Raw genomic sequence first — 72089 nt, 5'->3', positions numbered from 1 at the left:
AATAGCTTCCAGTTTCACAATCTCTTGCTTTTCTAAATGCAACATTTTGTTGTTGAATTTGGCACATTCTGCAAGAGTTGGCATCAAACATATTCCAGATTTCTTATCAGTAATTTTCTGAAAAATATTCTCAGGCACAACATCTTGTTCTGGATATAAATTTGACAGTAATCGTGCATGTAAAGCTTCTTTCCCATGCTCGGTCACTTTTCCAATTCTAACATCTTGTAGAATAGTCTTGTAAACTTCATCCTTCGCCTGACGCATATTTTCATGCAGTTCAGCATAATTGAAGTTTAACCATATATTGACGTTGCCAATGCTGCCTAGGCACTTCCTGGTATCTTCATGCGTGAGCATTTTGAACACAGGTTGCCCTTTCACTGGTGTCAGCTGCAGAAGATCTCCGAAAACAATGATGTGTTTGCCACCAAATAACACATCATACTCTGTTTTGAGAACTTCTTGCATTCTCAAATGCACAAAGGCAAGCATGACATTGGAAACCATGCTTACTTCGTCAATGATAAGAAGTTTCATTTTCCTCAAGATTCTTGAAACTTCAAAACAAGCATCTCCAGATAGCTTGTGATATTGTAATTTGTTGTCATGCTCCACTGGCAGCATCAGTAAACGATGTAAAGTAATCCCTTTAATGTTATGTGCTGCCAGTCCAGTTGGAGCGGTGACAACACAAGACAGCGATGACTCTGTCCTTTCCTGCAAATAGCATGAAATTGCTTTAATGAGGAAACTTTTTCCAGTTCCCGCTTCTCCACTCACGTACAGTCGGACAGGCTTCAACGACGTACATGAGCACTCTTTCTTGTCATGACTTAATCCATGATCAATTTGCATGGTAACTTCGTCATATATTTTCCTCTGCTCAACGTTGAGTTGTCTTTCCAACTCTTCTAAGTTAACCGCATCCTCCTGAGCATGTGCCATGGCTCTTTCCACTTCATTCATGGCAGTGGCAGCTTCATTTTCGATAACAGGTCCTCCTAGTGGATCCTGACTCAATGAAGCAGAACTCTGACTGTCCTGAGAACTGTCTCTGGCAATCTCGGCTGCAATCGTTGCTTCCTGCTCAATTTCCGCATTCAACATTTCTACATATTTGGGAAAAGCAGGACATTCTATGGTCTCCTTGGCGGCATTGAAAGAGTCTTCATAACAGAGGAAATCTCCAAGCAGTTCCTCTTCTGCACGCCAAGGCTTGAAAAGTTGCAAAAGTGCTAAATAGAAAAACTCCTTTTTTTCAGGAGATTCGCCACTCAATTTTCGATGGTTTACCAAGTGGCATTTTCTTTGCTTGACCAGACATCCCTCACTTCCTATTACAGCATACACTCCTTTCTCAGTATCTTCTTTGATGTTCCTCTTGAATATGTAATTTTGAAGAACCTCATACAGACAAACATTGTCGAGGTGACTGCTTCTATTTGGATAATATGTATCCAACATGTTGGTCTTCAAAATGTCGGTACTGTTTGGCTCCTTTTCCGCCAAATACTCAATTTCCCGCACAGGTTTCAGAACTCGATTACGCGTTGCAGCAAGACCAAGACTCGCCCAAACGATACTCCTGGACTTGGCATAGAGACTTGCTGAAGACAACCGGTCAGAGCATTCGTAAGCTCCAATTTCTCGATGCGACAACATCTTCAGACTGAAACTGTACAACTTCTTGCTGAGGCTCTTTTCATGGGAAATGTCCTCCCACATATCCTTCAATTCTGTCTTCTCTTTTTTGGTGATGTAAGACGTCACATACCGAGCCACAGCCATACAGTTATCAGCCACAAACTGTATATCCATGTTAGCATTCCACATGGACAAAATCACCGGGTTGTAGTCGTTGATGTACTTGGACTCTTCGTTCCTCTTCAAATTGTATGTGTTTTTAGGTGATTTCTTCATGACATTATGTCGCAGCGAAGACATCAAACTGTTTACTCTTCCTTTAGAAATCACCGGTCGTGGAAAACCGAAACGACATTTGGTGTAGAACTTGTCCTTGTTTCAGAATTTACGACGGCAGTACTTTCCACATCGATGGCTTTGGAAACGCAGAACTTTTTCTCTTAGGCTTTTCTTCTCCTTTGCGTTTGGAACAGCACACGTAGAATACTGTTGGATGAAACTCATCACTAAGTCTTCTGGATCCGTTCCAAATTTAGGTGCATCCTTGATCCACAGCAACATATGTATATGAGGAGCACCTCTTGCTTGGTACTCCTTTCTCCAGAAGAAATCCAACACCTCTCCAAGAGGTGGATTCTTCTTATTCATGATGAAAGACATCATAGCTTCAAATCTATGATTGAAGTACCTACATACATTGACTGGATCCAAAGAGCACAGTTCTCCGGGTGTCTTGAATTCGATGTTATCTACGTTAGCATTTGCCTCTCGTAGAAATTCAAGTAAGTCTTCCCAGCCATACTCGGCACAGCTCAGATTGAGGAACCATGTGGGAGTACCTAAGTTCCTCAGCATACATTTTAAATCACCATGACGACGGTACCAGTACTCATTAGTACCACGCTGACACGCCATGAGATTAATCAGGTGAGAATCCAAAATACTGTCTTGGACATTGACTTTATCCATAAAGTCACTTGCCGAGATGTTTTGCATGTGTATACCACTTTTCAAGATGTGGTTCACTGCATATGACAGTCCAGACAGATCGCTTTCAAACAGGAGATGAAACAAATAGGGAATGCATTGTCGAAACCTAGCATCTCCTGCATACAATCGCAAAGTCCGGTATTCAGAAGCAGGAATTTGATGAGGTCGCTCATCATATCTTCCTCCCTGACCTGTTGGAAAAAGCTGTGGGAAACACAGAGCTTCCAAACTTTCCTCCCAAACACTAATGGGACTCCCTTTGGCTTGTTTCATTTGAAACAACTCAATAGCATTCCCCATGACTTCCTTGGAATGCAAAGGATGAACACTATAATGTTCATATATTTCTTCACTAGTAGAGGGTTCTACTTTCTCAATTTGACCAGCACACAAATCGCTATCCTCTTCCTCACTTACTTCCTCTTCTGCAACATATACATTCTTATAGTATTTATTATTTTTTTTCAAATACAATGTTGCCTTTTTAACTTTCCTAACATCTACTAAATCTTGCCATATTTTCTTATTCTTTGTCGGAACCCCATTAACTAAGATAACCAGAGGTTCCTCTTCCACTTTTTCTACTCCAATTGTGTTAATGTTTTTCTTCAAATCTAGAGGCAAATAAACAACTCTTCCCTTTAATCCTCTCTGTAAATCTGATGGAGGCAATTTCCCTGTCTTTGGCTCCATTCTTACAATAGCCTGAAAGGGATGGATACTTTGAATCAAAATAGATTCATAAGTATTTAAATCCTTCAATTCAGAAGGAATCTCAACCAATTCCAGATTATTATGAACTGCTCTAGCAGGCATCTGGTTTTGATTTAATTTGCAACAACAATAAGTACACACACGTTGATCAAATCCCAAATCAAAACAATTTTCTACCATCAAGTATGTTGCAAAATCCTTCCATTCACTATTATTTTCCCTTTCACTTTTTGCATATAAATCCACTAACTTAGTCTGATTCTTATAATAAGTGCGTCGACAACACACACAAGTGAAATTAGGCCTCTCACTTGATTTCACCTGAAACGTCGCAATTTCCCTCTGGAAATTATCTGTACTGGAAACCTGTACACTATCTTCCACATTACCCTCTTCTTCTGGGTCAATTTCAACATTCTCCTCTTTACTTCCAAAGTAACAAAACTCAATTTCTTCACATATGTTCTTCACATCTATTTCATAACCATGCAAAAGAGCAGCGCATAATTGTTTAAGCATAATTGCTGGACTCTTAGCATAATACAACATTCTAACTAATTTCCTCACTTTATTATGATGCACTGCTAGCATCCTGAAATGATGAAAAACACTCTGGCATACTCTCCTGGAAAGACAAGCCAGTGAATGACCATGCAAACCTGTCACTTCTCTCACTCTGCAAGGATCTAATTCTTACAACAACTTCATTTTCTGCTTCAAACTTTTCTTATTAAATGACCGTACAAAATCACAAAGCAAATTGATGGAATCCTGTCGCACACTGCAAATACTACTACACTTCCAGGTGTACACAGGACCCTTAGCACGTCTTCCTAAAACCTCATTACCTAACACCTCTTCTGCCTCTGTTGTCACAAGTTTTTCTTTTTCAACTGGACAACCATCTTTCACTTCATAAGCACGACCACTGGTGTCAACTGCATGCACCAAATCATTATCCTGGAAATAACTCTCCTCATTAAAAAATGCCTCACAGCTTGAACTATGCATCCATTCTCCAGAAAAAACTTCACAAAAATTACTACGATTAACTATTCTCTTCCATCTACTATTTCTTTTGAAATCATAAATTGCCTTGTTTAGCTTCCTAATTCTATTGATTATCAAAATAAATAACTTAAGTTTAATTTCAAATGCCTGATCAATAACTTTCTCAACTTTTTTTTTCTCTTATAAAAAACCAGTTTCTGTTGACCTTTCTTAATATTTTTTAACAAATTGCCAATTATCCTGTTGCGGAACATTCGTTTACGAATGTCCCTAAACTGTTGTTTCCTTCTACTATCATGCACAGAGTTATCTCTTGCTCTAGCAGTAACATTTTTGATTGGCCTTTCCTTTCCATTTGATTTGCTTATCTTTTTATGGACTGAAACATTTTCTGTAGTAAAATTTTTTTTACTACACATATTTCTTATGAAATATTTTGTGCTCTTACCCGGTGCTTTCTTCGTGACTTGACAAATCTTTTTGTTAGAGGACTGCTGCTTATTTTGTTTCACCTGCTGTCTTTGACGTTTTGCAGCCTTTCTCTGTCTTTCTATTGTTGGCATGGTGAAATCTTGAAATGATCTGCAGTTGAATCTGTGGTAAAATATAATAAAAAATGTTATTAACCACTATTACCAAACAGTAAATCAATAACAATGATCAAAAACTTAACACACTACTTGACATTTTAAATAGAAGATTTTTTAGTCCTCGGCAAATTTACAATACAGAAATAGCAGAAAAGAAATGACATTTATATTTATGTTACCTGTGCTATTTTATATGTGAATCTGATCTAATTTTATGAGCATATTTTAATATTTTATTGAAGACACTACACATAACCTGTTTTTGAAGGTGTCTTTATTTTTAAATTAAACGGTTTACATTTTTACTTTTTATTAATTATACATTTTAAAAATAAATGTTTATATTTCCATAGGCTCAAGCAGGTCAGCTTCCCACCCTATGTCATATAATTCGGACAAATCTGCATCCTCATCACGCTCTTCTTCATCCTCAGAATTTAAATCATCCAATGGATCAACATCCACTGATGTTTCAATTACAAGTTCAATGATGAGGTCAAAATCAACTGATTGCAGATTGTCACTCATGTTGATGTTGTCTTTATCTTTAAAGAAAGATAACAACAATGAGATGTTGCAGAGTAAGAGACAAATCTCAGAGATTATAATAGTAAAATTGTTTAACAAGAGTAATATTTTGCAGCTATTATTTAGCCATGTCCAGCAATGCTGATCAGGTGAAGACTATGTCTAATTTTTCAGTGAACAGGACTCATCTCTTCTTAACCTTGGATAAGCCTCACCAACTCTGTGTCCCCTGCACATAATTAAATGTAAAGGGGCAGATTTATGTTAAATGGCACATCCCCAGGCATGCACCAGTTAACGTGCACCGCTGCTCTGCCACCCATGGTGTGCCGTATTTACAATCAGATAGGAGAAAACTGCGTCAAAACCCTGCGCCTGCTTTAAGCAGGCATAGGTCTTGACGCAACATTGTGGAGATGGGGCACCCCTGAGCCTTGCTTGAGCTGCATCGCACTTGCGATACAACTCCAGCAATCACTACCTTTACATCACAGATACATCACGCATCTGTGCCATTTTTGCCCCATGATGCCCCGCATTGTAAATGCAGCACACCATGGGTGGCGGAACAGCGGCACAGGATGACTGACACATCCCTGGTGATGCACCAGTCATCATAAATCTATCCCTAATCTTCTTATCTTGTTACAGATGAACCGCCATATGTACCATCAAACTATTTTGCATTTCCTAAATAGCGAATTTTAAGGAATAAATAGCGATTCTTTACCATTCCTAATTTGCAATGAGCAAATTGCTAATTGCAAGTTACCCATTCATTTCCATGGGCTAGGAGCCTCATAGGAATGAAGGTTTAATTTGCGATTAGCAATTTGCTCATCACAAATTAGGAATTTTTCCAAGGGTGCAGGGGTGTCTCAAGAACACCCTGCTGCACCCCCTGAAAAAGAAATTTGGGGGCATATGGCGCACATACATGCCCTAAGGGCATGTATGGGCGTCATATGGCACCTTTTGTTTTTTGGAAAAAAAGCTTTTTGAAAAGAATTCACAAATTACCACCAACTAGAAGTTGGTGGTAGTTTCCAAATCCTTAATGTCATTTTTTTACATATTTTTTGTTTGATACATTGCATTTAAGTAATCGCAAAATTTGCAAATCCTTCAGTGCAATCGCAAAATAAGGAATAGCAAATTTTGCTATTCCTTCTTTTGCATCAAACTTGTTTGATATATACCATTTGTCTAATTAGCATTCGCAAAGGCCGAAATTCGCAGAATTTTGATCTTTGTGAATGCTAATTAGCTTGATACATATGGCCCCAAGTGAGGCCTGTCTTGCAACATGGTGCATCTTTTGCATCACTGCTGCATCGGTTTCATGTGGTACGTTTTTTTTACACCATGACATATCTGCCTAAAAGCATCAATTTGTAATTTTGTCGCCTCATAGCAAATCTTTTGCACCGCCGCTGCATCATAAAAGTGACGCACAGTGGCGCAAAAGAGGCATACACCTATCATAAATCTGTCCCTAGCATTTTAAATGATTAATTCATGATGACGATAAGGTGTGGCCTATCCAGAGGTTTGTTTAAGGTGAGGCCAACTCAGGATTGCAGATTAAAGTTACGCTTGATGAAGAATACAGAAGAGATAATACATGTAAAGGCCTACCAATGAAGTAAGTGATTTGCACTTTATTTCGCCAGTCAACATAAATGTATCCCTAAGCTTCTTATCTTGTTACAGATGAACCACCATATGTACCATCAAACTATTTTGCATTTCCTAAATAGCGAATTTTAAGGAATAAATAGCAATTCTTTACCATTCCTAATTTGCAATGAGCAATTTGCTAATTGCAAATTACCCATTCATTTCCATGGGCTAGGAGGCTCATAGGAATGAAGGTGCAATTTGCGATTAGCAATTAGCTCATCACAAAATAGGAATTTTTCCAAGGGTGCAGGGGTGTCTCAAGAACACCCTGCTGCACCCCCTGAAAAAGAAATTTGGGGGCATATGGCGCACACACATGCCCTAAGGGCATGTATGGGCGTCATATGGCACCTTTTGTTTTTTGGAAAAAAAGCTTTTTGAAAAGAATTCACAAATTACCACCAACTAGAAGTTGGTGGTAGTTTCCAAATCCTTAATGTCATTTTTTTTACATATTTTTTGTTTGATACATTGCATTTAAGTAATCGCAAAATTTGCAAATCCTTCAGTGCAATCGCAAAATAAGGAATAGCAAATTTTGCTATTCCTTATTTTGCATCAAACTTGTTTGATACATACCATTTGTCTAATTAGCATTCGCAAAGGCCGAAATTCGCAGAATTTTGATCTTTGCGAATGCTAATTAGCTTGATACATATGGCCCCAAGTGAGGCCTGTCTTGCAACATGGTGCATCTTTTGCATCACTGCTGCATCGGTTTCATGTGGTACATTTTTTTTACACCATGACATATCTGCCTAAAAGCATCAATTTGTAATTTTGTCGCCTCATAGCAAATCTTTTGCACCGCCGCTGCATCATAAAAGTGACGCACAGTGGCGCAAAAGAGGCATACACCTATCATAAATCTGTCCCTAGCATTTTAAATGATTAATCCAGGATGACGATAAGGTGTGGCCTATCCAGAGGTTTGTTTAAGGTGAGCCCTACTCAGGATTGCAGATTAAAGTTACGCTTGATGAAGAATACAGAAGAGATAATACATGTAAAGGCCTACCAATGAAGTAAGTGATTTGCACTTTATTTCGCCAGTCATCATAAATGTATCCCTAAGCTTCTTATCTTGTTACAGATGAACCACCATATGTACCATCAAACTATTTTGCATTTCCTAAATAGCGAATTTTAAATAATAAATAGCAATTCTTTACCATTCCTAATTTGCAATGAGCAATTTGCTAATTGCAAATTACCCATTCATTTCCATGGGCTAGGAGGCTCATAGGAATGAAGGTGCAATTTGCGATTAGCAATTAGCTCATCACAAAATAGGAATTTTTTCAAGGGTGCAGGGGTATCTCAAGAACACCCTGCTGCACCCCTGAAAAAGAAATTTGGGGGCATATGGCGCACATACATGCCCTAAGGGCATGTATGGGCGTCATATGGCACCTTTTGTTTTTTGGAAAAAAATGCTTTTTGAAAAGAATTCGCAAATTACCACCAACTAGAAGTTGGTGGTAGTTTCCAAATCCTTAATGTCATTTTTTACATATTTTTTGTTTGATACATTGCATTTAAGGAATCGCAAAATTTGCAAATCCTTCAGTGCAATCGCAAAATAAGGAATAGCAAATTTTGAATTAAGGACATTTTAAGTCATTTCCACATGTGCAGTGTTTTCAAATTATGATTTGAAAATCGTTTTTGGGGAAAAGTAATGGTTTGCAAATTTATGACAAGGACATAATGGTGTATGCTTCTCTATAAGGCATTTCAGTGTCTCTGATGTCATTTTTCCCATATTACATTATAAGACCTTTCCCCATGGAGCACATTCCTTGTAAATATGCTCCCACCTGTGCATGGTGAATTTAGATTTTGACTGTTTGAGTCACATAGCCATGTTAAAAGTGACCCAAAAAAATTGCAAACGCTTTAAAAAAACACATTCATGTGTCTTAAGGACATTTTAAGTCATTTCCCCATGGACAGTGTTTTGTAAGTGGCGCAAAAGAGGCATACACCTATCATCAATATGTCCCTAGCATTTTAAATGATTAATTCAGGATGACGATAAGATGTGGCCTATCCAGAGGTTTGTTTAAGGTGAGGCCTACTCAGGATTGCAGATTAAAGTTACGCTTGATGAAGAATACAGAGGACATAATACATGTAAAGCTCTACCAATGAAGTAAGTGATGTCCACTTCATTGCGCCAGTCATCATAAATGTATCCCTAAGCTTCTTATCTTGTTAGACATCAACCGCCATATGTATCATATAACTATTTTGCATTTCCAAAATAGCGAATTTTAAGGAATAAATAGCGATTCTTTACCATTCCAAATTTGCGATGAGCAAATTGCTAATTGCAAATTACCCATTCATTTCCATGCGCCAGGATGCCCATATGAAAGAAGGTGCAATTTGCAATTAGCAATTAGCTCATCGCAAATTAGGAATTTTTCCAAAGGTGTAGGGGTGTCTCAATAACACCCTGCTGCACCCCTGAAAAAGAAATTTGGGGGCATATGGCGCACATAAATTTTAACAACATTCCTTTACCTCAAAAACGATTTTCAATTCATAATTTGAAAACACTGCCCACAGGGAAATTACTTAAAATGTCCTTAAGACACATGAAAGTGTTTTTTTATTGCCTTTCCAGCATGGTTGGGTCACTTTTAACATGGCTATGTAACACAAACATTTAAAATCTAAATTTGCCATGCACAGGTGGGAGCATATTTACAAGCAATTTGCGCCACAGAGAAAGGTCTTACATTAAAATGGGAAAAATAACATCAGGGACAGTCAATTGCCTTATAAAGAAGCATACACCATTATGTCCTTGTCATAAATTTAAAAACAATTCCTTTTCCCCAAAAACGATTTTCAAATCATAATTTCAAAACACTGCACATGGGAAAATTACTTAAAATGTCCTTAAGACACATAAAAGCGTTTTTTAATTGCCTTTGCAGCATGTTTGTATCACTTTTAACATGGCTATGTAACACAAACATTAAAAATCTAAATTTTCCTTGCACAGGTGGGAGCATATTTACAAGCAATTTGCGCCACATAATTCATAATTTTCTCCTTAAAGCACACTATTCTCTATCTAAATTAAAGAAATATTTTCTCACCTTAGCAAATACTTTGAGTTTGAAAACAGTCTCAGAAACACACCAATTTGTCTTCAGCAGAGCAAAAGGTATGCACTCCAGAGTCTGCAGCTATCAAAAGCACAGAAATGCTGTAATTCTTCACACATATCTCTCATGTCACCCAATCAAAACTCTTCCCTCACTTTTTTTCAAATGAAAACCCTTCCCCCCTCTGCCATTTCATGCCTTTTCTGCATAGCAACCACCTCTTGGAAGACTTCTGGTGTTTGCAAGTTCACACAACAATGTTGCAATTGAACTCTGAACTCTCAGTGCACCTGCATATCCAGTGCATTCTTTCATTTAATGATTTTTTATTGACCATTCAAAATACATCTTTCAAATAACTCATCCGTGCACCCTAACTTTCTGTTTTCAGCAATCAAAATCCACCAATCACTGTTACTGCTTCATGAACACAGAAACTCCACAGTTTTTTTCATTTTAAACTCTCATTTTTTCAACTGCCATTTCATTGCCACACTTCATCTGACTGCAGGAGAACCTTCTCTCACCATGTTTTCTGTCTGGATTGTTGGACATAGTTATATTCACTGGGCTCAAAGGTACACTGAAAACAGGAATTTACCTAACCTCAATTTACAAGATGTGGAAATTAAGTGGTTTGGCCACAGAGGATTAAAATGTCACCAATTGATACCATTGGTGAAAACCTTTATGCATTTGCCCAAACCTGACCTGTTAATTGTGCACTGTGGAGGTAATGACTTGGGCACTTTGACTGGTGTAGGTCTGGAAATGCTTTTAAAGGACACCTTTGAGCAATTAATGGCACTTTTTCCTCAGACTGCCTTGGTATATTCAAATATATGCCAAAGACAGAAATGGAGGTGGTCAAACCAATTTTGTCCACAAATTGAGAAGTCGAGGAAGCATGTAAACAAATCTGTTTCAGCTTACATGAGAGACCATGGAATGGGCTCCCTGTACAACAATAACTTGCGTTACTACATGCAAGATATCTACAGAGGAGATGGAGTTCACTTCTCAGATGAGGGCAACAGAATTTTCACTCTGAATTTAAGAATGTGCATTGGTACCTACTTATAAGTACCTAAATGTACCATAAACCCAAAAACTCTTCTCAGAGCTACCCTACATCTGATCACTCACAATTATTATTTTACTCTAACATTTTTCACTAATTTTCAACAAAGTACGCTCCCTGGGGCGCTACCCGGTACGCGAACCGGGAGCTAACCTCGCGAAATTTTTAAAAAAAATGTTTTTTTTTCGCACATATGGGCCTCCTCAGCCACCCTCACAAAACCTAGGGGGTCAAGATAAGTCTACCGTGCCCCCTTCTACCCATTCTGAACATTATTTGCCCTCCATCTTGTATCTTAATTCGACCGAAACACAAAATGGTGGACTCCCGTTACGCTTAAGGTTCGCGAACCGGGGCGCTCAACGGTTCGCGTACCGGGTCGCTCCCTGGGAAGCGCACCATCAAAAAAAGTGGGAAAGTAGTTCACAGAAAAGCCACTGGAGACAATTTCACCAAATATAGACTAGCTCATACTACATACCAATCCCTACCATTTTCACAAATTTGATTGGAATTCCATTTAGCCATTTAGCCTGTAGACCTCTCTAAATACCGTGAGGTAAATTACTTCACAAAACACATCTGAAGTGTTGGAATTGACAACCAATTAAAATGTTACTTTCATTTTCTACTTTTTTTACCTGACATTTGATTGGTTATATACCTGAATATATATACAGGAAGAGAAGAAAGCACAGCCATTTTGACTACTACTTCTTGGTGTACATTTCAATAGGATTTTCACTAATTCCTTCAACTTCTATCTAAAGGTAAGTTTTTATTTTTAAAACTGAAGTATATTGTGCACTATAAGTTAATATGGTAAACTTTTTCTGATAGTTATATACTATCCCTCTGTAGTAGTTATAGATTTAGATAGACTTCTCTGTTATAGTTATGGATGGAGTTAGGCTTCTCTTGTATAATTATGAATTTACTTACGTTAAATCACATACACTTTTTTATATTCCTACTTCCACTCTGATACTATACACTGCCCAAAATTAATCCCAACAGTGCCCTATCTCTACTAATATATATTTTTTTAATCTAAATTTCAGGCAAAATGGAAGGCGAACAGAAAGTTGAATTTCAAATTGTCCTGCAAGAGAGCAGCCAAGAAATCAATGATGAAAATGATATTGAATTTTTCGATGAAACTTTAGACAAAGAACTACTGCAATGTGTACAAGCAGTAGATAACCTCCTTGAAAATGAGGACATTTTACACCCTCAGAGACTACAATGTATATTCAATGATAATTATGAAATTTCTGACAATGAAATGTTAGAAAGTTTAATAAATTAAATTATGAAGCACAATCACAATAAAAAAAAATGCTTAAAAAATAAAGAAAATAAAAAATAATCAACAAAAACAACAATCAATTAACATACAGCATTTGAAAAGTCTATCATTCATTTTTCATTGCAGTACGCTGCCCAGAACGCTTCCCGGTTCGCGGACCGGGCGCTCCCCACGCAAAAAAAAACAAAAATTTTTTTTGTTTTTTTTGCCCCGCGGGGCCCTTTTAAAACCTCCACATTAAACCTAGGGGGTCAGGGAGGATCTAGTATGCCCCCTTATGGTCATTTTCGCCTTTGTTTTGGCCTCCTCTTGTCTCTCAATCCTACCGAGAGACAAGATGGCGGCCGCTCCGGACTGTTTAGAATGTTGACAGACACCGGAGAGCCAATCAGCTTAGCTACGCGAAGTTCCGGTACGCTTAAGGTCCGCGGACCGGAGCGCTGCCCAGAGCGCGCTTACAGATATATATCTTTTTTTAAACGTTAATTTCTCAAAATCCACTGGAGCACATATATTGAGACCTAGAAAAGGCACATCGGGCTACCAGTCCCTACAATTTTGCCAAGTTTCATGCAAATCCATTCAGCCGTTCGGGCTAAAAGTGAGGCTAAAAGTGAGGCCAACCGCCCTATGGAAAACTCAATGTTAAAAACACGTTTTGGGACCCCCCTTTTTTCTCGGCCCCCCCTTGACGAAACCCCCCCATTTCCAAGGGCTGCTCAGAAACAAAATGTTCCATTTTTCAGAAAATTTCAGCCAATTCCGTCCACAAACGCCAAAGTTATTAGACATAGAATTTTCAAAAATCCCATAGGGAAAAAATCCTAACTATATATACCTACTGGCGACCGCCAGTAGGTAATATATATTTTATATATATATATATATATATATATATATATATATATATATATATATATATATATATATATATATATATATTACCTACTGGCGGTCGCCAGTAGGTATATATAGTTAGGATTTTTTCTCTATGGGATTTTTGAAAATTCTATGTCTAATAACTTTGGCGTTTGTGGACGGAATTGGCTGAAATTTTCAGGAAAATGGCACATTTTGTTTCTGAGCAGCCTTTGAAAATTTGGGGGGGGTTCGTCAAGGGGGGGCCGAGAAAAAAGGGGGGTCCCAAAACGCGTTTTTCCCATGTTAATTTCCATAGGGCGGTTGGCCTCACTTTTAGCCCGAACGGCTGAATGGATTTGCACGAAACTTGGCAAAATTGTAGGGACTGGTAGCCCGATGTGCCTTTTGTAGGTCTCAATATATGTGCTCCAGTGGATTTTGAGAAATTAACGTTTAAAAAAAGATATATATCTGTAAGCGCGGACCGGGCAGCGGCCTAGGACGCGTACTTTTCGCGCAACGGAGCTTTGTGAAGCGAAGCTGATTGGTTCTCCGGCGTCTGTCAACATTCCAAACAGTCCGTAGTGGCCGCAAACAGTCCGTAGTGGCCGCCATCTTGTCTCTCGGTAGGATCGAGAGACAAGAGGAGGCCAAAGCGAAGGGGCAAATGACCATAAGGGGGAATAGTAGATCCTCGCTGACCCCCTAGGTTTGATGTGGAGGTTTTAAAAGGGCCCCGCGGGGCAAAAAAAAAAAAATATAATAATAATCTTACGGCTGAATGGATTTGCACGAAACTTGGCAAAATTGTAGGGACTGGTAGCCCGATGTGCCTTTGCTAGGTCTCAATATATGTGCTTCAGTGGATTTTGAGAAATTAACGTTCAAAAAAAGATATATATCTGTAACAGCGGACCGCTTCGCGTACTTTTCGCGTTACGGAGCTTTGCGAAGCGAAGCTGATTGGCTCTCCGGTGTCTGTAAACATTCCAAACAGTCCGTAGCGGCCGCCATCTTGTCTCTCGGTAGGATCGAGAGACAAGAGGAGGCCAAAGCGAAGGGGCAAATGACCATAAGGGGGCATAGTAGATCCTCGCTGATCCCCTAGGTTTGATGTGGAGGTTTTAAAAGGGCCCCGCGGGGCAAAAAAAAAAAATAATAATAATAATCGAACGGCTGAATGGATTTGCACGAAACTTGGTAAAATATTAGGGACTGGTAGCCCGATGTGCCTTTGCTAGGTCTCAATATATGTGCTTCAGTGCATTTTGAGAAATTAACGTTCAAAAACAAGATATATATCTGTAACAGCGCTCCGCTTCGCGGAGATAAAATTATATCTGTATTACGTAGCTGTTGCTAGCACCAGTTAGCGACGGCTAGTAGGAGATAGCGACCATCTTGGGCCCCACTTTGCATGTGAGTGATATTTATCACTAATGACATGCAAAGTGGGCATGCCAAGATGTTAGCGACTGGAAACAGTCGCTAACATCGCTATCTCCTATTATCAACTTTTGGAAATATTCGAGATAAGCGCGAATATCTCCAAAAAGTAACAGCTGCCCTGAGCAGTTCTTAGCCATGTTATCCAATGGGAGATGGATAACATGGCTAAGAGCATTAGCTCGGTAATGCATGAATATCGCGGAGTTTTCAGCGATATTAATGCATTGCGCTCGTTTTTTATCGTATTTGCGATAAACCTTGATAATAGCAAGGTTTATCTGCGATAATTTCTGACGGTAAAAAAATCTTTGCAATGCATCGTTAGGGATAAATATCGCTTAACTTTGGTAATATGCCCCAACGTCTGTTAACGTTCGATTCGAAGGAAATCAGGAATTGTTGAAAAACATTGTGTGCGCCATCTTGTCTTTTTTCAAATGCCACACTTTTGTCGTGCACGGCAGCCATTTTAGATGCCTTGACCAGATCCACTCTGTGCACGCTGTCGATCCTTAGCATGGCTCCCCACCCTCGCAAGCATCTCCCCCAGGCAGTGGTCACCCCCGCTCTCTGTTTTATGCATGGGTAATAAACCTCCCCCCATCTGCGCTGTTCTTCCCTGAGAATCACACCCTGTGCCCGCCCGACACCTCCCTTTCGCCCTATTCACTACCGCACCCTCTGACACTCCTTTTCCTCTGTGTCCGATTGTCCAGGCCGGTCCTAGGCTATCAGCTAGCCCTGCAGATGTAGTTTATAGCCACAGCTGTAAAGAATCACCCGTCTTCAAAGGAGTTATAGTAGATCAAGGCCCACACTCGATGAGATCCGTCACAGCAGAAGCGTTGCTATTATCTGAAAACCATCCTGTATTGTGATTGGGGAGGGGACCGAGCGTGAAGCGGAAGATTCCAGGGATGACTCTTTGTACATCAAAGTTTTTACAATTATGTGTCACATTAAAAATATATAGCACTCCGACAAAGTAGTAAGATTATAAAACTTTAATAATTTATAAATATATACAAGAAAACAAAAATAGTAATAACATATAAACATTTTTAGAGAAAAACAACGAAGTAGCGGTCGGCTGTGCGAATAGTCCCAACGCAGCACAACGTCCAGATTTCCGGCGTGGGGCGTCGCGGGGGGTGGGTGATCAGTAGCAAACTGTTGTGCGAATAGTTCCAAGGCAGCAGAACGCGCCGAAATCTAGATGACACAAAAGTGATGTCTAGTAAGTTGCCACCCAGCAAATAACGGCGTGGGGCGTCGCGGGGGGTGGGTCATCAGTAGCAAACTGTTGTGCGAATAGTTCCAAGGCAGCAGAACGATGGCACCAAGGTGATGTCCAGTAAGTTGCCGCACTGGTTTTGGTATCCTACAATGCTGCTCCGAATAACGGCGTGGAGCGCCCCGGGGGAGGCGGCGTGAACGGGCCTCTCCAGGTGGAGTCTCGTCTGTTGTAGTGGGGCGCCCCTTTACCGTTTCAGTTGCCATTCCGTCCGCTTTTGGTCCACTGTGTCAAAATCCGCCATTCAGCTGAGTTGCGCCCACTCTTGCGGTGCAGCGATAGGCGGCTGTCACAGGACTCTCAAAATGGCGGCAGGCTGTTTCCTTTTTGGGCCTGGTCCACTGAAATGGCCCTGGGACACCTTGGAAATCGGACGCTTGTCTGCTAGGTCTTGGACCCCATTCTCGAAAGCGTCCCCTCCGCCTTGAGAATTCATCAAAAGTTTTGGGGGCCCCGACTCCTGCAGGCTTCTGGTGGGGAGCGGCTGCCATGATTGCTCGCGGAATGACCACGACGGAGCTACGAGATGGTGGTGCTCTCATGGTGACGCCAGCTTCAGTCTGAAACATCCAGAAACAAGGTGGGGCTTTCATCGTTTGGGGGAAAAAAAAAGTTTTCATCCAATGAAAAGTGTTGTTTTTAGGTCATATGATCAAGCCTTCCATCATTAGGAAACCAAAAGTAAAATGAACCAATGAAAAGTTTTATAAACAAGTCACATGACCTGTTATGCGGCATAGGGTATAAAATGCGGAGAAAATACGTTGGCACGTGAGGCGGCGTCAGTAGCGGACCGATGTGCGAATAGGCCGAAGGCAACACAACGCGCCAAGATCCGGATGGCATCGAGGTGGTGTCATAGTTGAGAGTTCTGAGCAGCGGTTGTAACACTGTCTGAAGCTTATTTGCAGCTGCTGCAGCTTCACTACGCGCCAAGATCCGGATGGCACCGAGGTGGTGTGTAGGAAGTTGCCGCACTGGTGTGGCCATCCTACAATGCTGAAAGTCGGCGTGGGGCGCCCCGTTGGCCTGTGAGTTTGCGTCAGTAGCGGACCGATGTGCGAATAGGCCGAAGGCAGCACAACGCGCCAAGATCCGGATGGCACCGAGGTGGTGTCTAGTAAGTTGTCGCACTTCTGTGGCCATCCTACAATGTTGAAAGTCGGCGTGGGGCGCCCCGTTGGCCTGTGAGATGGTGTCAGTAGCGGACTGATGTGTGAATGGGGCCAAAGGCAGCGCAACAATATTTTCTACTATATTTCCGGTGTAGAAGAGACCACAAGGCGCTGAGATGCCAAGATCCGGATGGCACCGAGGTGGTGTGTAGCAAGTTGCCGCACTGGTGTGGCCATCCTACAATGCTGAAAGTCGGCGTGGGGCGCCCCGTTGGCCTGTGAGATGGCGTCAGTAGCGGACCGATGTGCGAATAGGCCGAAGGCAGCACAACAATATTTTCTGACTGACACCACAAGGCGCTGAGATGCCAAGATCCGGATGGCACCGAGGTGATGTCTAAGTTGCGGACTGATGTGCGAATGGGGCCAAAGGCAGCGTAACAATATTTTTTGTATGGAAGATACCACTAGGCGTTGAGATGCCAAGATTCGGATGGCACTGAGGTGATGTCTAGCAAGTTGGTGTGGTCATCCTACAATGCTGAAACTCGGCGTGGGTCACCCCATTAGCCTGTGAGATGGCGTCAGTAGCGGACCGATGTGCGAATAGGCCGAAGGCAGCACAACGCGCCAAGATCCGGATGTCACCGTGGTGGTTTCATAGTTGAGAGGCACTTCATCTGCAGTGGGGCGCCGAGATCCGGATGGCACCGAGGTGATGTCTAGCAAGTTGCTGTACTGGTGTGGTCATCCTACAATGCTGAAACTCGGCGTGGGTCGCCCCATTAGCCTGTGAGATGGCGTCAGTAGCGGACCGATGTGCGAATAGGCCGAAGGCAGCACAACGCGCCAAGATCCGGATGTCACCGTGGTGGTTTCATAGTTGAGAGGCACTTCATCTGCAGTGGGGCGCCGAGATCCGGATGGCACCGAGGTGATGTCTAGCAAGTTGCTGTACTGGTGTGGTCATCCTACAATGCTGAAACTCGGCGTGGGTCGCCCCATTAGCCTGTGAGATGGCGTCAGTAGCGGACCGATGTGCGAATAGGCCGAAGGCAGCACAACGCGCCAAGATCCGGATGTCACCGTGGTGGTTTCATAGTTGAGAGGCACTTCATCTGCAGTGGGGCGCCGAGATCCGGATGGCACCGAGGTGATGTCTAGCAAGTTGCTGTACTTGTGTGGTCATCCTACAATGCTGAAACTCGGCGTGGGTCGCCCCATTAGCCTGTGAGATAGCTGTTCTTTGGATTTGGGCCTGGCTCGTCTGCTGTAGTGGGGCGCCCCTTTACCGTTTCAGTTGCCATTCAGCTGAGTTTCGGCTGCTCTTGATGCTACAGCGACAGGCGGCTGCAACAGGACTCTCAAAATGGCGGCCTGTTCTTTGGATTTGGGCCTGGTCCACTAAAATGGCCCTGGGACACCTTAGAACTCGGACGCTCGATTTTTTTTTCCTTTCCTGTACATGCAAAAAAAGGTAAATGCCCGGTACGTTACACGCTTCATCTGCCACGATGAACTCTCCAGAGGAACCGAAAAAAAATATAGTTGTGGTAACTATACCATGCATCGTCATATGGAGAGGTGGCACCAATTAATTATAGTGCTGCATAAAAGAGAGATTTGGAGGAGAACCCCTGGCCTGCTAGTACATTCATCAAAGAAGTGGCACTGAGAGCTTCAGAGGCAAGGGAAACGGTCCCAAATTTTTAGAAGAACTTTGGAAAGATTAAAATGACATGTTTAGATTGTGGCAAATTAATTTCATGTGGACAGATGAGTGTTACTCTAATAAATACAGCATATGAACATCATCATAGTCGATGGTTGGTAGAGACATTTTGACTATATCCTGGACCTGCCCGTCCTCGCCCAAAATGGCGCCGGAATAAATGGGACTCGTAACTCCTTGTTGTGTACTGGTTGCAGAACCTTGAAATCACGAGATACGTATGCAGTTTTGAAGCACATGGCGGGCGGGGACGAGAATTGATTGAATATTTCGACATCCCTATTGATATTAAGTTCTGATGTGTTATTGATTACTGTACTGTTGAAAGTTCGAATTAACGTCACCCATGGTACTTGCCCGCAAATGTATATCTAGATAATTTTATTGTAACTGGCCCTGTCGTATTTTAATTATAAAATGTACGTCCACCGATTCCGTAACTGTTAGACACCTTAGTTCTTGCAACCTAATGGCCCGCCCGTTACGTTCCTCTACAGTGTAAATGTCTACTCATCACATACGATTACAGTTTGCTCCGTGGCCGGCCCACGTGGTTATAGGCTCGTATTTGTATAATGAAATTTTCACAATAAAGGTTTTTAAAAGAAAACATGGTAGTAGTATATACATTGGTAAAGTTTGTAATAATAGTCACTGTTTTAGAATCATTAAAAGGCAAGTGAAATAAAGCAGACCAATTACATGAAGGGTAAAAGGTATAATACGAAGGAACGCAGTAAAGATAAATGGTCAAGGGCTGTTGTGTTTTCTATTCCTGCAACATAAAGTGATCGATAAGAATCTCATATTCAGGCGTATCGGCGACTAAGACAGCAGGTCGACCCTCTTTTGCTCAACGGCTCCATCATGGGACGAAGAAACGCTCTTTTTCTCGAAAAAAGAATATATTTTACTTGCAGGACAGTTGTAAAATTTCCGGGAAAGTACATTAGTCTGGAACATTATAACATATATTTAAGAAAAAATAATGTTCGGAAGTAATGAAAAGCGTAATTTTTAGGTCATATGACCAAGCCTTTCATCATTACAATAAGAAAAGTAAAATGAACCAATGAAAAGTTTTATTAACAAGTCACATGACTTGTTATGCTTACGTTACGCGCTGCGCGCCCCGGATGACTTCCGGATGCGCTAACGCGGCGCGTCATATGACGCATTACGCGACAACGCAGGTCCAGAATATAGTCAAAATGTCTCCACCAACCAGCGGTCGGAACACAACCCCTTTCAGCAGGCTAAATAGTTCTGTTAAATGACAACAGAAGGGACAGGCAACAAGAACCATCAGTCAAAGAGGGGAGGGCTAGTTCTTCTCTACCGGGTTACATTGGGGCGCTACCGGAACTGATCGAATTGGTAGTCTACAGTGTTTCTGGATGTTTCAGACTGAAGCTGGGGTTAGCATGAGAGCAGCATCATTTCGTAGCTCCGTCGTGGCCATTCCGCAACCAATCATGGCAGCCGCTCTTTATCGTTATTTTGGGCGGGGTGGGTGGCGGAGCCGAGCTGTTTTGCAGCCATCATTGTGTGGAGTTCAGTTCATCTCACTAGTTTTGTATTTGTCATGAGGGGTTGTTCCTAATGTTTCTATTTTAGCGAGGTCAAAAAGAGATCCCATTAGTGGCCTACTGATTTTGCTCGATTCCTTTTCTTTTTTTTACACGATTTTTCGTTATCTGCAAAGACTAAACAGAGTATTGCGACTCTGTGTTTGTTTGTAAATAGAGAATGAACCAAAGAGAACTAATTCTAAAACAGTAAATACTTGGATAACAATCAATCAAATGGAGAGAGAAGCAGGCACGACGGATTACAACGGGGGCAAAGGCCTGCGTTAACTACCTTTCACTATCTGCAAAGAGAGAGTACTCCTAATAGAAATGAGGGGGGGGGGCACCATTCAAAGCAGATCAGTGTGCATAAACACGAAAATGTTTTCACTTACCACGTACTTGACATTCGACAGCTTATGATATTTGCTATTAAAAAACCATTGAAATTCACTGAAAAAACCATAGGTTATAGACCATATATAGTTAGGAATTAGCATTTACAAAACCTTGAAAATTCACTAAAAAAACCATAGGTTATAGACCATATATAGTTAGGAATTAGCATTTAAAAAACCTTATTTTACTCACACAAAACCATTGAAATTCCATATATAGTTAGTTGCACTAACTATATATTGCGCACCCGCAATCCACTGCTGATCATGTCACATATTACATCATTCATGACATGGTCAGTGACATCACTGATGACATCACTGATGACATCTCAAATGACATCACTGATGACATCACTGATGACATCTCATTTGACATCAATGACCACATCACTGATGATATTATTCATGTGACAATACAATGCATCTCTTCACATTTTAATATAACCTCTGTTTCACCCAGTGTTAAAAACAGAGTATAATTTTTGAAACCATTGACACACCAATACTAGTTACTACATACGTACTCACTGATTCCTACGTCTACACACACATTCACTCATTCACCCATACAATCATTCATACATACAATCACTCATGTTTACAACACAATCATATGCACTCATACACCTATACAGACACTCACACTCTGCCACTCATCCATGGAGTTACTCACACACCTAGTCAGTCCTGTAAAGAATCAATCACACTTCCATTTTCTACTCTATACAGTTAAACATAGAGCACCTTACGTTTTCAACCATATACTAACACATACTTACTCTCTTATACAATCATTGATACAAGTACACATTGATCTGTACAGAGTCACACACCTCCCATCCAGCCACACACACACTCAGTCTCCCATGCAAATACTTGGGCAATCAATCAATAACCCATATAGTTACTCATATAGCTACTGATCAACACATGCAGCAGTTTACAGAACAACAGACATAATGATGCACAAATTAAGACAGTTTAGTCACTAACCCATGCACTCAGTGAGACACATTTAATCACTCACTCATACATTCAGTCATGCACCTACTAAATCCTTCGTCCAGACACTTATACATCCACTCATTCTTCAATATGTAAGACATATTTTAACTTTACAGAAACATAGTCACTGGATGTTGTCATCAGTGATGTCATCAGTGATGTCATTTGAGATGTCATCAGTGATGTCATCAGTGATGTCACTGACCATGTCATGAATGATGTAATATGTGACATGATCAGCAGTGGATTGCGGGTGCGCAATATATAGTTAGTGCAACTAACTATATATGGAATTTCAATGGTTTTGTGTGAGTAAAATAAGGTTTTTTAAATGCTAATTCCTAACTATATATGGTCTATAACCTATGGTTTTTTCAGTGAATTTTCAAGGTTTTGTAAATGCTAATTCCTAACTATATATGGTCTATAACCTATGGTTTTTTCAGTGAATATATATATATATATATATATATTACCTACTGGCGGTCGCCAGTAGGTATATATAGTTAGGATTTTTTCTCTATGGGTTTTTTGAAAATTCTATGTCTAATAACTTTGGCGTTTGTGGACGGAATTGGCTGAAATTTTCTGGAAAATGGAACATTTTGTTTCTGAGCAGCCACTGGAAATTTGGGGGGAGTTGGTCCAGGGGGGGCCGAGAAAAAAGGGGGGTCCCAAAACGTGTTTTTAACATTGAGTTTTCCATAGGGCGGTTAGCCTCACTTTTAGCCCGAACGGCTGAATGGATTTGCACGAAACTTGGCAAATTTGTAGGGACTGGTAGCCCGATGTGCCTTTTGTAGGTCTCAATATATGTGCTGCAGTGGATTTTGAGAAAATAACGTTCAAAAAAAGATATATATCTGTAAGCGCGGACCAGGCAGCGCCCCGGTACGCGTACTTGACGCGTAACGGAACTTCGCGTAGCGAAGTTGATTGGCTCTCCGGTGTCTGTCAACATTCTAAACAGTCCGGAGCGGCCGCCATCTTGTCTCTCGGTAGGATCGAGAGACAAGAGGAGGTCAAAAGCGAAGGGGCAAATGACCTTAAGGGGGCATAGTAGATACTCCCTGACCCCCTAGGTTTGATGTGGAGGCTTTAAAGGGGCCCCGCTAAGCAAAAAAAAAAAAAAAATTTTTTTGTTTTTTTTCGTGGTTAGCGCCCGGTACGCGAACCGGGAAGCGTACTGGGGAGCGTATCACAATAAAAAATGAATGATAGACTTTTCAAATGCTGTATGTTAATTGATTGTTGGTTTTGTTGATTATTTTTTTTTTTTTAAATTTTTTTTATTGTGTTTCATAATTTATTAAACTTTCTAACATTTCATTGTCAGAAATTTCATAATCATGGAATATAGATTGTAGTCTCTGAGGTTGTAAAATGTCCTCATTTGCAAGGAGGTTATCTACTGCTTGCACACATTGCAGTAGTTCTTGGTCCCATGTTTCATCCATAAATTCAATCTCATTTGGATCAATGATTTCTGTGTTGGACTCTGGAAGGACAATTTCAAATGAAATGTTTTGTTCACTTTCCATTTTTCCTGAAATTTGCATAAAAAAAATATATATTAGTAGAGGTAGGGCACTGTTGGGATTAATTTTAGATAGGCAGTTTTTATCAGAGAATTTATCTTTGGGCAGTGTATAGTATCAGAGTGGAAGTAGGAATATAAAAAAGTGTATCTAAATTTATAAGTACTACAGAGGGATAGTATATAACTAACAGAAAAAGTTTGCCATATTAACTTAAAGTGCACAATATACTTCAGTTTTAAAAATAACAACTTACCTTTAAAAAGAAGTTGAAGTTATTAATGAAAATCCAAATGAAATGTACACCAGGAAGTAGTAGTCAAAATGGCTGTGTTTCCTTCTCTTCCTTTATATATATTCGGGTACATAACCAATCAAATATCATGTAAAAAAAGTAGAAAATGAAAGTAACATTTTAATTGGTTGTCAATTCCAACACTTCAGATGTGTTTTGTGAAGTAATTTACCTCACGGTATTTAGAGAGGACTACAGGCTAAATGGCTAAATGGAATTCCAATCAAATTTGTGAAAATGGTAGGGATTGGTATGTAGTATGAGCTATTCTATATTTGGTGAAATTGTCTCCAGTGGCTTTTCTGTGAACTACTTTCCCACCTTTTTTGATGGTGCGCTTCCCAGGGAGCGACCCGGTACGCGAACCGTTGAGCGCCCCGGTTCGCGGACCTTAAGCGTTCCGGGAGTCCACCATTTTGTGTTTCGGTCGAATTAAGATACAAGATGGAGGGCAAATAATGTTCAGAATGGGTAGAAGGGGGCACGGTAGAGTTATCTTGACCCCCTAGGTTTTCTGAGGGTGGCTGAGGAGGCTTATATGTGCGAAAAAAAAACATTTTTTTAAAAAATTTCGCGAGGTTAGCTCCCGGTACGCGTACCGGGTAGCGCCCCAGGGAGCGTATTTTGTTGAAAATTAGTGAAAATAGTTAGAGTAAAAAAATAATTGTGAGTGATTAGATGTAGGGTAGCTCTGAGAAGAGCTTTTGGGTTTATGGTACATTTAGGTACTTATAAGTAGGTACCAATGCACATTTTTAAATTCAGAGTGAAAACTCTGTTGCCCTCATCTGAGAAGTGAACTCCATCTCCTCTGTAGATATCTTGCATGTAGTAACGCAAGTTATTGTTGTACAGGGAGCCCATTCCATGGTCTCTCATGTAAGCTGAAACAGATTTGTTTACATGCTTCCTCGACTTCTCAATTTGTGGACAAAATTGGTTTGACCACCTCCATTTCTGTCTTTGGCATATATTTGAATATACCAAGGCAGTCTGAGGAAAAAGTGCCATTAATTGCTCAAAGGTGTCCTTTAAAAGCATTTCCAGACCTACACCAGTCAAAGTGCCCAAGTCATTACCTCCACAGTGCACAATTAACAGGTCAGGTTTTGGCAAATGCATAAAGGTTTTCACCAATGGTATCAATTGGTGACATTTTAATCCTCTCTGGCCAAACCACTTAATTTCCACATCTTGTAAATTGAGGTTAGGTAAATTCCTGCTTTCAACGTACCTTTGAGCCCAGTGAATATAACTATGACCAACAATCCAGACAGAAAACATGGTGAGAGAAGGTTCTCCTGCAGTCAGATGAAGTGTGGCAATGAAATGGCAGTTGAAAAAATGTGAGTTTGAAATGAAAAAAACTGTGGAGTTTCTGTGTTCATGAAGTAGTAACAGTGATTGGTGGATTTTGATTGATGAAAACAGAAAGTTAGGGTGTAGAGATGTGTTCTTTGAAAGATGTATTTTGAGTGGTCAATAAAAAATCATTAAATGAAAGAAAGCACTGGATATGCAGGTGCACTGAGAGTTCAGAGTTCAATTGCAACATTGTTGTGTGAATTTGCAAACACCAGAGTTTCTCCAAGAGGTGGTTGCTATGGAAAATAGGCAGAAAGGGCAGAGGGGGAAGGGTTTTCATTTGAAAAAAAGTGAGGGAAGAGTTTTGATTGGGTGACATGAGAAATATGTGTGAAGAATTACACCATTTCTGTGCTTTTGATAGCTGCAGACTCTGGAGTGCATACCTTTTGCTCTGCTGAAGACAAATTGGTGTGTTTCTGAGACTGTTTTCAAACTCAAAGTATTTGCTAAGGTGAGAAAATATTTCTTTACTTTAGATAGAGAATAGTGTGCTTTAAGGAGAAAATTATGATTTATGTGGCGCAATTTGCTAGTAAATATGCTCTCACATGTGCATGGAAATTTTTGATTTTGAATGTTTCTGTTATATAGCCATGTTAAAAGTGACTCAACCATGCTGGAAAGTCAATCAAAAAATGATTTCATGTATTTTAATGACATTTTAAGTCATTTTCTGATGTGCAGTGTTTAGAAATTATGATTTGAAAATCGTTTTTGTGGAAAAGGAATTGTTTTTAAAATCATGACAAGGAAATAATGGTGTATGGTTATTTATAAGGCAATTGACTGTCCTTGATGTTATTTTTCTCATTTTATTGTAAGACCTTTCTCTGTGGCGCAAATTGCTTGTAAATATGCTCTTACATGTGCATGAAAATTTTAATTATCAATGTTTGTGTTACATAGCCATGATAAAAGTGAACCAACCATGCAGGAAAGCCAATAAAAAAACGCTTTCATGTGTTTCAATGACATTTTAAGTCATTTTCTCATGTGCAGTTTTTTGAAATTATGATCTGAAAATCGTTTTTGGGAAAAAGGAATTGTTTTTAAATTCAAGAGAAGGACATAATGGTGTATGGTTCTTTATAAGGCAATTGACTGTCCCTGATGTTATTTTTCCCATTTTAATGTCAGACCTTTCTTTGTGGCGCAAATTGCTTGTAAATATGCTCCCACCTGTACATTGAAAATTTTGATTTTGAATGTTTATGTTACATAGCCATGTTTAAAGTGACCCTACCATGCAGGAAAGCCAATCAAAATACGCTTTTATGTGTCTTAAGGACAATTTAAGTAATTTTCCCATGTGTAGTGTTTTGAAGTTATGATTTGAAAATCGTTTTTGAGGTAAAGGAATGTTGTTAAAATTTATGTTCGCCATATGCCCCCAAATTTCTTTCTCAGGGTTGCAGCAGGGTGCTCTTGAGACACCCCTGCACTTTTGGAATAAATTCCTAATTTGTGATGAGCAAATTGTTAATCGCAAATTGCACCTTCATTTATATGAGCCTCCTAGCCCATGGAAATGAATGGGTAATTTGCAATTAGCAATTTTCTCATCGCAAATTTGGAATGGTAAAGAATCGCTATTTATTCCTTAAAATTCGCTTTTTTGGAAATGCAAAATAGTTATATGATACATATGGCGGTTGATGTCTAACAAGATAAGAAGCTTATGGATACATTTATGATGACTGGTGCAATGAAGTAGAAATCACTTACTTCATTGGTAGGCCTTTACAATAAATTATCTCCTCTGTATTCTTCATCAAGCATAACTTTAATCTGCAATCCTGAGTAGGCCTCACCTTAAACAAACCTCTGGATAGGCCACATCTTATTGTCATCCTGATTTAATCATTTATAATTCTAGGGACAGATTTATGATAGGTGTATACCTCTTTTGTGCCACTTAGAAAACATTGTCCATGGGGAAATGAATTAAAATGTCATTAAGACACATGAATGTGTTTTTTTTAAACGTTTGCAATTTTTTTGGGTCACTTTCAACATGGCTATGTGTCTGAAACAGTCAAAATCTAAATTTGCAATGCACTGGTGGGAGCATATTTACAAGGAATGTGCTTCATGGGGAAAGGTCTTATAATGTAATATGGGAAAAATGACATTAGAGATACTGAAATGCCTTATAGAGAAGCATACACCATTATGTCCTTGTCATAAATTTGCAAACCATTACTTTTCCCCAAAAACGATTTTCAAATTATATTTAGAAAACAGTGCACATGTGGAAATTACTTAAAATGTCAATAATTCAAAAATTGTGATTCCTTAAATGCAATGTATAAAAAAAAAATATGTAAAAAATGATATTAAGGATTTGGAAACTACCACCAACTTGTAGTTTGTGGTAATTTGCGAATTCTTTTCAAAAAGAATTTTTTTTTTTAAAAAAAAAAGGTCCCATATGACGCCCATACATGCCATTAGGGCATGTAGGTGTGCCATGTGCTCCCAAATTTCTTTTTCAGGGGTGCAGCAGGTTGTTCTTGAGATACCCCTGCACGCTTGAAAAAAATCCTATTTTGTGATGAGCTAATTGCTAATCACAACTTGCAACATTAATTCCTATGAGCCTCCTAGCCTATGGAAATGAATGGGTAATTTGCAATTAGCAATTTGCTCATTGCAAATTAGGAATAGTAAAGAATCGCTATTTATTCCTTAAAATTTGCTATTTATAATATGTAAAATATTTTGATGATACATATGGCAGTTCATCTGTAACAAGATAAGAAGCTTAGGGATAGATTTATGATGAGTGGCGCATCCCCAGGGATGTGACAGTCATCCTGCGCCACTGTTCCGCCACCCATGGTGTGCTGCATTTACAATGCGGCGCAGCATGGGGCAAAAAAGGCACAGATGTGTGACGCATCTGTGCTGTAAAGGTGGCGCATTGCTGGAGTTGTATCGTAAGTGCGATGCAGCTCCAGCAAGGATCAGGGGTGCCCCATCTATACAATGCTGCGTCAAGACCTATGCCAGCTTCAAGCAGGTGCAGGGTTTTGAAGCAGCTTTCTCCTATCTGATTGTAAATGCGGCACACCATGGGTGGTAAAGCAGTGGTGCACATTAACTGGTGCATGCCTGGGGATGTGCCATTTAATATAAATCTGCACTTTAACATTTGAGTATGTGCAGGGGACACAGAGTCGTTGAGGCTTATCCAAGGTTAAGAACAGATGAGTCCTGTTCAGTGAAAAATTAGACATAGGCTTCACCTGCTCAGCATCGCTGGACATGGCTAAATAATAGCTGCAAAATGTTACTCTTGTTAAATAATTTTACTATTATAATCTGTGAGATTTGTCTCTTACTCTGCAACATCTCATTGTTGTTGTCTTTCTTTAAAGATAAAGACAACCTCAACATGAGCGACAATCTGCAATCAGTTGATTTTGACCTCATCATTGAACTTGTAATTGAAACATCAGTGGATGTTGATCCATTGGATGATTTAAATCCTGAGGATGAAGAAGAGCGTGATGAGGATGCAGATTTGTCCGAATTATATGATATAGGATGGGAAGATGACCTGCTTGAGCCTTTGGAATTATAAACATTTATTTTTAAAATTTATAATCAATAAAAAGTAAAAAGGTAAACCGTTTAATTTAAAAATAAAGACACCTTCAAAAACAGGTTATGTGTAGTGTCTTCAATAAAATATTAAAATATGCTCATAAAATTAGATCAGATTCACATATAAAATAGCATAGGTAACATAAATATAAATCTCATTTCTTTTCTGCTACTTCTGTATTGTAAATTTGCAAGGACTAAAAAATCTTCTATTTAAAATGTCAAGTAGTGTGTTATGTTTTTGATCACTATTACTGATTTACTGTTTGATAATATTTTTTTATTAACATTTTTATTATATTTTTCCTCAGATTCAACTATGCCTACAAAAATAAGAGAGATGAAGGCTGCAAAACGTCAAAGACAGCAGGAGAAAAAAAAAATGCAGCAGTCCTCTAACAAAAAGATTTCTCAAGCGATGAAGAAAGCACCGGGTAAGAGCTCTAAATATTTCATAAAAAATATTTCAAATAAAAAAAATATTAGTACAGAAAATGTTTCAATCCATAACAACACAAGTAAATCAAATGGAAAGAAAAGGACAAATGAAAATGTTACTGCTAGAGCAAGAGATAAATCTGTGCATGATAGTAGAAGGAAACAACAGTTTACGGAGATTCGTAAACGAATGTTCCGTAACAGGATAATTGGCAATTTGTTAAAAAATATTAAGAAAGGTCAACAGAAATTAGTTTTTTATAGGAGAAAAAAAAAAGTTGAGAAAGTTATTGATCAGGCTTTTGAAATTAAACGTAAGTTATTTATTTTGATAATCAATAGAATTAGGAAGCTAAACAAGGCAATTTTTGATTTCAAAAGAAATAGTAGATGGAAGAGAATAGTTAATCGTAGTAATTTTTGTGAAGTTTTTTCTGGAGAATGGATACATAGTTCAAGCTGTGAGGCATTTTTTAATGAAGAGAGTTATTTCCAGGATAATGATTTGGTGCATGCAGTTGACATCAGTGGTCGTGCTTATGAAGTGAAAGATGGTTGTCCAGTTGAAAAAGAAAAACTTGTGACAACAGAGGCAGAAGAGTTGTTAGGTAATGAGGTTTTAGGAAGACGTGCTAAGGGTCCTGTGTACACCTGGAAGTGTAGTAGTATTTGCAGTGTGCGACAGGATTCTATCAATTTGCTTTGTGATTTTGTACGGTCATTTAACAAGAAAAGTTTGAAGCAGAAAATGAGGTTGTTGCAAGAATTAGATCCTTGCAGAGTGAGAGAAGTGACAGGTTTGCATGGTCATTCACTGGCTTGTCTTTCCAGGAGAGTATGCCAGAGTGTTTTTCATCATTTCAGGATGCTAGCAGTGCATCATAACAAAGTGAGGAAGTTAGTTAGACTGTTGTATTATGCTAAGAGTCCAGCAATTATGCTGAAACAATTATGTGCTGCTCTTCTGCATGGTTCTGAAATAGATGTGAGGAATGTATGTGAAGAAATTGAGTTTTGTTACTTTGGAAGTAAAGAGGAGAATGTTGAAATTGAGCAAGAAATAGAGGGTCATTTGGAAGATACTGTACATGTTTCCAGTACAGATAATTTCCAGAGGGAAATTGCGACGTTTGACATGAAATCAAGTGAGAGGCCTAATTTCACTTGTGTGTGTTGTCGACGCACTTATTATAAGAATCAGACTAAGTTAGTGGATTTATATGCAAAAAGTGAAAGGGAAAATAATAGTGAATGGAAGGATTTTGCAACATACTTGATGGTAGAAAATTGTTTTGATTTGGGATTGGATCAACGTGTGTGTACTTATTGTTGTAACAAATTAAAACAAAACCAGATGCCTGCTAGAGCAGTTCATAATAATCTGGAATTGGTTGAGATTCCTTCTGAATTGAAGGATTTAAATACTTATGAATCTATTTTGATTCAAAGTATCCATCCCTTTCAGGCTATTGTAAGAATGGAGCCAAAGACAGGGAAATTGCCTCCATCAGATTTACAGAGAGGATTAAAGGGAAGAGTTGTTTATTTGCCTCTAGATTTGAAGAAAAACATTAACACAATTGGAGTAGAAAAAGTGGAAGAGGAACCTCTGGTTATCTTAGTTAATGGGGTTCCGACAAAGAATAAGAAAATATGGCAAGATTTAGTAGATGTTAGGAAAGTTAAAAAGGCAACATTGTATTTGAAAAAAAATAATAAATACTATAAGAATGTATATGTTGAAGAAGAGGAAGTAAGTGAGGAAGAGGATAGCGATTTGTGTGCTGGTCAAATTGAGAAAGTAGAACCCTCTACTAGTGAGGAAATATATGAACATTATAGTGTTCATCCTTTGCATTCAAAGGAAGTCATGGGGAATGCTATTGAGTTGTTTCAAATGAAACAAGCCAAAGGGAGTCCCATTAGTGTTTGGGAGCAAAGTTTGGAAGCTCGGTGTTTCCCACAGCTTTTTCCAACAGGTCAGGGAGGAAGATATGATGAGCGACCTCATCAAATTCCTGCTTCTGAATACCGGACTTTGCGATTGTATGCAGGAGATGCTAGGTTTCGACAATGCATTCCATATTTGTTTCATCTCCTGTTTGAAAGCGATCTGTCTGGACTGTCATATGCAGTGAACCACATCTTGAAAAGTGGTATACACATGCAAAACATCTCGGCAAGTGATTTTATGGATAAAGTGAATGTCCAAGATAGTATTTTGGATTCTCACCTGATTAATCTCATGGCGTGTCAGCGTGGTACTAATGAGTACTGGTACCGTCGTCATGGTGATTTAAAATGTATGCTGAGGAACTTAGGTACTCCCACATGGTTCCTCACTCTGAGCTGTGCCGAGTATGGCTGGGAAGACTTACTTGAATTTCTACGAGAGGCAAATGCTAACGTAGAAAACATCGAATTCAAGACACCCGGAGAACTGTGCTCTTTGGATCCAGTCAATGTATGTAGGTACTTCAATCATAGATTTGAAGCTATGATGTCTTTCATCATGAATAAGAAGAATCCACCTCTTGGAGAGGTGTTGGATTTCTTCTGGAGAAAGGAGTACCAAGCAAGAGGTGCTCCTCATATACATATGTTGCTGTGGATCAAGGATGCACCTAAATTTGGAACGGATCCAGATGACTCAGTGATGAGTTTCATCCAACAGTATTCTACGTGTGCTGTTCCAAACGCAAAGGAGAAGAAAAGCCTAAGAGAAAAAGTTCTGCGTTTCCAAAGCCATCGATGTGGAAAGTACTGCCGTCGTAAATTCCGAAACAAGGACAAGTTCTACACTAAATGTCGTTTCGGCTATCCACGACCGGTGATTTCTAAAGGAAGAGTAAACAGTTTGATGTCTTCGCTGCGACACAATGTCATGAAGAAATCACCTAAAAACACTTACAATTTGAAGAGGAACGAAGAGTCCAAGTACATCAACGACTACAACCCGGTGATTTTGTCCATGTGGAATGCTAACATGGATATACAGTTTGTGGCTGATAACTGTATGGCTGTGGCTCGGTATGTGACGTCTTACATCACCAAAAAAGAGAAGACAGAATTGAAGGATATGTGGGAGGACATTTCCCATGAAAAGAGCCTCAGCAAGAAGTTGTACAGTTTCAGTCTGAAGATGTTGTCGCATCGAGAAATCGGAGCGTACGAATGTTCTGACCGGTTGTCTTCAGCAAGTCTCTATGCCAAGTCCAGGAGTATCGTTTGGGCGAGTCTTGGTCTTGCTGCAACGCGTAATCGAGTTCTCAAACCTGTGCGGGAAATTGAGTATTTGGCGGAAAAGGAGCCAAACAGTACCGACATTTTGAAGACAAACATGTTGGATACATATTATCCAAATCGAAGCAGTCACCTAGAGAATGTTTGTCTGTATGAGGTTCTGCAAAATTACATGTTCAAGAGGAACATCAAAGAAGATACTGAGAAAGGAGTGTATGCTGTAATAGGAAGTGAGGGATGTCTGGTGAAGCAAAGAAAATGCCACTTGATAAACCATCGAAAATTGAGTGGCGAATCTCCTGAAAAAAAGGAGTTTTTCTATTTAGCACTTTTGCAACTTTTCAAGCCTTGGCGTGCAGAAGAGGAACTGCTTGGAGATTTCCTCTGTTATGAAGACTCTTTCAATGCCGCCAAGGAGACCATAGAATGTCCTGCTTTTCCCAAATATGTAGAAATGTTGAATGCGGAAATTGAGCAGGAAGCAACAATTGCAGCCGAGATTGCCAGAGACAGTTCTCAGGACAGTCAGAGTTCTGCTTCATTGAGTCAGGATCCACTAGGAGGACCTCTTATTGAAAATGAAGCTGCCACTGCTATGAATGAGGTGGAAAGAGCCATGGCACATGCTCAAGAGGATGCGGTTAACTTAGAAGAGTTGGAAAGGCAACTCAACGTTGAGCAGAGGAAAATATATGACGAAGTTACCATGCAAATTGATCATGGATTAAGTCATGATAAGAAAGAGTGCTCATGTACGTCGTTGAAGCCTGTCCGACTGTACGTGAGTGGAGAAGCGGGAACTGGAAAAAGTTTCCTCATTAAAGCAATTTCATGCTATTTGCAGGAAAGGACAGAGTCATCGCTGTCTTGTGTTGTCACTGCTCCAACTGGACTGGCAGCACATAATATTAAAGGGATTACTTTACATCGTTTACTGATGCTGCCAGTGGAGCATGACAACAAATTAGAATATCACAAGCTATCTGGAGATGCTTGTTTTGAAGTTTCAAGAATCTTGAGGAAAATGAAACTTCTTATCATTGACGAAGTAAGCATGGTTTCCAATGTCATGCTTGCCTTTGTGCATTTGAGGATGCAAGAAGTTCTCAAAACAGAGTATGATGTGTTATTTGGTGGCAAACACATCATTGTTTTCGGAGATCTTCTGCAGCTGACACCAGTGAAAGGGCAACCTGTGTTCAAAATGCTCACGCATGAAGATACCAGGAAGTGCCTAGGCAGCATTGGCAACGTCAATATATGGTTAAACTTCAATTATGCTGAACTGCATGAAAATATGCGTCAGGCAAAGGATGAAGTTTACAAGACTATTCTACAAGATGTTAGAATTGGAAAAGTGACCGAGCATGGAAAAGAAGCTTTACATGCACGATTACTGTCAAATTTATATCCAGAACAAGATGTTGTGCCTGAGAATATTTTTCAGAAAATTACTGATAAGAAATCTGGAATATGTTTGATGCCAACTCTTGCAGAATGTGCCAAATTTAACAACAAAATGTTGCATTTAGAAAAGCAAGAGATTGTGAAAGTGGAAGCTATTGATAGAGTAGAGCATATGGGATCAACAATTATTTTGTCTGAGAATCTGAAATCAAAATTGGATTCATTAGAGAAGACTATATCTAAAACTGCAGGTTTTGAAAAGACTCTGAATGTGTGCTTGAACTGCCGTATAATTTTAAGAAGGAATTTACATGTTGAAAGAGGTCTGGTAAATGGATCAATGGGTAATGTTGTTGATTTTGTGAAATACAGAAATAGAGATGGAATTGAATTTTTAAAAATTAAATTTGATGGCATTGAGGAAGTACAGCTAATTGCTCGTTGTTCTGCTAGATTTTTGCTTGTAAAAGACTTATATGTTCGCCGTAAGCAGTTCCCTGTTTGCTTGGCATATGCGGTGACAATTCATAAATCGCAAGGTTTAAGTGTAGACACTGCATTGGTGAATATTGGCAGTTCTGTGTTCAAGGAGGGTATGGCATATGTGGCATTGTCACGAGTTAGAACTTTATCGGGATTGTACTTGATTGAGTGTGATGTCAGAAACATTTGTGCAGATCTAGATTGTGTTAAGGAATACAATAGGTTAAGAAGAGAGTATGCGCCACATTTGCCTCAGTTTCCTTTGTTTGAGAAACGTCTGGTAGGCCGGAAACGAAGAAATGAGAACAATACTGGGGAGGTTGTAGCAAAAAGACAAAAAGTGAATGAACCTAAAATTACAAGCAGAAACAAAGAGGATTCTGTTGAAGATGTTGTTGGTTTTCAGTTTGAAAACAGTTCTGGTGTCAACTGCTATGCTAATGTAGTAATGAATGTTTTGTTTTCTCTAAAAAATGTAAAAGAAGAGATTGTGGTCAATTCTGATCAAAGATTTTGCAGTTTGTTGAATTCTGTGTTAGAGAAATGTAGCACAGATAGAACAAAAATAGAAAGTGTGTCTGAAATTCGAAACCTGTTAGACAGATGTTCAGGGCAAACACAATTCTCTCAAAATATTCAGCAAGATTGTCAGGAGTTTTTAATGTATATGCTTGATGTATTACATGCTGAAGGTGTAGATGTAGATCAGCTGTTTGGGCTTTCTTATCAATGGCAGCATGACTGCGAGAACTGTATGGTATCAAGTACTACTAGTGTAGACTCAGAAAGATTTATATATTTAACTTTGCCAGACAGTAAATCAGTCTCCTTTAATAAGCTAGTAAAAGCTGCTAATCACAGCATGGAGTGTAGCCAATGTAAATCTGAAATGATGTCCACATTATTTATACGAAAATATGGCCAGTACGTCATTTTAATGTTCCAACGATGTAGGCCTGATGGAACAAAATTGACAACTTTAATAAAAAATTTTGTAGCTTCGCAGTTGTCAATATCAGGAAGGACTTTTGTAACTACAGCAATTATATATCATGACGGCCCTTCAATATCATCAGGACATTACACAGCTTATTTAAAGTCTAGAAATGGCTGGTCATTCTGCAATGATTCTGTTTTAATTTTCAAAAAAAAATTGCCGTATGACCTTAAAAACTCTTACCTGGTGTTTTTAAAACCAAAATTTTAGGAAAATAATCTCGGGATATGATCTGTGGAATTTCAAGAAGTTCTAATGGCTCCTACACAATTTGGCCTTGAGGATAAGTGTAGTTCAGAGACATAACTTCTAATCAAAGGATTGGACATCATGGAGATGTATGTGCACTTTAAATGAGTTCAGAAAAATTGTTTCTTTTCATAAGCTAATTGAAGCAGCCAATCAAAACATGGAGTAGAGGGAATGTAAGTCTGCAATGCTGTCTACTGTTTTACATTGCTTTGTGATTAAAAGTGATGTAGAGAATTAAATAATTGTAGTACTCATAGAGGTAGTGTAAGTCTGCTTCATATTAAGCAGTATCAGTGTCATAGGAAATGTAGAACATGACTGACCAAGAAGGGGAAGATATTACTATTCCAGGATTGTGAAAATGATCTTCAACATTTTAATTCTGAAAGTTGCGGAAATGCCAAATGATGGGATTGGCTTACAAGAAATCCAAGAGTTATAAATATCTCTGACTAGATTTGGCCTTGTGGAAAATAGTGGTAGAGAGCAAGAAGTCATTTATTGCATGTAACGTGTTTTTAAAAACGATGGAGGTTTTCTTTCAGAAAGTGGCGGGCTGAAAGTAATAACAGCACAAAAGAGTGTAAGCTGTTCATAGGACATCCTTGGACGTCATGGAAAGTAAGTTAACTTTAAGGAGTTCTGAATTTTATTTTCTGATGTTGTATGGGTTTTTTAAACACAATCATTTTGATTGTGTTTTTTTTTCCCCGCTGTTACATGATGAATACCTTCAAGTCACTGTTTTTAGTGAATTTTGATACATTCTGAGAACAGCAAAAATAAACCATTTAACATGTATAATTAATTCTGTACTGTTTGCATTTATGATGTATATGTAGAACTGTGTAGGAGGCATGGAGAAGGTGAGTTTTCTGTAAGTGTTAAATTTATTGTATGCAGTGCTGCACTTCTACGTAATCTTTCATATGCTGGACTACATCTGCACAATGAGATACCTAAGCAAAGGAAACACAAGTGATGTGATTGTGAAATGAGCAAAATAAATTGCACATATTTCAATTACATCACTTGAGTTTCCTATCATTACGAATCACATTGTGCAGATCAAGTTTAGGTCTGTCCAGGGAAACATAGGAGGTTTCTACTTTGTTGAAGAGTGCAGTGGACATGACTCACTTCATTAGTAGACTTTCACAGATATTATCTCCTCTGTACACTTCAACAAGTGTAAATCTCATCTTGAACTCTGAGTAGGCCTCACCTCAAACAAATCTCTGGATAGGAGACATGTTATTGGCATACTGAAGCGACACTTTTCTGAAACAAGAGCAATGCAAAAGATGCACCATGTTTTAAGATAGTCCTCACTTCATCTGCATCAAGATACTGTTAGTTTAAAATGTATATCTTTAGCATTGTGTAGAGGACCTGGAGAAGCAGAAGCTTCTGTCAGTGTCAAAGTTGTTGAAAAACTATTTGTCCTTCAATATTTTCCCTTGTCTTTTGTAATTTTTAAATACATATTTTAATTTTTTTTTAAATGTTGGTTCTCTCTTTCACAGATTGAAAGTATAGAAATAAAATGTGATTAATTTAACAGCAATTACAAGGTAAATAGTTGTACTCTTTTCGTTACATTTCTATCACATTCACCTACTATTAGATCCACTGCTTCACTTCTTTAATCCTCAGTTTCCTGCCTTTGCTACTTTCCTCATTCCTTTCTCTATTACCTATTTACTCAACTCCTTCCACTCTTTTTCTCAGTCCCTCTGTTCTCATAGTTCCTCAGTCTTGTTCACTCACTCCATCTCTATTACTCTTAGTGTCTGTGAATTACTTTCCCAACTTTTTTTTTTTGGGGACCGCTTCCTGGGAAGTTGCCCGGTTCGCAAACCAGCAGCGTTATGGCAGTCCACCATTTTGTGTTTCGTTCGAATCAAGATACAAGATGGAGGGCAAATAATGTTCAGAATAGGTAGAAGGGGGCACGGTAGATGTATCTTGACCCCCTTGGTTTTCTGAGGGTGGCTCAGGAGGACCATAGTTCTTCACTCTTGTTCACTCTCTCTGTTTCTATTAATGTCACTGTTTATGACTGATCAAAAAAATGTTTTTTAAAAAAGAACAGTAACTATAAGGGAAGGAAATAGACAGTTATGTTAAAAGAAAGACAGCTAAAGGGAGTAAACTAACGATACTGTTACCTACAATCCACTGCTGTTGATGTTACTGACCATGTCATGAATGATGTAATATGTGAAATCATCAACAGTGGATTGTAGGTAACAGTATCCTTATTTTACTCCCTAGAGCTGTCTTTCTTTTAACATAACTGTGTATTTCCTTCCCTTATAGTTACTGTTCTTTTTTAAAAAATATTTTTTTGGTTAGCTTCCGGTACGCGTACCGGGTAGCGCTCCGGGAGCGAACTAAGAGAAATACAGGTTGGCAGAGTTCCAAATTTTCTACCAATTTTTTTATAATGGGGAGTTAGTTCTGAAAAGAACTTTTTTTTTTATGTTTTTGTTGTTTTATATTTTTTTTAGTATTTTTTGAACATTTTTTTACTTTTTTTGTATTTTCTGAACGTTTTTAAAATTTTTTTGGTTTTTTTGGGGGGGGGGGAAACAAAAACGATCCATTATAAAGGGCTCAACAGGAGCAAAAAAAAAAAAAGAATTTATTTTTTGGTGCGTTTTGTGCAAACATTAATATGATTTTGAATTGCTCGCAAAATCAAAGTGATGCTACTTTCTCTGTAGCAGATGAAAGCGCCACATTCCACGCACACTTGTTTTACGTGACCAAACAACATTTGGATGTTTGCAATCACCTCCCTCGCCTCTGGTCCCGACACCTCTGGAACCACCGATCTTCTTGCCATTTGGAGGGGATGTTGTTGTTGGTCACGTAGCTGGGCAGCACTATAGTTATTTGGGTGCCACCTACTCATATGCCGATGCATAGTATGATTCCCATAACTATATTTTTTATCGGTGCCCCTTGACAATCTGTCACCGCATATGCGGCAAAACACGTAACGAGCATTCACTTTCTTTTGCCCCTCAGGAATTCTGTAGAATTGCCAGATATAATTCTCCTGTCGATTGTACCTCCTGGGCTCCTCTGGCAAAAACTCATGCTCTTCCTCCTCTTCCTCCTCTTCCTGTTCTTCCTCTTCTTGCAGAATTACTTCTGCAGGTGGTCCTCTCTTTCTTGGATTTGGTGGAGGTGGTGGGCTAGCACCAGCTGAAGCTACTAATGAAGCCATCACAAAGTCTCAATAAAGGGTCTTTCTCTCACCAAGATGAAAGTCAGAGTGATGAAAGAAGGAGGGGTTTTCATCATTTGGGAAAAACAAAAGTTCTAAACCAATGACAAGTGTCCATTTTAGATCACATGACCTTGTATTACATCATTAGGAAACCAAAAGTGAAATGAACCAATGAAAAGTGTTATTATCGAGTCACATGACCTGCTATGTTTACATTACGCGGTCGGCGCCGCGCCGCGGATCGCTTCCGGTTCGCGTACCGGTGCGCTTCCGGGTACGCTAACGTAGCACGTAATATGACGTATTACGCGAGAACGCGAAACGTCATGCTGACGCGACGCGTCACGATGTTGTTTTGTAACGCGAGAGGTGCGCTAAAGGAACGTTTACCAGTTCGCGTACCGGGTCGCGCCTCCGGATTGAGCTAACGGGAAGCTAACCGGTACGCGTACTGGGAGCGAAACAAAAAAAAATAAAAAAAAAATTGTATAAAAAACATGTAAAAAATATTTTTCTTTTTAAAGAATAATACATTGTAAAGGTTTTGATATTAGCTATTAAAAAACCAATGAAATTCACTGAAAAAACCATAGGTTATAGACCATATATAGTTAGGAATTAGCATTTACAAAACCTTAAAAATTCACTGAAAAAACCATAGGTTATAGACCATATATAGTTAGGGATTAGCATTTAAAAAACCTTATTTTACTCACACAAAACCATTGAAATTCCATATATAGTTAGTTGCACTAACTATATATCGCGCACCCGCAATCCACTGCTGATCATGTCACATATTACATCATTCATGACATGGTCAGTGACATCACTGATGACATCACTGATGACATCTCAAATGACATCACTGATGACATCACTGATGACATCTCATTTGACATCATTCTTGTGCTAATACGATAAACCTCTTCAGACTCTAATATAACCTTAGATACACTCAGTGTATACAGACACTCACACACTGCCACTCATCCATGGAGTTACTCACACACCCAGTCAGTCATGCAAAGAAACAATCTCACCTCCATTTCTTCAACTATACAGTTAAACACACCTTACTTATTGAAACATATACTAACACATATTTACTCTCTTATACAATCCCTGATACAAGTTCACAATGATCGATACAACTACTCACTCATTCAGTGGCTCTCATGCACAGTTATTTATATATGCCAACTCTCACATGTACTGTGTTTTACATATGTACTTACTATGACATGTAGCATTGAGATATCCATTCACTCATCAATACACTCATGCACACAGTCAACTGCCCATGTAGCTGTTTCCACATGCCCTCTTGAACTCATACACCTAGTGAATAAACTGCTCACACATCTATGCATAGAGTCACACACCTTCCAGCCACCCCTACACAAACTCAATCTCCCATAGAAATACTTGGGCAACCAATTAATAACACATATAGCCTCTCGTATAGCTAATGATCAACACATGCAGCAGTTTACAGAACAACAGACATAATGATGCACAAATTAAGACAGTTTAGTCACTAACCCATGCACTCAGTGAGACACATTTAATCACTCACTCATACATTCAGTCACGCACCTACTAAATCCTTCGTCCAGACACTTATACATCTACTCATTCTTCAATATGTAAAACATATTTAAACTTTACAGAAACACACAGTCACTGGATGATGTCATCAGCGATGTCATTTGAGATGTCATCAGTGATGTCATCAGTGATGTCACTGACCATGTCATGAATGATGTAATATGTGACATGATCAGCAGTGGATTGCGGGTGCGCGATATATAGTTAGTGCAACTAACTATATATGGAATTTCAATGGTTTTGTGTGAGTAAAATAAGGTTTTTTAAATGCTAATCCCTAACTATATATGGTCTATAACCTATGGTTTTTTCAGTGAATATATATATATATATTTATTCACTAAATAATAGTTAGGCAAACATTTGCCTTCATAGTTAATTGGGCTAATTATAACTTGTGTGCCCACAATTCACTGGTGATGACGTCACATATTACATCACTCATAACATGGTCAGTGACATCACTGATGGCATCACTGATGACATCTCAAATGACATCACTGATGACACCATCCAGTGAATGTGTGTTTCTGGAAAGTTTAAATATTTTCAATATATATCTATGTCAAGGTGTATTGAAGAATGAGTGGATTTACAAGTGCCTGAATGGATAATTAAGTAGGTGCGTGATTGACTGTATAAGTGAGTGATTGAATGTGTCTTACTGAATGCATGGGTTAGTGACTAAACTGTGTGAAAGTCTGTATTAGTCTCTCAGTTGGTGTGTAAGTGGCTGCATGGGTTGGTGATTAGCTACATGAGTGTCTATATGGGTTATTGATTTGTTCTCTGAGTATCTGTATGGGTGCTTGAGTGTCTGTGTGGGTGGGTGGGTGTGTAAGTGTGACTCTGTGCATAGATGTCTGAGTGGGTGATTCACTGGTTGTATGGATTCAAAAGTGCATCTGGGAAGGTTTGTATGGGTCAGTTAGTGTGTATATGGGTGTGTTGGTGAGTGAATGAATGTCTCAGTGGTATATGTGTGAGTAACTACATATGTTTTAAGGCAGGACATCTGAGTGTTTGAATATATAAATGACCATACGTGAGAGTAAGTTATTTGAAGCGTGTGTGTATAAATGAGTGTCTTCTTCTATTAGTGATTGTATGAGACAGTAAGTCTGTGTTAGTATCAGCATAAATAAGTGATGTAGTGTGTGTATAAATAACAGAGTTGGTGTGCATAACTGTATACGTGAGTAAATTGGTATAAGATTGATTCTTTGCATGACTGACCAGGTGTGTGAGTAACTCTATAGATGAGTAGCAGAGTGTTACTGTATGTATAGGTGTATGAATGCATATTATAGTACTGTATTGATGAGTAACTGCATGTACAAGTGACTGGATGTGTGTATAGACCTAGGAAACAGTGGTCGGTATGTATTATCTGGCATTGTTGTGTGTATGGTTTCAAAAATAGTACTCTGTATTTTATAGTGTTTGTTTATCAAACTTTATATTAGGTCATCAGTATATGCATCAGATTTTCACATGGATGATGTCATCAGGGATGTCATGAGTGATGTCACTGACCATGTCATGAGTGATGTAATATGTGACCTCATCACCAGTTCATTGCGGGTGCGCGAGTTATAGTTAGCTCAACTATCTATAACAGGTGAAGTTTTCTGGTTTTAGATGAGGCCAATGCTCAGCTAACTATAACGTCCCCGAAATCTATGGTTTTTTCAATGCTAATTCCTAACTATAATGTGTGTAATACCTAAGGTATTTTCAGTGAATTTCAAACGTTTTTTAAATGTTAATTTCATATTTTAATCTTTATAAAACCTATATTTTTTCTATTATTTTCTAAAATATTTTGTAACTCTATTAAACTTCTTTTTTTTATAAAAAACATTATGTAATGTTTTATATCTTCCCCCAAAAATATGTATCTCTTTTTGTTGAAGATTACTGCACACCCATACCGGTAGCATACCAAGCTCCATCACCACGTGAATCTGAGCCACCATATTGCTGAACTCGTAAATGATGCGCATTTCATATCCAACGGGTTTGTGACACCGTGTCCCATTTAACATCATATACGCATGAAGTTTGAGCCAGCTGCTACTTTGGTATGTGACTGGTATGCAGTACCACGCCACGCGTTACGTCATGTACATATGGGTTTGCACCCGCTGCGCGTTAGCGTATGTGAGGAGTGCACACCGCCAGGCCCTGTGTTATGTCACAGATGTATAGTGTCCCGCCAGGTACACCATTTCCTCTTTTTTTGTCTCAAAAATATATCGAAATAACTTTAAACAGTATTTAACAGCCATGGATAATCTCAAATATTTTAAACATTTATATATTTCTAACTGTAATAAACTGTTATGGTAAATATATTTTCTTAAAATCGCGTCGGGTGCTGCCCCCTCGCACGCTCGGTGTGTCATTGCCATGTGACCTTAAAAAAAAGCATTTGATTGCTTCATAACATTTCCCATTGTAACAGTTAGACAACCCCATCCTTTTTAGTCATTCTCTCTACAGCGTTTGATGAGAGACACCTCGTCACCTTAAACAGCTTTTTTTTAAAGTTTTTTGCTATATATACTTATACAACACACAACATGCAACAATCATCTTGATCAATATTCATGCCCTGTACATCAGCCTTCCACGTGTGATGGCCATGCATCTCAAACGTAACATCAAAAAACAAATGTGTGTTACACGATGCCCCTGGTGTGTGTGTGCACATTATTGTGCTGCCTTTTGACCTTGGTATTGGCGGCTCCAAGAAGTATCATCATCCACGGGCACATCCTAGATCACATGTGACAAACAATAATGTGTAGATTTGTATGGCTGTACGCTCTGTTTTCAGGCTTCATCAATATAGTAGTGTGTTATATGTGAGACTTTCAGATTCAAGTTTCACATACATTACTTGACTGTAATGAGTGTTAACACTGTGTATGACATAGCCTCACTGCTGTTCCTCCCTCCATCGAGCACATTCTCATGTGTACGCTTAGCAATAGCAACACTTTACCAATACATGATACATAAATGTAAGTTGCGCATTCTGCAATGTAAAAACTGCAAAAGAACCACACATAAGTACACTTCCTGGCCAGGCAGGAAAAGAACAACACCCAGATCCCCGCAACAATTATTCACACGTCTACGATGGACCGGCGTAAGCAAGCCCAGCCCACTTAGCATACATATAAATATGATAACCACGACGCCACATGTCCCAGTTCTTCCTCACTGCCTCAGGTGAAATGGCCGCATCCCCCTCACATATCACAATGCGCAATAAAAAAAGGATCCATGAGGTGTACACCATCCTGCCAATCAACACTGGTTCTAAACTGTGAATCCTACTGCCCGTCCTCTTTTCATAGGAATCCATGAGGTGTACACCATCCTGCAATTAACACTGCAACTGAATTGTGAACACTGATGCCCGTAGTGTTTGCGCACACAACAATGATGGCAGGTGAGCAGTGGGGCCTGGGTGCACAGTGGCTCCAATTGAGCGCGGTGCTGTGGGAGGGGTAGGCTGCATCAGTATGAGTGCACAGGTGCGAACAAGTGAAGTTGCCTTGCGTAATGCTGTGATCTCTGACCTCATTCAGTCACATACATGTTTCATTTTAAAGACCTGCTGGACCGTACTGTAGGCCTGAGCCACTGATGGTGGCAGGTGAGCAGTGAAGTCTCGGTGCCCAGGACCTATAATTGAGTACAGTGCGGGGGAAGGTGCTGGGGTGCAGCCCCCTAGGTTCACAGGTGCAAACAAGCGATGTTATCGTAGCTAATATTCTAATCCCCGGCCGTACTGTGGGAGGGGTTAGGTGCATCAGCCTGGTTGCGCAAGTTCGAACAAGCAATGTGGCTGTCCATAATGATGTGATGTCTGACCTCATTCAGTCATATCTCGACCTGCTGGGCCATACTGTAGGCCTGAACCAGCAGGCAGCGCTACCCTACAGACATGTGTAGAGCGCAGTGCTGTGGGAGGGGTTGGGTGCATCATCCTTGGTGGGCAGGTGCAAACAAGCGATGTTGCCGTGCGTAATGATGTGATCTCTGACCTGATTCAGTCTCATCTCTGTCTCATTTAAAGGACCTGCTGGACGTTACTGTAGGCCTGAGCCAGCAGGCAGGGCTGCACTACAGACATGTGGCATTGGCTTTTAGGGCACTGCAGTGAGCTCATTACTAAGTGTACATGCACACAGGCTTCCGTCACTGCATTACACGCGCACATTATGCTTCTAGCATGCACTCTGTTCGTTTGTATATAAATGTTAGCATAGCATATTATTATTTAACCTTGTGCACTCTCGTGCACTCCAACTCCACTTTGAACCACGATTACCACTAACAGTTGGCAGATCGTAGTTCAAAAATGAAGGATGCACTCAACTGGTGTTTTCTATTAACCTTGAAATAAACCTTCATTTACATCTAGACGTTTCCACCATTAAATTATTTCTCCCTTTTCAGACACTCACACTGTCATGATGGCCTCGATATTCTGACGCCTCCCATGGTGGTATCAAGACACTGTCACCGACTGGAGACCTGCTCTCCCACCCTACAAAAGTAGTTCAGACTCGGAGCTTGCACCGGCACATCGTTGGACACACCGATGGTGGCAGGTGAGCTGTGAAGCCTCGGTGCGCAGGACCTACAATTGAGCACAATGTGGGGAAAGGTGCTGAGGTACAGCACCCTGGGTGCACAGGTGCAGACAAGCGATGTTCCCGTAGCTAATTATCTAATCTCTGGCCATACTGCGGGAGGGGTTAGGTGCATCGGCCTGGGTGCGCAAGTGCGAACAGGCGATGTAGCCGTCCGTAATGATGTGATCTCTGACCTCACTTAGTATCATCTCTGTCTCATTTTTATGACCTGATGGACTGTACTGTTAGCCTGAACCAGCGGGCTGTTCCTTAGTATGTAACCATTAGCATAACATATTATCGTACTTCAAAAATGAAGGATGCACTCAACTGATGTTTTCCATTTAACCTTGAAATACACCTTCATTTACCTCCAGACGTTTCCACCATTAAATTATTTCTCCCTTTTCAGACACTGAATTTATTGAGCCAAAATGGGCAGAGCGGGTGCTCACCCCGTCATGATGGCCTCGGCATTCTGACGCCTTCCATCGTAGTATCAAGACACCGTCCCTGACCAGAGACCTGCTCTTCCACCCTACAAAAGTACCCCAGAGTCGGAGAATGCACTAGCACGTCGTTGGACACAACGGTGAAGTCAAGTGAGCAGTAAAGCCTCGGTGTGCAGGACCTACAATAGAGCACAGTGCAGAGTATGGGGCTGGGGTGCGGCACCCTTGGTGCACAGGTGCAGACAAGCGATGTTCCCGTAGCTAATAATGTAATCTCTGGCCTCATTCATATGTTTCATTTTAAGGACTTGCTGGACCACACTCCTTCTCACAGACCCCAGAGTCCTAGACAAACGGGTGATGGAACGTAAACACCGAGGGCTGGGTGCAGGAGGCCGACGCTCTGTCTCCTCCTCCCTCTGTTCCTTTGACTCTCCCTCCCCTTCTCCCTTCCACCCACTCCCTCTCCCTCCGATTTTCACTATCTTCCTTTCATTCGGACTACTTTTATTTTCCTCTTCCACATGGCACACATACTTATGTTTCATTTTTATCTTTCAGGTTTTGTAAACTGCTTCCGGAGGAGTGTCACCCATGTATTTCATGTTATACTTTTGTTTGTTCTAATAAACTTGTGTTTCCATTTATTTGTGCCGTTTTAATAAAGGTTATTTTTTTCCAATAAATAAGTGAGTGTATACGTCTTCTTTTTCTGACAACACTTGTCTGTAGTTTATTGTGAAAATCGTCTGTTTCTAGGAGGTTATGAAGGAAAACATTTGTAATTTTGCAGTGCACCTACCAAATATAAACCAACAGACTATTACAAAATGAAGACTGGGTAATTCTACAATTGCAAGGGTTCTATGAGTGTATCAGTTTTTTAACACCATCAGTACTGCCCGTGTGATTACAGAAACAATAAGGCACTGCCTAGGGCCACGAAGCTTCAGGGACTGGTGAGGCCCACCTTGCATTTTTAAGTAAAACCCCGGAGGGTGGTGATCCCCGGACTTCATTTGGCCTCAAAGGCCCCCGAACAATTAGTAAACAATACCCGGGAAGGTGGCAATCCCCTAGGCTGCAAAACATCTCTGTGCCCTTCCGCATCTACTTTGGATGTATGACGTTACAACGCATACTTTTACCACGCATACCTTTACAATGCGGTTTTTACATTGCATACCATTACAACGCATAGCATGGCGCTTTTGGGTGTTGGATAGTGAATAGTTTAATTTACTATTCCAACTCCAGTCCCCGTGGACACTAGGGAAGGTTATTGGATAGTAAATTAACCTATTCCCTATCCTAGAGCGACCCCCAGCGCAATGCGTTGTAATAGTTTGCGTTGTAAAAGTTGCGTTGTAATGGTAGGTTGTTGTAAAAGTTTCGTTGTAAAGGTTGTATACCGTCTACTTTACATGTGACATTAATATCCCCAGTCCTACAGAGACCCCACAAAAGAATAATAGGATTAGCCAGGGAATATTACCCACCAGGATCCTAATTGAAATCAACGAGTCAGACCCCACTTTTTTTTCTCCATTTTTACCATCTGGATATGGTCTATTAAAGCGATAAGAGGTTTTCCTCCTCTCGCTTCAACTAGTCAAACAAGGATTTGCTATCACACGGTGTAAGTCATGCACCCGTCCTCTTATAGCAAACATAAATGTCCCGTGGATGCACACCCCGGGACATTGTATGAGCTGCGCCTGGGAGGTCGCGCTCCCTAGGACCACGATGCATTGGTTAGTATAAGCGCATACTAACACAACTTACACAAATGTATTACATGTATTACAGTGACCAGAGTGTAGTGAAGAGGCAGAGGAAGCGCAAAATCTAAAAATATAAATCCTACCAGAGGTCGGATGACATATTTCAATGAGCCGACGACCCTGGGATGAGCTACACGAAGAAAACAGCACAACTTTGAAATATTGATGAGTGCTGCCTTCTTTTTACCTTCTCCCGCTCGTCGCCAAATTTATGTAGTGAAGAGGTAGACAGCAGTGGATCCGGTAAGTAGATTTATTGCAGGAAAACAAGACACCTTAAACACCCACCAACAGGAGCAGACAGCAAGGCAACCATCTTCTCCAGCACCGTGTACAAACTCCCCAAGGTTCACCTCATGACAACTCTACATTCTAACATTACATACTTATATTCTAGTAAAATTACATACTAACACTCTACTATGTCTTACATTGGAATACTACACAGAGCACATGACTTTACAGCAATGAGCTCATGGTTTTATCCAGGAGTCTTCAGACCGGTAGGGGTGAGTAGTTTGCTTCCCACTCCCTGTCTTAAATAAATGCAAACTAACACTACTTCCACAGGTATACTACAGCGCCCAGAGCACATCACTTCACAGCAATGAGCTCCCGATTTAGGCGCACGGTTTAATCCCCGAGTCTTCAGACCAGTAGGAGAAAGTAGTTTGCTACCCACTCCCTATATACTATAAACGCATGCTAACACTACTTACACAGTTATACTATAGTGGCTAGTATCCTACAGAGCCCAAAGGCCATCACTTTACAGCAATCAGCTCGGTTTCATCCCCTAGTCTTCACACCTGTAGGCGTGAGTACTTCGCTTCAGGTATAGTATAAACACACAGTAGCGGTCTGTAGTTCACTTCAATCAATCAATCAATGACACTTGTAAAGCGCGCTACCTACCCGTAGGGTCTCAAGGCGCTGGGGGGGGGGGGGGGTGCCGCTACTGCTCGAACAGCCAGGTCTTCAGCTTCCTCCTGAAGGAGAGGTGGTCTTGGGTCAGGCGCAGGTCGGGAGGGAGGGAGTTCCAGGTCTTGGCGGCCAGGTAGGAGAAGGACCTTCCTCCTGTAGTTGCTCTTCGGATGCGGGGGACGGCGGCGAGGGCGTGGTTGGCTGATCGAAGGTGGCGTCTGGGAGCGTAGAAGTTGACTCGGCTGTTGAGGTAGCTCGGGCCTTGATCGTGTAGGGCTTTGTGTGCGTGGGTGAGGAGGCGGAAGGTGATTCTTTTGCTGACGGGGAGCCAGTGCAGGTCTCTGAGATGTCCGGAGATGTGACTGGTTCGTGGGATGTCGAGGATGAGTCTGGCTGAGGCGTTCTGGATCCGCTGGAGTCTCTTCTGGAGCTTGGCGGTGGTACCGGCGTAGAGGGCGTTGCCGTAGTCCAGGCGGCTGGTGACGAGGGCCTGGGTGACGGTCCTCCTGGTCTCGGTGGGGATCCACCAGAAGATCTTCCGTAGCATGCGTAGGGTGTTGAAGCATGCCGAGGAGACGGCGTTGACTTGCCTGGTCATGGAGAGGGAGGAGTCCAGGATGAAGCCCAGGTTGCGTGCATGGTCTGTCGGTTTGGGTGCGGTGCCCAGGGCGGGAGGCCACCAGGAGTCGTCCCAGGCGGAGGGTGAGGAGCCCAGGATGAGGACCTCCGTCTTGTCCGAGTTCAGCTTCAGGCGGCTGGTCGTCATCCACTCGGCTACCTCCTTCATCCCTTCGTGCAGGTTGGCTCTGGCGGCGGCGGGGTTGTTGGTCAGGGAGAGGATCAGCTGGGTGTCGTCGGCGTAGGAGATTATGCTGAGGTTGTGTTTGCGTACGATGGCCGCGAGGGGGCTCATGTAGACGTTGAAGAGGGTGGGGCTCAGAGATGATCCTTGAGGGACGCCGCAGATGACTTCGGAGGCCTCTGACTTGTACGGTGGTAGGCGGACTCTCTGTGTTCTTCCGTCGAGGAAGGAGATGATCCATTCCAGCGCCTTGTCCTGGATTCCGACGTTGCTGAGGCGCTGCACTAGGGTGCGGTGGCAGACCGTGTCGAATGCCGCGGAGAGGTCTAGGAGGATGAGGGCCGCTGTTTCTCCATTGTCCATCAGGGCTCGGATGTCATCGGTGGCGGCGATGAGGGCGGTCTCGGTGCTGTGGTTGGCTCGGAAGCCGGACTGTGAGGGGTCGAGGGATCCGTTTGTCTCGAGGAATGCGGCCATCTGCTTGTTGACGGTCTTCTCGATGACTTTGGCTGGAAACGGGAGGAGCGAGATGGGGCGGTAGTTCTTGAGGTCGGTGGGGTCCGCTGTTGGTTTCTTGAGTAGAGCGCTGAGTTCGGCGTGTTTCCAGCTCTCAGGGAAGATGGTGGTGTCGAAGGATGTGTTGATGATGTCTCGCAGATGGGGTGCGATGACAGCGTCGGCCTTGTTGAAGACGTGGTGAGGGCAGGGGTCGGTCGGCGATCCGGAGTGGATGGAGTTCATCGTGCGGATGGTGTCTTCGGTGCTGATCGGGGTCCAGGCGTGGAGGGTGGTGGTGGGGGGTGGTAGTTCGGTCCTGGTGTGCGTTGGTTGGTTGTTGAAGCTGTTGTGTATGTCCGCGATCTTGTTGTGGAAGTATGAGGCGAGGGAGTTGCAGAGGTCTTGCGATGGGGTGATGTCGTTGCTTCCTGCGCTGGGGTTGGAGAGCTCTTTCACGATGTTGAAGAGTTCCTTGCTGTTGTGTGCGTTGTTGTCCAGCCTGTCCTTGAATGCTGTTTTCTTGGCGGCGCGGATCAGCTGGTGGTGTTTCCGGGTGGCAAGCTTGAAGGAGGTCCTGTTGTTCGGTGTCGGATCCCTTCTCCAGACTTTCTCGAGGGCTCGGCAGTTCTTCTTGGAGCTCTTGAGTTCGTCGGTGAACCAAGGGGCCTTCTTGCTGCCGGGTCTGCTAGGCGGGGTCCTCAGTGGGGCGAGTTCGTCCGCGCAGTTGCTGATCCACTTTGTGAGGTAGTCGGCGGCCTGGTTGGGGTTCGCTGAGCTGGCAGGAGGGTGCTGGCTCAGGGAGGTGGCGAGCTGGTCTGCTGTGATCGTGTTCCAGCTTCTGCGGGCGGCCTGTTGTTGGTGGTGGTGGGTCGTTGTTCTCTTGAAGGTGAAGTGGACGCAGCTGTGGTCCGTCCATTGAAGCTCTGTGGCGTGGCTGAAGTCGATGTCTGTGCTGGAGGAGAAGACGGCGTCGAGTGTGTGTCCGGCGAGGTGGGTGGGGGTGGACACCAGTTGCTTGAGTCCCAGGTTGGCGAGGTTGTCGAGCAGGGTGCTGGTGTTGCGGTCGTTGTTGTTCTCCAGGTGGAAGTTGAGGTCTCCTAGGAGGATGTAGTCAGCGGAGGGGAGGGCGTGTGGGCTGACGAAGTCGGCGATGTCCTCGCTGAATTGTGTGCGTGGTCCAGGGGGTCGGTAGATCAGGGTGCCTCTGAGGGTGGTGTTCGGGTTGGTGTGGATCTGGAAATGCAGGTGTTCGGCGCTGGTCAGGGTGTTGTCGGTGCTGGTCGTGAGACGGATGGTGTTCCTGTGGATGATGGCGATGCCTCCTCCCATCTGGTTGGCGTTGCGGTCCCTCCGGACGATCTTGTAGCCCTCTGGGATAGCGATGGCGATGTCGGGAGCTGAGGAGGCGTTCATCCAGGTCTCTGTGAGGAAGGCAACGTCAGGGGCTGTGGTGTCGAGGAGGTTCCAGAGTTCGATGGCATGTCTGTGGACGGAGCGGGTGTTGAGCAGGATGCACTTGAGGTGGGTACTGCTGGTGTTCGATTTGGCGGGTGCTGGTGCGAGGATGGTCCGGATGCAGGAGAACTTGCAGGCGTTGCAGCTGAAAGGTCCGTGGGTACGTCGTGGAGTGGGTTGATGGCAATCTGGGTGTCGGTCGGTGTTGAGAGCGGTGAGGGTGGCGGAGGAGTACGTCAGGCGGGTCGGTCGGGCTCTTCGGGGGCCAGGGGTCCTGGCACTGGGCGCGGTCCAGGCGTGGACGGGCGCAGACGGGCTTACCTTTGGCGCGCCTTCGGCGCACAAACGGCGCGCCCGCTGCGCGTCAACGCTGCGCGTTCGCACGGTCGCCATTTAAGGCGAAGTGCGCGGGTGGGCGGAGCAGCTGGGAGGCGGGAGCGGGGAGGGAAACAGAAGAGAAAAAGGGGCGGGGCTAATGGCGGTGGCGGGAAGCGGGAGCGGGGGGCGGCGAGGTGGGCGGGGAAGCAGGAAGGGGACAGGCACAATTAGCAGAGGAGTGCAAAACACGACGGGGACGGCAAATACAAAAGGACAAGCACAAATTCAAGAGAAAACGGGGGAAAAGACTGTAACACACGATCTGGGGCACAGGGAGAAAAACAAGCACAAATACCAGTAAAACGGGGAAAAAGACTGTCACACACGATCTGGGGCACAGGGAGAAAAACAAGCACAAATACCAGTAAAACGGGGAAAAAGACTGTCACACACGATCTGGGGCACAGGGAGAAAAACAAGCACAAATACCAGTAAAACGGGGAAAAAGACTGTCACACACGATCTGGGGCACAGGGAGAAAAACAAGCACAAATACCAGAAAAAACGGGGAAAAAGACTGTCACACACGATCTGGGGCACAGGGAGAAAAACAAGCACAAATACCAGTAAAACGGGGAAAAAGACTGTCACACACGATCTGGGGCACAGGGAGAAAAACAAGCACAAATACCAGAAAAAACGGGCGAAAACCAAGGAGAGCGCTCAGGGCGGCAGCGAGGCCGGCGCTGAGGCAGAGGCAGGCACTGGGGGCACACGCAGCAGCTGGTGGCCGTGCGGCGCGGGGGTGTCCCACAAGTGGGTCACACACTTCCCACTCCCTGTATGGTATAAACACATACTAACTCTACTTACACAGTTATACTACAGCGGCTAGTATCCTACAGCTCCCAGAGCCCATCCCTTTACAGCAATCACCTCGGTTTGATCCCCAAGTCTTCACACCGGTAGGTGTGAGTACTTCGCTTCCCGCTTCCGGTATAGTATAAATGCACAATAGTGGTAAGTAGCTCACTTTCCACTCTCTGTAAGGTATAAACGTCTACTAACACTACTTGCACACCTATGCTACAAAGACCAGAGCACATCATTTTACAGCAATGAGCTCACGGTTTAGGCTCTCGGTTTCATAGCCGAGTGAAGCAGCATATCATCTTAGCACCATGTCACTCTGACCAACACTGCACTTTCAGTGCTCCTACCCTCCTTCCTTACTTTTTTCGCCCTTTTTTCCCCTTACTCGCTTCAACGGAATCACAAAATGGCAGCCAACACTTCCTAGTTGCAACCGCTCTCAGCGATTGCAACCAATAAGCACCAAACTAGTGCACGTAACCCCTCAGCCAATCAGATGGCAGAATTCCCAAATATCGCTATCTGTACATTTTAATATTTCTCCAAAACTACTGAATGAATTTACACCAAATAAACAAAAGTGTGCTTTCGAGACAAAGACCCATCTCCCTGCCAAATTTGGGATAATTCTGTTCACCTGTTCGACCTGTAGCCTTGTCTAAAGTTTTCTATGGAAATTAACATGCAAAAACACATTTTGGGACTCCCCTTTTATCTCGGCCCTCCTTGACAAATCACCCAAAAAAAAGTTCTTCCAGAAATTGATAGTTGAGAAGCCACAAAAATTTTAATTGAAGTTGACAATTTTGTTCCATCAGGTCTGCATCGTTGGAGCATTAAAATTACATACTGTCCATATCTTCGGATAAATAATGTTGATAACATTTCTGAGTTACCTTGAGAACAGACCATGTTTTGATTTGCTTCTCTAACTAGATTATTGAAAGACACTGCTTTACAGTCTGGTAATGTTAAATATATAAACCTTTCAGTGTGTATGTCAGTACTACTAGAAAACGAACAATTGTCACAGTCATGTTGCCATTTATAAGAAAGGCCAAAAAGACTATCAATATCTACACCTTCATCTTGTAAAACAGCAAGCATATACATTAGAAATTCCTGACAATCTTCCTGAATATTCTGAGAAAATTGATTTAGTCCAGCACATATGTCTAAAACATTTCTAATATCAGAAACATTTTCTATTTTAGTATTATCACTGCTACATTTCTCAAACACAGAATTCAATAAACAACAAAATGTTTGGTCCCGATTTTCAACAATCTGTTGCTGTAAAGTTTCAAGAAAAAAAACAACATTAACCACTACATTTGCATAGCAGTTGACACCAGAAATGTTTTTAAACTGAAGCCCAACAACCACTTCAGTAGTATCCTTTTTCCTTTTGCTTCCAATCACAGGTTCATCTACTTTTTTTCTTTTCTCTACCACTTCACTACATTTTTTCTCATATCTTCTTTTTCGACCTACCACACGCCTTTCAATTAAAGGATATTGAGGTAAACTTGGAGCATATTCTCTTCTTAACCGGTTGTACTCCTTCACACAATTTAGATCTGCACTAATCTTTGTCTCATCAAAATAAATCAGATACAATCCAGATAAAGTTCTAACTCGAGATAAAGCAACATAGGCCATACCGTCTTTGAACACAGTACTTCCAATATTTACCAAAGCACTATCTACACTTAAACCTTATGAATAGTCACCGCATATGCCAAACAAACAGGAAACTGTTTTCGTCGGACATATAAATCTTTCACAAGCAGAAATCGATTTGAACAACGACTTAATTGTTGTACCTATTCAATCTCATCTCTATTTGGGGAATTCACAAAACCAACAACATTACCCATTGCTCCATTCACCAAACCTCTTTCCACTTGTAAATTTCTTCGTAAAATAATCTGACAATTTAAACATACATACAGATTCTTTTCTAAATCAGCAGTTTTAGATATTGATTTCTCTAAAGAATCCAATTTTAACTTCAACCTTTCTGACAAAATAATAGTACTTCCTTCATGCTCTATTCTATCTTTAGTTTCCAGTTTCTTAATTTCTTGATTTTCTAACTTTAACATTTTTTCATTGTAGATTGAACATTCTTGTAGAGTTGGCATCAAGCATATAACTGACTTATCTTCTGCCACTTTACTATATATATTCTCTGCCACAACATTTTCATTTGGAAACAAATTTGAAAGTAATCGTGCCTGTAAAGTTTCTTTGGCATGTTCACTTAGTTTTCCAATTCTTATACCTTTAAGAATATTTCCATAATCAGCATCCTTTGCCTGTCGCATATTTTGAATGAGTTCTGTATATTTGAAATGCGACCATATATTAACATTCCCAATACTTCCCAGGCACTTTCTGGTGTCTTCATGTGTAACAGTTTAAAACACAGGTTGTCCTTTCACAGGAGTTAGCTGCAGTAGATCTCCAAAAACGATGACGTGTTTGCCTCCAAATAACACATCATACTCTGTTTTAAGAATCTGTTTGCATTCTTAAATGCCCAAAGGCAAGCATTACAGTTGATACCATGCTTACCTCATCAATAATGAGAAGTTTCATTTTTTTAAGGACTCTAGAAACTTCACAACAAGCTTCTCCAGATAGCTTGTGGTATTCTAATTTATTTTCATGTTCTACTGGCAGCATCAATAAACGATGTAAAGTAATCCCTTTAATGTTGTGTGCTGCCAACCCAGTTGGAGCAGTGACAACACAGGAGAGTGACGACTCAGTTCTTTGCTGTAGATATGTTGCAATTCCTTTAATTAGAAAACTTTTACCAGTTCCGGCTTCTCCACTCACGTATAGTCGGACAGGTTGAAATGACATACATGAGCATTCTTTTTTCTCATGACGTAAACCATGCTCAATCTGCTCTGTCACTTCATCATATATTTGCTTTTGCTCAAGATTTAGTTGTTTTTCCAATTCTTCTAAGTTTATTACATCCTCTTGAGCTTGTTCAATTGCTCTTTCCACCTCATCCATGGCAGTGGCTGCTTCATTTTGGATAATTGGTTGTCCTAGTGGATCTTGACTCAACGAAGCAGAACTTTGACTGTCTTGAGAACTGTCTCTAGCAATCTCCGCTGCAATTGTTGCTTCTTGCTGTATTTCCGCGTTCAACATTTGCAGATAATTACTAAAAACAGGACATTCTATACTATTTTTAGATGCGTTGAATGAATCTTCATAACTGTCAAAGTCTCCAAGTAGTTCCTCTTCTGTACGCCATGGCTTAAAGAGTTGCAAAAGAGCTAAATAGTAAAATTCCCTTTTGTCAGGAGTTTCGCAACTCAGTTTTCGGTGATTAATCAAATGTCCTTTTCTTTGTTTCACCAGACATCCTTCACATCCAATCACAGCATATACACCTTTATCAATATCTTCTGTAATATTCCTTTTAAAAGTGTAGCTTTGCAGTACTTCATACAGACAAACGTTTTCAAGCTGATTACTTCTTTTTGGATAGTATGTATCCAACATGTTTGTCTTCAGAATGTCAGTACTGTTTGGTTCTTTCTCTGCTAAATATTCAATTTCTTGAACAGGTTTCAAAACTCGGTTTCGTGTTCTTGCAAGACCTAAATCACCCAAATGATTGTTCTAGATTTCGCATATGGACTTGCAGATGATAATCGAAGGGAACATTCATATGCTCCAATTTTTCGATGAGACAACATCTTCAAACTGTAGCTATACTATTTCTTACTTAAGCTCTTTTCATGAGAAATGTCTTCCCACATTTCCTTTAGTTCCGTCTTTTCAGATTTGGTGATGTAAGACGTTACATATCGAGCCACAGCAATAGAGTTGTCTGCAACATATTGAATATCCATGTTAGCATTCCACATGGACAAAATGACTGGGTTATAGTCATTTATGTATTTTGACTCTTCACTTCTTCTTAAATTGTAGGTATTTTTTAGTGATCTTCTTGTAACAGTATGTCGCAAAGATGACATAAAATTGTTCACTCTTCCTTTTGAAATTACTGGTCGTGGAAATCCAAAACAACATTTGGTATAGAATGTATCCTTTGATTTGAACTTTCGTCGACAGTATTTGCCATAACGATGGCTTTGAAATCGTAAGACTTTTCCTCTTAAGTCCTTATCTTTTGTACTATTGGGTATATCACATGTTGCATATTCTTCAATGAAAGACATTATTGTGTCATCTGAGTCTGTTCCAAATTTGGGAGCATCCCCCAAGCTCCACCCAAGCTCCTTGGGTGGAGGAGTGTGGCTCAATGGTTAGAGCATGTAAAAATAAAAGGAACCCAGTCACTATTTATTTCTACTGCTTTATTTTATTTGGAGCAGATTCCACCCAACTCTTTTTGAATTCGTGGGTGTTGTGATTTATTTATTCATAACCACGGTTACAAGTTATTTCACTTGAATGAGCTAGTGTCTTAGTCCGAGGGTTTTTTTTGTCAAACACCAGAGGCTGATGTTTTATATACAATTTGTACAATAAACATTCAAACAAACAGTTTAGACGACAATACTATGCATTACTATACAAGTTTACATATATTTACATACAATGTACAAGAAACTACTGTTAGACCCTACTAACACTTTTTACTACCAGACCGTTACTATATTACTTTAATGTAATTGGGGACTGGTTGCGCCAGGGCATGCCTTTTTTATACACCCTTCTGTGTGAATTCACAACATTCAACTAGTGGCCCTTAGCGCATTAAATGTTCAGGAGCGAATCAAGTACTAAACAAGCCGACGCGTTTCCAAGCCTGTGTGTTGCTCGTCAGGCTTTTCTTCAGGGCTTTTGTCAGTTGGGTACCTAAAAGATTGAGGGGAAATCTTATTTACAATGGGACCTTGCATATGCATCAGTTTTGTGCTTAAAACCAATTGCTCTGGTATTACCTTTATGGGCTTTGAGTAGAATCTATCATGGTGGGAGCTGCAGGGCATTCAATGATTCTGTGGGGGTGAGAGAAATGTATTATATCCATAATCTAGATTTGTGCAACCAGTTGTCACGATAATTAAAGGCAAAAAAAGAGACTTACGTTTTTGAAAACTCGTTCTCTATATTAAAGAAAGGAGTCTGTTTTTCTTTGTGCTTTATTTCGTTTTTCTGGGCCGCTGCGGCAGTGTCTATTTTAAATGAGACGTGTGGAACACCCTTTAGTAATCAGTTTATATATTTTCAAATCATAAAGCGGTAGCCTTGTATTTAGACTTGCTTACTTGTGGGTTTAGTCCACAGTTCACCGCCGCCTTTTTCGAATACACGGTGCCGCCTATGGCTCTGTTTTCATGTGGCTCGCGTGTAGCTGGAAGATATATATGACAGAGAAATTTGTTTAGAATTTATCACATATTAACGCCTCGTTTGCCCCGCGGTTGAGTACCCTTACCTTTGAGTCTTATAGACGCTCATAGTTTTCCTGCCTGCTTCCGTGACAAACTGGTGTTCAGTGGTGTTTGGTCACATGACCACTTCTATTTAATTCTAGTCATGTGACAAGGGAATTCTGGGAGATGTAGTCCCAAGTTAAAGTTTGTGGATCAGTGTCTTTACAGCGGACATCAGTGTTCATTAAAATTTCGAATTGTTCGTTCATTCCTGTATTCACGCAGTTGAACTTCGCAATTAAGAATGCTTCTCTTCTCAGTAACAGATTTTCCACATTTCCCCCTCTTGGAGGAATTTTTATTCCTGATAGGACAGACCAACGTAGGTCTTTTTCAGTATGTTTTTTTTCTACGAAATTTTGGACCATTGGTGCTGTCATCACTTTCTGCTTTATTCTGGAGCGATGTTGGGCCAATCTCTGTGTGATTTGTTGGTTGGTTTTGCCTACGTATATTTTGTCACAAGGACAAAGTATTACGTAAACAATATTTTTGCTTTTACAGTTGGTGAACTCGTAGGGGTTCCATCTAATGGAGTTGTGTTCAAATTTAGTCCCCTCTATTGTGCTTGCACACGAGATACAGGTGCCACATTTGTGGTGGCCCTGTATTGGACTCAAATTCCATAATGTGCGTTCACTGTTGAGACCCCCAAGTCCGCTCTTATTAGTTGTTGACCCAGATTTTTATTCTTTTTTAGGGCAAACATTGGTCTTGCGAATGGGGCTTCTAGATTTGACAACATGTGCCAATTTTTAAGCACAATTGACTTGAATTTGTTTGTCAGGGGACCATATGTGGAAACACACACTAGTTGTTCAAGAGGTTTTTTTTGTTTTTTTGTTAACAACACCTCTCTTGGGGTAAACCATGCGCGTTTAGTTGCATGTTTCAACATTTTTCTCGGATAGCCTCTCGCTCTTAGTTGCTCACAGAATATCTCAGCATGTGCGAAATAGTCCTCTTTCCTTGAGCAATTACACCTGATTCTTAATAGTTGGCTGTACGGTAGATTTTCTTTTAAACTCTGTGGGTGGAAGCTTTGGTAATGCAAAATGGTGTTTTTATCTGTTTTTTTGCGGTGTAGTGTAGTAACTAGTTCATTATTGTTAACGAAGACCTCGACATCCAAGAAAGTTAAGCGGGTATTGCTGTGTGTCATACTGAATTTGATGTCTGGATGCCTGTTATTCAACCAATCATGGAACTGGACCAGATGTTCTTGGGTTCCACTCCAATGGCACCAGACATGGTCTATGTAGCGATACCATTTTAGGATATGCTTCCTGTATGGATTGTTTAGATAGACAAACCTCTCCTCGTACAGGGACATGAAGAGCACCGCCATCTCCGGCGCATAAGGACACCCCATGGCGGTGCCCTTCACCTGCACGTAGAAAGTATCCATGAATCTAAAAAAGTTTATTTTTAGTGCTAAGCTGGCCAAGTCTCTTATGAATTTGGTGGGAACTCTTTGTGGTTGTGGTCTGGTGTCTAAGTAAAACTCAATGGCTTCAAGTCCCTCCTCTTGAGGGATCTGGGTATACAACAAATTAACGTCGAACGCCACCATTATTTCTTTTTTATCATCAAAGGGTAAGTTTTCAACCTTATTGATGAAATCTCCGGTATCTTTAATGTAAGATTTAACCTCACTCAAAAATGGTTTTTAAAAAACGTCCACATATTTGGCTAGTGGTTCTAGGATGGAGTCACACCCGGAGACTATCGGTCTTCCGGGCGGATTTTGCAGGTTTTTATGCACCTTGGGCAGGAAGTAAATCACTGGAGTTCGAGGTTTTTTTTTGTTCATATATTCAAACTCTTTTGGGCCCAATATGCCCTCATCTAATCCTTCCTTTAATATGATTTGAATCTCTGCCTGGATCCTATCAGTAGGATCATCTGTTAGTTTTCTGTACCATTCTGTGTTGTCTATTTGGCTTGTCGCTTCTTTGATGTATTTATCTTTTTGCCAAACCACTAGGGCTCCCCCTTTATCGGCCGGCTTCACAACAATGGTTGTGTCCTCGCTTAGATGTTTTATTGCTGCCTGTTGGTCCTTCGAAATATTTCTCCTGACGAATGTCTTGTGTTGGCCCAACTGCGTGATTGAGGAAAGAACGGCTTGTTCAAATGCCAATATTTGTTTGGGAACCATTTGTGATGTCGGAGTAAAAGACGACTTGTTTGATAAATTAGATGGTTCTGGTGATATTGTATTTTCTTTGTTGTGAAAAAAAGATTTTAATCTGATTTTCCTGAACAGGTCTTGGGCCTCTATTTTTAAGTTGATTATGTCTGTTTTGACTATTGGGACAAACTTAATGGTTAGAGCGGCAGACCCTGATGCAGAGTTCTGGCCCGGGACCAGGGTTCGATTCCCGCCTCGGCGGGGTCTTGGGCTCAATTTCCTCAGACCTGTTAATTCTCGCCTCAGTGCCTATTCTAATCACGGGCCCCACGCTGCAACTCTGGGCAATAGCTTGCTTAGCCTCCACACCGGCCCCAACAGCGCTAAGGATGCCTGGCTTCACCCTGGGGGTGTCCAGGAGTGGACACTTCACAGGGAAAGCCAGGAGGCGTTCCACAGCGGTATGAGTATCAGCGCCAGGAAACCGCATAGTGACAGTGCGCTCTATAAGTACGAGGACATTTACATTTACATTTACATTTACATTTACATAATAGCATATGAATATGAGGAGCACCTCTCCCTTGATACTCTTTTCTCCAGAAGAAATCCAGAACCTCGCCAAGAGGAGGATTTTTTTTGTTTGTAATAAAAGACATCATAGCTTCAAGTCTATGATTAAAATACCTGCATACATTAACTGGATCCAAAGAGCACAGTTCTCCAGGTGTCTTGTACTCTATATTTTCTATGTTTGCATTTGCATCTCAAAGAAATTCAAGTAAATCTTCCCAAACATACTCAGCACAGCTTAGAGTAAGAAACCATGTAGGACGTCCTAAGTTTCTTAGCATACATTTCAAATCCCCATGACGACGGTACCAATACTTGTTAGTACCACGCTGACATGCCATGAAATTAATTAGCTGAGATTCCAAAACACTGTCTTTCTGTTGTACTTTATCCATAAAGTCCTTTGCCGAAACATTTTGCAGATGTACTCTACTTTTTAGTATATGGTTCACTGCATAAGAAAGTCCAGACAAGTCACTCTCAAACAGAAGATGAAACAAATATGGAATATATTGACGGAACCTCGGTTCTTCTGCATATAATCTTGATGTCCGGTATTCAGATGCAGGAATCTGCATAGGTCGGTCATCATATCGTGCACCTTGACCTGTTGGAAATAACTGAGAAAAACAACGAGCTTCCAAGCTTTTTTCCCATATACTAATGGGACTTCCTTTTGCTTTTTTCATCTGAAATAATTCAATAGCATTCCCCATTGCTTCTTTGGAATGCAGTGGATGAACACTATAATGTTCATAAATTTCTTCACTTCTGGACACATCCACTTTTTCAATTTGTCCAGCTGACAAATCATTATCCTCTTCTACAATTGTTTCCTCTTCTCCTACGTATACATTTTCATAGTATTGATTGTTTTTGACCAAATACAACGTTGCCTTTTTGACTTTTCTAACATCCACTAAATCTTGCCGGATTTTCTTACTCTTTGTAGGCACACCATTAACTAGAATAACTAGAGGTTCCTCTTCCACATTTTCAACACCAATTGTCTCAATGTTTTTCTTTAAATCAAGAGGCAAATATACAACTCTTCCCTTTAATCCTCTCTGTAAATCTGAAGGATTCAATTTCCCTGTCTTAGGGGCCATACGAACAATAGCCTGAAATGGATGTACACATTGAATCAGAATAGTCTCATAGGTATTTAAATCCATCAGTTCAGATGGAATATTTACCAACTTAAAATTATTATGTACAGCTCTAGCAGGCATTCTATTTTCATTTAATTTATTATAACAATGTTTACAAATACGTTGATCGGAACCCAAATCAATTCAATTTTCTACCAACAAATAAGTTGCAAAATCTTTCCACTCACTATTATTTTCCTCTTCACTTTTTAAATATAAATCAACTAACCTGGTTTGATTTTTGTAATGAGTGTGTTGACAACACACACAAGAAAAGTTCGGCTTTTCACCTGAAATGACCTTAAACTTTGTTATTTCTTGTTCAAAATGTTCTGTATTAAAATTCTGTACATTTTCTACCACATTTCCTTCTATTACTGTATCAGTCTTCTTCTGGACCAAAGTAACTAACCTCAATTTCTTCACAGATGTTCTTAACTGGACTTTTTGCATAATACAACCTTCTCACTAATTTCCTCACTGCGGTATGATGCACTGCTAACATCCTGAAATGGTGAAAAACACTCTGGCATACTTTTTTAGAAAGACAAGCCAGAGAATGTTTTTTCTCTCACTCTGCAAGGGTCTAATTCTTGCAACATTTTAACCTTTTGTTTAAGACTTTTCTTAGCATACTACGTAAGAAATTGCGAAAAAATCAATTGAATCCTGTCGGACACTACAAATACTACTACAATTCCAAGTGTACACTGGAGCCTTAGGACGTCTCCCTAAAACTTCATCATCTATCACCTCTTCTGCATTTCTAGGCACAATGTTCTCTTTTTCAAAAGGACAACCGTCCTTCACCTCATATGCTCGACCACTGGTGTCAACTGCATGCAACAAATCATTACTCTAAAAGTAACTCTCTTCATTAAAAAATGGCTCACAACTTGAACTATGCTTCCATTTTTCAGAAAAAACATTACAAAAATTACTTCTATTTATTTCTCTTTTCATTTTACTCTACCAGTAGGTAAAATATATATATATATATCATCAGTGAGCAAGGGCACGGACGTGCCCGAAACGCGTCTGATGGCATTTTTTTACCCACTCGTTGCTATGAAATAAAAAAAAGTAACTTTACACCACCTTGCCTTGAAGTGCTGATTTGGTTGTCTGCGTGCCTTTCCGTGTGGCATGCACATTGGTGAAAAGCTGGATTGTCATATATATATATATATATATATGTACGCTCCAAGGTGCCCTGAGGTGAGAGAGCACTCTACTGCCAGTTTGTAGGTAAAACGGCTTCAGTTGCACCGATGCGTCTTCCAGCTCCATCGTCTCTCAATGCCTGACGCGTTTCAGTAAACCCTTCCTCGGAGGCTCAAGATGTTGGAAATAGGTGCACAGCAGACGTACGTCCTTTTATCCTCGTGACACGCCCTGAACCACAGGATCTATGATGGCGACAGTAGGTAGTTATAGTTAGGACCTAGTTTCCATAGGAAATCCACAACATTCTATTGGGAATAACTTTGGCGCTGGTGGACAGATCTTCACGAATTTCTTCAAGAAAATGGCCTGCTCCACCCCGCTCCTTCCCTGAAAGTTTGGGGGTGATTCGTCAAGCGGGGGCTGAGACAAAAGGGGGGTCTTAAAAGGTGTTTTCCCCATGCAATTTTCCTTAGGGACCTTTAGCCAGGGCTACAGCCCCAATGGCTGAACGTAATTACATTAAATTTGGCAGAGAGGTAGAGTTTGGTTCGTAGATTGTGCTTTTTCTTAAACGGTGTAAATCTGTTCAGTAGTTCCTGAGAAAATCAAAAGTAAAGTCATAGCGATATCTAGAGACGAAGTACAGCACGCGTACGGAAATCCGTACAATTATGAGCATGAGCTGCATGCTGATTGGATATCAACTGTCTGTCAACACTCTAAACCATGAAGTGTTGGCAGCCATCTTTTGCCTCGGTAGCACCGAGTCACAAGAAAACAGTAAAATAAAGTTGAAAAATAAGTAAATGGGGTAGGGTAGAAACATGTTGACCCTCTAGGCCTGCTCAGGGGGTCTCACATGGATGTTTAGGCGCAATTTCTTTTTTTTAAATAAACAAAACGCGTTGTACGCGTATTGTACTCGTACGCGGTAGAAAAGGAAAAAAAATAGAAGTTCGTTTTATTCCTAATTAGCTCCCAGGGGGGGGGGCAAATTCCGGGGGCGAGTATTTTCCCTAAAAGGGGGGGCTTGGTAGTGTCCAACAGGAAGAAAAGAATGAACAGAAATTAATGTCGAGGACAGTGATGTTCCTGCTTTCTGCGTTTTATCAGGTCAATAGACTGTTTCCCATAACACAAAAGTTTATTGCAATAAATGTATAGAATTTTAACTTGAGCAAAATCAGGGTGAATTTGTATGCGTGGACTGTTTGCTGAAAATGCTGGTGCAGCAGTTGATGTGCTTGGTGCAGTAGCAGGTAGGTTGTCCTTCAACCTCCGTGTTACAGCTCAAGCAAAGTTGTGGGGGTGTAAGTTCTTTACGGGTCGCTCCATATTTGCTGTGCTAAAGGAGTATTTTTGAGATGGATCACCCCTTGAAAGAGTTTGGAAAATGTTACAGGTTACTTTTGGAGAATTAACCTTTTTTTGCCCTTCTGGAAAAGTAAAAAACTGCCAAATTAGATCTTCATTCTTCTTCTTTGGAGTTTCTTTAGGAATGAAATATTCTTCTGAAGAATGGCTGGAAGATGAGTCCATTGCTGTTAATATGGTAAACTTCGTTCTATTTGACAAGATTCTCAGAAGAGATGTTTCTTTTTAGAAAGTCAAAGTAGAATTTTTAAAATGGGACGGAAGTGTCAACAGTTGTAATAGGAAGTGTAATGAACCAATGAAATTTCTTCTTTTACAGTCACATGGCTTTGCATATGGTTACGCTGTTATTAGGGTGTACTTAGGATGCGAGTACGCATGACTTTTCACCGCGATTGGTGTAATTGATTTTAAAAGTAATGTAGGATTATTGGAACTTGAAAAAAAAATGTTTTCATAATTTTCCTAGATAATGTGTTCTGTTAGTATGTTCAATAAATACATAAATATATGTTTTGAAACAATTAAAAACATTTGCGTCTTTGCGTACAGGGCGCCGTACATGACATCTCACGGAAGCTTTGATGCGACGCGTGATTAGCAGTACAAACTATGGTGCGATCACTCTCTCACTTTCAAATCAGAGCACAGGGCGCGCTATGAGAATGGTTAGAAGTGGTCACTCATTGGAAATCCGAATCAGCTGTGTGGCTTATCCACGGTATCATAAAGCTACTTTTTAGCCTGTTTAAGTTTGAGGTTTGCATGTAATACTATGGTATAGGCAGATATGGATGTTTAGGCAGCGCTTATCTCCATTAAGCTTGGTTATTATCATTTACATATAGGTGTCTGAGGGAGGGAAAAAAAGTCTATGTGAATGTCGAGGATTGTACAATAGCACCACATCACTCCTTAATTTGTAGACACATACAATTGCATGGCTCTTGTAACACAATAGTCAAAAAACCACCCGACGCGTTTCGGTGCAGCCGCACCTTGGTCACAGGTAAATCTGTTTTGTGAGTATCACCATTATAAAGTGTTTGAACATAAACATAAAAATAGGACTACCTGTCCCAACACTGCTGTTTTGACATAAACAACGGCAGACATCTCTAAATTACCACCGATATTCATCTGAATAGAAAAATAAACATTGTGGTTATTTAGTACCATAACTTTCACAAATTAATAACTGTTACCTCACAGTTTGTTTGTTCCCTCCTTTACCTGCGCCAAGTACATTTTTAAAGTGTATTTTTAAGAGTACGTTTTTCAAGCGTTCCGCCCAGGTCGGTATTATTTATTCAGTATTGTTCAACTTAAGTCTCTGTGGGCTTCTTTACCCATGAAAGTTCATTATTGTCCAAATTAAGTCTCTGTGGGCTTCTTTACCCATAACAGGTAATTCTGCCCCTGTGGGCGTTTTGATGAAAAGGAATGCAAATCTATTACAATTCTGCCCCAGTGGGCTGACAAATTCATATATCATGTGAAATGCAACTAAACCACATTCCTGAACATAGAACATTCGGTGTATTTAATCGAGTTGCCGCTAAGTTTCCATTCCAGCAGTGTGCGGACTATACTGTCTCCTACAAAAAATAATAACATGTGCAATCACTATAAAGTTTAGTGCATATTAAAACTAATACTTCACATCATATATAGAATCATGTTACATCTTAACTGTCATGCGTATATTTATAAATTCATCCTAACCCAGGTGTACTTCCATCTCCTCATCCTTATTAGGACCCTTAGTTTGTACTGTGTCATACTTGATTATAAATCTAGATTCTAACTGGCACAACTGTCTAACTCTGTCCCCACCCCTTTCAGAGATCAAAACCCTGTCTACGGCACAGAATTGTAAAAGGCCAACATCCTTACTATGGCAATGGGATAGTTTTTGTCTTCATTCGTTATGGCCCTGGCATGCTCAAGGACTCTCTTCTTGACCTGGTGTATCGTACTCCCAATATACACTAACGGGCATGGACACCGTAAAGCGTATACACAGTAATCCGATTTACACGTCAAATGTTTCTGTATTAAAAAGGGTTTCTGGGTATCGGAGATCCTTAACTCTTTTCTGTTTACACTGTTTTTACATGCTTTGCATGCTCTGCACGTAGAGAAACCCCTAATTGCATTTACATCATTTTTTCTTTGGGAGTATTGCTACACAACACATCCTTTAAAGCCGTACACTTTCTAAATGTGATCTGTGGATGGCTACCTACGAAGCTCTTCAATTTTGGATCCAGATTTAGTACTTGCCAGTACTTTTTTAAACTCCTCCTTACTTGCCATGACTGGTTACTGTAAGCTGGAAGGAACCTTATGGGTTCGTTATCTTCCTGGATTTTCACCTTTGGATGTAACAGCTCTGTTCCTTCAATGGTTCTTACTTTCAAACAGGCTTGTTCGACCACTTTATCAGAATACCTCTTTCTTTAAAGCGTGCTTTCATGTTCAACATTTCATTCTCAAAGTCCCTGTCTGTACGGCAGTTACGCTTGGCCCGCAGTAATTCTCCAAACGGGATGCTACCAATCAATTTCTGTGGGTGGCAACTTGCCGCGTGTAATAGGCTATTGCCTGCAGTTGGCTTGCGGAACAACCTGCTCCTTAGCTTGCCCTCCTCCGCATATAGCACTACATCCAAAAATTCCAACGAATTTTTGTCTATATTACAAGTGAATTTCAAGTTACACTCATTCACATTTAAGTCGTCCACAAATTGAATTGCATCATCTCTACTGCCTCTCCAGATACAGAAAACGTAATCTATATACCAAGCCCAGAGGACCACGTTCTGGCAAAAGGCCAAGATGTTAACGGCCACCTGCTCCTCCCACCAGCCCAGGAACAAACCCGCGTAACTGGGGGCAAAGCAGGTTCCCATCGCGGTCCCCCGGGACTAGAAATAGATGACATGGTTGAGCAGGAAGTAGTTGTGTGTGAGACAAGTCTGCATCATGCTTAATAACATGTTTGTGTGTGAAGAGTGTCAGCCTTCACGTTGTTGCAAAAAGTGTTGATTAGCCAGCAGTCCTAAGTTGTGTGGTATAGAGACTGTTGACATCTAGTGTCAACAGCCACATATCGTCTTCCCACTGAATGGGTTCAATGATTCCCAGAAAATCCCTTGTATCGTGCAGATACGACGGTCATTTCTGAACAAATGGGCGTAAGAAGTGGTCAATGTATCTGGAAGTGTTTTCGTATGTACTCCCATTAGACAAAACAATTGGTCGTCCCAGGGGATTCAAGGCATTTTTGTGAAGCTTCGGCAATAATTAATAATACCGGTAGCTTAGGGTGATCACATTTAAGGAATTTGAATTCTTCAGCTGACACTAGTCCTTCTTCTTTCCACTCCAACAACTGGCCTTGATATTCACAATTAATCTTGTCATAACTACTTCTATTACTCAGAACATAGCTATCTTTATCGCCTAGTCTGTGGCCTTCATTGAGGTACATCTCCAAGGCCCACACCACCACATTCCCGCCCTCGTCCGACATTTGTATGACAATGTCACTGTTAGTTTTCAATTCTTGCAGGGCTCGGCGTTGTTTGACTTGAAGATTGTCATGTGTCATTTTGCTGGTTTGATTAAGTTTCTTGAATTCCTTAATCATGCCCTTTTCAAAAACGTCTATAACCTCACTGTGAATCTGTGGTTGAAATCTAGATTCTGATTTAAATCCGCTATCATTTACAGTGTATAGATTCCCTTCCTCATTGCTTAAACTATCAGCACTGTCCATACCTCTTGCCGCCACATCCATATTAATGTCTGTCAAATCCAGGGGATTAGTGATAGTTGTTGTGGTCCCCTCTGTATGCTTGACTACTGCCCCACCTTTTGTATTGCCAAACCATTTTTTCAATTTTAATTTATGAATATAATGAAAGAGATCAATCCTCCCCTCCGTATGGTTAAATTGGCTAGATTGGCAAAATGTTAATTCCAAGGACAAGACTTCAATTTGATCTGCAGTTAGAATAAAATTGGATACATTTCCCACAGTGTGGGTGTCCTTCATTTTTTGGCCGTGCTGCCTCTTGTTCTGACTCCCACATAGGCATCCAGCAGACCTTGTTTTTTTGTGCCTCTAGTGGTTCCTCCTCTGGCGCCTCTTCTTCGACCTCGATTTGGCGATTCCTGGGGCCCTGGGCAGGCTAGCACTTGTCTGCCCTGCACCATTAGTGAAAATTCCTTTAAAATTTTGTTTTTTACTCCTTCGCCTCCATTAGGTGTTGCACCTGTGACTTCAACAACCGTGCTTGTCCCTGGTGTCTCTTCATTGCTGATAATTACATTTGGTGCATTGGGTGAAATTCCCCTTTGTTGGTTAGGAGTTGTTAATTTTTGCTTATTTAATTCTCGTAGGTGATCAAACTCCTTCCCAAATGTAAAGATCTGACCCCTTTCATAATCTAATTGGTCCCGGTGGAACTTGGTCTGTTTTTTCAATTTTATTTCTTCTTCCGCTTTAAGCAGTCTTGTCGTTAGTTTTTTCATTTTGGTTTCAAATTAATTTTCCGAATGATGTTCTTTAACCAAATGCGCGCTAGCGGTTTTCCCGCTGCGCGCTGCGATTTAAAAAATCCCACGTTACGTGACAAGGTCAGCTCGTCATCCGCGTAGCGCAGGTAACGCTCATGACGAGCGGACCTTGTCATGAGCGTAGAAGGGGTTAAGTTGTGCAGTGTCTATTTCTATTTGTTACGCTAAGCGTACAGTGTCCTTTAATGCATACTTGATCAGCAGCTTCAACATAACGGTTGAACATTCGTGATTATTCTGGACCCACTCCTCAATGAGCTCCGGATCTGGATCAGTGAAGGTCGGGGTTATGAAAATTCGCACACCTCTCGGTACACGTCTGTGCTCAATATATTTCTGAAGAGTGGTGGCCTCCCACCACTTCACTTGTTCCAATTTGACAAGTTTCCATAGTTTGTCCCACAGTTCTCTCTTAGTAATCCTATCTTGGGCTATAGCTTCGCCCGGTCTGTTTGATGTACTTGATTCCGAGTCGAACGATACAAACAGCATTTCTGCCGCTTCCCGTTGTGAAGTGTTCCTATTTGACAAATTCATTGTGTTTGTATATAGAGAACTCACCGGCCGGGAGTCTCACAGCTTTACACTCAAGCTGCTTCACGTAGTTCCTCGACAGCGACCCTCTCACAGATCACGCTGGTTCCGTCAGCCTTTCCACACACGCCAGGCAATCGACCCCGTTGAAACAAAGTATCCACTACACGGAGCCTGGCTTCTGCAGCCCTGTTCCGTTGATTGGTTCCTTCGGGTTTCTCTTTGCCAATCAGAACGCCCACACTCCTTCCGGGCACAACTCCATTATCGGGGACCCTTGCACTGTGTGTGATTTCTCGTGGGTAGGCGGGCCGGGAAATTTTCTCTCGAAGCCCGCCGTCATTTGGAGGCCGAAAGATTGGCAAACTTTAACCAAGGATATATATGTATATATATATATATATATTCACTGAAAAAACCATAGGTTTTACACACGTTATAGTTAGGAAGTAGCATTTAAAAAACCTATGAAATTCACTGAACAAACCATAGGTTTTACACCAGTTATAGTTAGCTGAAAGTTTTACTCGCATAAAACCATTGAAATTCCCACGTTATAGTTAGTTGGACTCACTATAACTTGCGCGTGCAATGCACTGCTGATGACGTCACATATTACATCACTCATGACATGGTCAGTGACATCACTCATGACATCACTGATGACACCATCCAGTGAATGTGTGTCTTTTTGATAAATAAATATTAGTGAGTAATGTTTAAATATTTAAATATATGTATTAGTGTTTCACTTTGAGTATAAGTGGCTGCATGGGTTGGTTGATTAGCTACATGTGTATGTATATGGGTTATTAGATGTTTTTTTAGTATCAGTATGAGTGTCTGTATGGTTTGGTGGGGGTATTACTTAGCACATAAATGCATGAATGACTAACTCTCTCTTTGTATCTGTTTTGAAGACAGCATATGTGCAGGACTGTATGGGTGGATGAGTGTGTATATGTGTGTGTAAGTGAGTGAATGACTGTCTCACTAGTGTCTTTGTTAATAACTACATATGTTTTAATTTAATTTAATCTAGTATATGTGAATATTGATGTATATAAGTGAGTATATGTGAGAGTGAGGGATTGTAAGAGTTCCTGTTTAAGTTAGTATGTGTTTCTATAAGTGATTATTTAAGAGAGTAAGTATGTGTAAGTTTCCTCAGAAGAAAAGTGGTAGTATGTGTATAGCTGTGTATGCAAATAAATGGATGTTCAATAGTTTATTTGCATGTGTGAGTATGTGTGTCTATAACTTTTGAATGACTGTCGGTGTGTAACAGGGTGTATAGGTATATCACTACATATGATGAGTAAGTATATGTATGAGTGACTGTATAGAACTGTTGGTGAATGAGTGGATGTGTATATTGATGGTGGTATTACTGAATTGGTTGTTGTAACTGGTATGGGTATCTTTATTTTTTTGAAAATTTTAGTTTCTATTTTTGAATATGTGTTTCAAGGGTTACATTACAGTGAAAAGAGGTATCTCACTCTGTCACAATGATGATGTCATCAGTGATGTCATGAGTGATGTCACTGACCATGTCATGAGTGATGTAATATGTGACGTCATCAGCAGTGCATTGCACGCGCAAGTTATAGTGAGTCCAACTAACTATAACGTGGGAATTTCAATGGTTTTATGCGAGTAAAACTTTCAGCTAACTATAACTGGTGTAAAACCTATGGTTTTTTCAGTGAATTTCATAGGTTTTTTAAATGCTACTTCCTAACTATAACGTGTGTAAAACCTATGGTTTTTTCAGTGAATTTCATAGGTTTTTTAAATGCTAATTCCTAACTATAACGTGTGTAAAACCTATGGTTTTTTCAGTGAATTTCATAGGTATTGTAAAGGCTACTTCTTAACTATAAGCTGTTTATAAATTATATTATTTCATTATGTTACTTAGGTTGTAATATTTTGGGAAATATAAAATATTTTTTAATATATTCTAGATTTATATTTTAGATTATCAAGAAATACTTTCATAGCATTTTAAACTTTTCTTCACTGTCAGAATTGCTTCAGACCTCCATGCAAGTCTCAAAAGCTTTACAAAGTCTTCACCTTAACTTTATTTTACCGTTTTCAGATTTGTCACATGTAGTAAAACGTACCGGGGTGCGCGACAGCGTGCGCGCATCCCGGTATTTTGAAACAAAAAAAAAGGTTTGATATTTTATCGGCATTGTTCTAGTGACCCCATATGAAGGTATTTAATATTTGACAATATATATCTTTCCTCATTTTCACATTTTAAAACTTCATTAAATTTGACCGATACTTCTAAGTCACGTACGTGTCCGGATTCCGTCACTGTGTACACGTCCTAATACGCGCATGTCAAATCATGTGACTTGAAAAAAACAATTCCTATTGGTTCATAGTAGTTTCTATTCCGCAATTTTTGCAGAAACCACCAACTTCCCTCACTATCTATTTGGCGCTGAAGCGAAAACAACCTTTTTCATCTTTCCGGACACTTTCCAGAAATGGCGACTGCACGCAATTCTTCAGATTAACGTTCTTTCATTGTCTCATAAATTTTACACAGCAATATTTTAATTAACATATTCAACAATTCCATGGTTACTGCTTTTGAACTTAAAGGTACTAGCACCTATTCTGAAAGGCAATAGTCTTTGCTTCTTCTTTGTATGAAAGTATTTGTTAAATTACATATCTACATGCAATAAGACATACAACATACCTCCAGTCGCGCCCCACACTATACTTCACGCATATTTGTAGTTTAGGTGCTTTCATCTGCA

The sequence above is a fragment of the Lissotriton helveticus genome, chromosome 4_2, assembly GCF_964261635.1.
Source record: "Lissotriton helveticus chromosome 4_2, aLisHel1.1, whole genome shotgun sequence".
Classification (NCBI taxonomy): Eukaryota; Metazoa; Chordata; class Amphibia; order Caudata; family Salamandridae; genus Lissotriton; species Lissotriton helveticus.
This window is presented reverse-complemented; position numbering follows the sequence as displayed.